A 72089-nucleotide genomic window follows, 5' to 3' on the forward strand; every position below is an offset into this window, starting at 1 on the left:
CGTGCGTGCGTGGGAGAGAGATATAGAGAGAGAGAGAGAGAGAGAGAGGGTGCATGTGTGCGCGCGCAGTGATGGCAGAAGTACTCAAAGGTTTTACTTAAGTAAAAGTATCAATACTGCAATGTACTGTGGAAATACTCAGTTACGAGTAAAAGTACGGAATTCAACATTTACTTGAGTAAAAGTACAAAAGTATTGACATCAAAATATACTCAAAATTACCAAAAGTAAAGATACCCATGATGCAGAATGTTCCTCTGAGATGTAGTGGAGTAGACATATTAAGTAAAGAGAGAGAGAGAGGGAGAGAGAGACACACACACACAGAGAGACAGAGAGAGAGATACAGAGAGAGAGAGAGAGAGAGAGAGGTTAAAGGGAGGAGGGGGTGTGCTGTGTGCAGATGAGGGTCACTCGCAGCCTCACAACATTGATCTGAAACAATTGTAGCAGTGAGAACAGGGGAGCTGTCCATGGTGCTAGGCAGAGGTGGAAAGTAACTAAGTACATTTACTTAAGTACTGTACTTAAGTACAATTTTGAGGTATTTGTACTTTACTTGAGTATTTCCAATTTCCAATACTTTTACTACTACTCCACTACATCTCAGAGGCAAATATTGTACTTTTACTCCACTACAATTATTTGAAAACTTGAGTTATAGTTACTTTGTAGATATCAATTATTACATTATAATACATACATTAACCACTTTAGCCCTATTTTATACATAGGCTATTTGAAAATAGCCGATCTACAAGCTCTCAACGCGTTGCATCGCGACGTGTTGTGAGCTTGTAGATCTGCTATTTTCAAACATGTTATACTTTTACTTTTGGTACTTTAAGTACATTTTGATACCAATACTTTAGTACTTTTACTGAAGTACATTTTTAAATTCCGGACTTTTACTTGTAACAGAGTATTTCTATAATGCACTATTGATACTTTTACTTAAGTAAAACATTTGAGTACTTTTCCCACCGCTGTCCATGGTGCTAGGGAGCTGTCCATGGTGCTAGGGAGCTGTCCATAGTGCTAGAGGGAGAAAGTGACAAAATACCAACCGCTGCCTTTTGCTGAATCACTGAGTCAAAGAGTCACGGCGGTGGATTTAAGCCTCATTTATTTCCCTGCTATACGGCGGGGCGTCGCTTGCCAAAAAAGCGACACGTTTTTGCTTTTTGGCAAGCGACGCCCCTAGTCGTGCAAGAGCATAAATTAAGCTTTTAGTCCATAAGGCTACATTGTCTGTCTCATGAATAGATGTAGATGTTCTGCCTTTAATAGCCTACCACTGACGCGAGGACGGCACATCCTATGATCTGACAGATCCCACTATGCACGCAATGGTAGCCCACACACAAGTGTTGCCAGGTTCTGTGAGAGAAATAAGCAACCAGTTCTATGAAATCAAGCCCAAAACAAGCAAGCCCTTCGCCCTTTTGAAAATACTAGAGATTCGGGCAGCTACGCGGCCCTCACATCTAGTTCAGCCTATAGGCTATATATAGTATTATTACAGTTATTGTGGCCATGCACATGGCTACATATTTAATGACAAACGTGATGCAACAACAGAGGACGCACAACAGATGAGCACTCAAAATATTTGCAGACTTTTAGTTATGTGTGGGCAAGGCGTGTGTTCCTGAGTCGATGTCTGCCCATGGTGACAGTTACAACACACACACACACACACACACACACACACACACACACACACACACACACACACACAGGAGCCGCGAGGCAGGTCGGACCCCCAGCGAATGATTCGAGGGGGCCCGCAAAGCATTTGCTGGTGGGGGGCGTTGTGCTACCCGGGGATGTGCGCTCACTCTCACAGCCATGAGAAGTTGATGTTTAGGCTGTTTGAGCTGAGCTATGTGTGCTAATAGGCTCTATTCACAGCAGCCATATTGTGAAGACATTCACAGGTGTTACCAATGACACTAATGAAGGCTCTGTTCCATTCTGGTCAAACAGAGTCAGGGTGTTGATATTGTGCATGTTGGCCCACTGGAAACACTCTGCTACACCAGTGGGTCTACAGTTGGGGTCCAGGGACCCTCATGGGCTTCCAAATGGCCCCTTACAGGTGTGTAACGGGTCCATTTGGTTCCATTTGTACACTCTCAGAGTTATGGGGGTTGTGGAAACCAGTGCTACACTTAATGGAACAGAGCCTTCATTAGTGTCATTGGTAACACCTGTGAAGGAAGTGATAATATGGCTGCTTTGCATAGAGCCTATAACAACACAACCAGACCTGTGGGTGGCAGCAAAGTGTCGTAAGGCAGGCAGCCGTAACCCGGTGCATGCGCAGTTTGATATCAACTATGTTATACTCCAGACCTGTGGGAGGCAGCAAAGTGCCGTAAGGCATCCAGTGTGGAGGAAAGTAGATGAAGAAGAACGATAGAATAGTTCACCACTGAGGCAAAATATGGGCCAAATAATGAATACAAATGTATACTGAACAATTGAAAGTAGGCTACACTATCAAAAGGCTCCAGGCATGATCGTTTTTTAGGCTTTTAGACTCGTAGCAGAGACAAAGAATCAAAGAATAAGATGGAAGTGATAACAGGAAACGATAACAGCCGAACTCCGCCCCTTTGCAGATAACCTGGAAGTCCAACTACTAGTCGTTTGTATAGGGCAGTGGAATGGCGGCCATTTTCTGGTTCGACTTCAAAATACTCAATGCATTTTTCCCATTGACATTTCCTAAAATATTTATATCAATTCATTTAAGCCTAGAATCAAGCCATCGGTGAATCATGACCATAAAACATTTTTTTCTGTGATTTTTTTAAATTTTATATTTAATTATATGATATACTATATTTAATAAATACCCTTTGTTTTGCCGTTTTCAAAAACGTTTTTTTCACAGAATCAAACGTTTTATGGTCATGATTCACCAGGACCCTGGATGGCTTGATTCTAGGCTTAAATGAATTGATATAAATATTTTTGGAAATGTCAATGGGAAAAATGCATTGAGTATGCATGCCCTATAAAGATAGAGATAGAGATCACATTGGCCATTTGCAAATAGCAGGTCTACAAGCTCATAACGCTATTTTCAAAACAATCTTGGAAGACAATTTGAAAAAAATATTTTTTAAACATTTTAACAACACAAATTTTGTAGGGGGGTCCCTGGCATAAAATATTTTCAGATGGGGGTCGGCCGGCAAATTAAGTAATTTGGGGGTCGTTGACTTGAAAATGTTTGAGAAACACTGGTTTAAACATCATTTAGAAAAAAGCCCAAAACACCTGCAACCACCAATATTTACAAGGGACTTTACAGAAAAAACAAGCCCTAGCCTAAGTCACTTATAATAAGCGGACCTGGCAACCCTGCTACACACACTATGGTGGCGCGCATGTGTGTGTGTGCGTGTGCGTGTGCGTGTGTGCGTGTGTGTGTGTGTGTGTTCGGCAGGCGTCGGAGGTTTTACGTGTAGCAGAGCAGAGAGAAAGTTCAGAACGAAACCTCATCTTAATATGTCGCACATATTGGAGAGGTTCGGTTCTAGCCTAAGCTATTAGGTGAGATGAATCTGGCACAATCTGGACTCTGGCACGTGCACGTAAGCGCGCAGACACACAGACACGAGAATCTGGATTTTATAGCCTAGGCTATAAAAGCATCAAGCTTCAACTAACCAGCCTCCATTGATCTGCTTTGAGTTTTGTTGTATTAGTTTTCTAGGGTCATTCCAAGTTCCTATATATAGTCTATATCGTTCAGAAATGGAAAAGATCTGGCCTCGTTCCGTTTCCAATATGGCATAGAAATATTATGCGTTGCTAATATAGGAGGAGAAGAGAGAGCGACAGAAAGAGAGTGCACGAGAGACAGAGAGACAGAGAGAGAGAGAGAGAGAGAGAGAGAGAGAGAGAGAGAGAGAGAGAGAGAGAGAGAGAGAGAGAGAGAGAGACTGTGCGTCCAGAGGGTTGTTCCATCCATTGCTGTCGGATTGCGCGGTGCGCTCTCGACGCACTATAGGCAGCGCCAGGATCCGAGTCGGTCACGAAGGGAGCGGGTGACTGTATGTGCAAGACAGACAGGCAGACAGACTGATCCTCCTTTCCCAGTTGTTGGTGGTGGACTATAGGACTGTCTGTAGGACTGCACCGATCGGGCTGTTTGTGGCTCCATTCCTCGCACACGGGAATAGTTGTGTGATGGGTGTTGCTGCTGAGAGGCGCCTGGGAGAGCTTTCCTACTCGGGGAGAGAAACAGGGCAATGATGATCAGGTCTCTCCCGTTGGCCGAGAAGTTTGTTTTCCACTTGACGACGACGACGGTTGACGGGAAATAATTTAAAAAAATGAGTTGCCAGGAGGAATGAAACAGGCATCACACGGGTCGACCTGCAGCTGAATTGTTCACTTTTTTTCTTTTCTTCTTCATATTTCTGCCTGCCGTGCGAAAGGGGTATTTTTGGGGGCTTTTGTTCTACCGCACCTTTTGGATTGTACGTGTTGCCTGGCTCGTTAAAAAAGACTGATCGTGGATTGGGATTTTCTAGCCTCATATTTGGATTTGTGGCGAAAGAAAAAAGAAGAAAAACAGCCTCTGCTTGTGGAAACTCGACATTGATTAAAAAAAGAAAAGAAGAAATACAATCCCACTCTTTCACGGCCGTGGAGGACTCCGTGGAAATGTGGCTGCTGTAGAATATAGATAAAGTCAAATGACCATCTTAAGTCCCCTTTGAATCGTAACAACCTTTGTGTGAGATGGAAAAACGGGGACTCTACGGCGTCTTTTACTATTTGATTCTCAATGCGCCCTTAATATTTTGTGTAGATGGTAAGTGAACTTCAGAATTAAATAGATAGAAATAGATATTTTTTTAGGTAAAAGTAAATAACAAAAGGCAAGAAAGGTCTAGAAGCTTTGGCCAGGAGAACGTTTGGCATGATATATAGGCAACGAACGTCAATTGCCCGCATAAGGAATTAGGGTTACATTTTGCTATAGCCTATCCCTATCTCTTGCTGATGTCAAAGTCAACGCTGTCTTTGCCTCCGTATAAATGTTCCAACTGGGCACAAGGGTGGATTATATCCAAATTATATTTAGATGACATAAACAAGAGAAGAGAAAGTCCGCAAACATTGGAAGACGCAGCGCTTGCTTCAGTTGACCAAACATACACTAAACCAATTACAAAGAGAGTGACAGATTATAAGCCATAAGGATTAAGTAATGGTTTAACATGCCTTTAGTTGGCCAAATATGCAAAGTAGCCCAAGTCAGATTCCTTGTTAACATGCGCTATTCTAATACTCGTTCAGAAACATATTTTCTATTGTGTTGCATCCTTCCTTCCCATTGCTGTCAAACCCCTGAAGCAGCTTCGTTCACCGAAGTGCCGAAGGATGTGAGCGTGGGAGAGGGCGAGGACGTGGAGATGCCGTGCGCCTTCAAGGCGGAGGGAGCGGCGCCCATGTCGCTGGAGATCCAGTGGTGGTACCTGAAGGAGACGCACACGACCAACAGGGACCTGCAGCAAGAACTGCAGATCAGTGCGCCGGCCAACAGAGCCAAGGTATTGATTGATTGATTGATTGATTGATTGATTGATTGATTACTTTGTTAACAGTTTGCACCAAAAAAAAAGCACAGAAAGTACAGTTCAATACAAAAGGATGCTTAAAGGACCAAGAAAGAACTATGGCTTGTTTCCATTGGGGATGTGTGTATTCAATTCATCGAAATGAAGCTATAATGACCCACAGCCACGGCAAGAAAAAAAATAAAAAGAGAAGAAAAAAATAATTAAGAAAATAAGTGCGTGTGTGCGCGCGTGCGTGCGTACGTACGTGCGTGGGGGCGCGCGCGCACAGTAAAATCCTCAGTGTTGATTTAAAATCAGTCTGACCCGTTAGCTTCCAGTGGATCCACCTGGATTTATTTTTTTACATTCTCAGAGTTCCACGTTTTTTTTTTCTTCTTTACATTTCCAGAGTTAAATTGACAAAAGGAATTTAGCAAGTGTGTGCGCGGCGCACGCACGAGCATGTGCACACACACACACACACACACACACGCACACACACACGCACACGCACACGCACACGCACACACACACGCGCCCGCGCACCCCACTCTCTCCAACCACCCAAAAAGCGATTGCAATTAAACGTGATTGAGCCCAGCAAGGCATTAGCCTACCAGTGGTGGAGGACTTGACTCTCCTCACCCATGCGTGACTGCATGCAGTCGACCTCTTTAGTGCATCATTTGCTTGATTGGTCTTTATTATCAGGACTTGATGAGTGAATATGACAAAACATGGTAAACAACATCATGTGTATTATGTGGATGTCATTCATGTTAGGACAGGACAATTGTCTTATTATTATTATGATCATGATGGTGATTATGATTATAATTGTTATTATCCAGGGGTATCACAGCTCCAATCAGTTCCACGGCTCCTAAAATGGCCACAATTTGTTAAGGTGCAAGCCCTCAGTTGGATTTCTCTAGCATCTCAAATCTCCTTTTTTTTTTTTTGGCTCCCTGCATCTCAACCACCTGAGCAATCAAAGACAACAATGCCATCTATGGCATTCATGCTGGTATTGTTAGGGCACATGGAGAGGAGAACAGGTTGAGGACAGACAGGAGAAAGGTAAATCAATGGTTTAGAAAAGAGAGTTCTCAACCTTTGTGTGGATTTGCGGCCCAGCCCGTCTGACCACTTAACATGGCAGCCAAAAGGCCGGTTAAGCACTAGCAGTAGACACACAGGGACGCTGTCCATGGTGCTAGTGCAGTGGTTCTCAACCAGTGGTCCTCGAGGGGGTTCCAGGTGGTCCCCAGCTAAATGATGGAGAGTTGGAAACCAAATGGACCCCTAGATCTTTAACTCTTGAGAGTGTAAAATGAAACCATTTTGCACTCTCAATAGTTAAATTATTGTTAAACACCTGGATTATTTCATTTACAAGAAGTCTACACAATTAGAGAATGTAGAAGGATTGTGATTTTGATCAACGTTTGCCTGTTATCTCTCCTATTGGTACCAACATCAATACAGCATGGAATTGTGGACAAAATCTTATCCAACAATTACATCAATTCTGAATAAATAATGGGCCTTGACATGAAAAAGGTTGAAAACCACCATGGTGCTAGTAGTAGACACACAGGGACACTGTCCATTGTGCTAGTTGGCACAGGTGGTGCTTGTTGAGACATGGGGCAGAGTAATGTTTCTCACCTACAAGCAGTAAGCAAAGTCTTGCCACTCGTGTGATAGAATGTTCCAAACTTGTACGAAAATGATCTATTGAAAGAATATGTTTTCTAATAAATAATCATTGTGCTCTCTCACCAGGTCTCTACTAAGGAAGCCAACAAAATAAGCGTAAGTGTCCTTTAAAAGTCTGCAAATGTTAAAACGAACAGGTTTTACACTTTCAGAGTTCAAAGAGTTCAATGTAGCCAGATTTGACAGAAAACGTATTGCAATTTTGCAGCATGAAAACTATTGAGGTGTGCTGAATAGGACATAATATGCAACCAACTGATGCAGATTGATAGCATCACTCCAGCTGATAGCCCTTGTGCAGTCTGCACTATTCAAATTGAATCCCATTGTCTTCATACTCAGGAGGATATGACCCTGTTAGACGCCATAAATCCAGCTTAGCACCACTGTCTCATACAGTGGACACAGTGGACAGCTGGGCATTTCCCTGACTGTCCTTTTTTCTACAATCACATTTTCTACTTGGGTTCTGAGTGCCTTTGATTTGGCTGTTTTCAAACTTTGGCAGCATTGTGTTCAGTGTTTTGACAAGGTGCTTTACTGTTCTGGTGCAGTTTCTTGCCAAAAACTTAATTGAGATTCTTTAGAGCCAAGCCAGTGGCTCTGGTAAGCAGCCAGTATGAGGTCACAACTTGTTCATTTGTCTCCCTCTTATGCAATGAAAGAGAAAGCCACTGCCCCTGAGTAAGGACGCCATGAAAGCAAGCGAGTGACTCGGATGCGAAAAAATGTATTGTGTAAGCATTGCCTAATTATTTGCCCAGTCAATTATCTGTCTGTTTCCCTCTGCCACATTCCCCTTCTCGCTCTATTTCTCCCGCTCCCCCCACACCCACCCCCCACCCCACTCCACTGCAGACCGTGCGCGTGCAGGGCAACGCCATCTCCCACCGCCTCAGCCTGTCCAAGGTGAAGCGAGAGGACGAGGGCTTGTACGAGTGTCGCGTGTCTGACCTGTGGGCCGACGAGACTCAGGAATTTACCGTGCAGGCCACGCTCCGCGTCGCGGCGCGCGACGGCATGCTGGCGGAGGAGGCCGTGTCGCACATCCAGAACCGCTCGCCCCTGAGGAACAGCAACACGGCGCCGGGCGGCGGCGGGGGCCGGGCCACGTCCGAGCCGGGCCAGGGGCAGTGGCAGGGCCAGGGGAACGTGGGGGCGGGAGGAGGAGGAGACGGAGGAGGTCAAGGAGGAGGACGTCAGGGGAAGCCCCGGGTGCCTCAGCAGGCCGGGCCCGGGCTCGTCCCGTCCAGCAGCACATCGACCGCCGCGTCGGTGGCCAAGTCCTCTGCCTCGCCACGGCCAGGGAACGCAGCCATCCTGCGGCAGCAGCACAGAGCTGGTGAGTGGAAGTCAACAGAGGGATGTGTGTGTGTGTGCGTGTGCATCGGAGGGGTTGGAGAATGAGTGGAGAACTGGAGAAGAGCTACAGTGACCCCTAGTGGCGATAGAACAGAGGGGCCATACAAGCACATTTGTAACCACGGGGCATATCCAGCTTTTTTCTCTCTCTCTCTCTCTCTCTCTCTCTCTCTCTCTCTCTCTCTCTCTCTCTCTCTCTCTCTCTCTCTCTCTCTCTCTCTCTCTCTCTCTCTCTCTCTCTCTCTCTCTCTCTCTCTCTCTCTCTCTCTCTCTCTCTCTCTCTCTCTCTCTCTCTCTCTCTCTCACTTGCAGTAATCCATCCCACATACATATAGCCTAATATGGAGTGTTAAAAAAATCCCTTCCATCCACACAAATATAATACAGCATTTAAGACTCCCTGCCCCCACATCTCTCTCGCTCTCTTTCTCTCTTGCGCGCGCGAGAGACACAGAGACACACACAGACACACACACAGAGTGTATTCTACAGAGATAAATGATCTTTGTAATATGTAATACTGAGTAATACTGATCATGTTCAAGGCATTTTACTCTTCTTGCACGGAGAAGGATATAGTGACAGGGTGGCATTCAACATCTCATGTAGAATGCCATCTTGGTCACTATATGAAATATAGTTTTAGATTTGATATGCACACATCTGCCGGTGCATTGCAACAGTGTGCAATCCCCACTGAGCCACTGATATACCGCAACAAAGTGTTTCTTAGACTTGTCATAATTGTATTACTTCACTTTATGCTGAAACATAATGTGGTGTTGTTTCCCCACCCACGCTATGGCATTCAATTTATTTGATTGTTATTGTTAGTTAGCATAGTCTATTATGCAAATACGGGAGGTAGGGGAGGATTCATGCCTCAATTTATTGGACATATTTGCCTGTGTCCATCTGTGTAAGATGCTAGTGTGTTGTCAAGTGGCCACGCTTGCCTTCATGCGCTTGTATTCCAGTGTGTGTGTGTGTGTGTGTGTGTGTGTGTGTGTGTGTGTGTGTGTGTGTGTGTGTGTGTGTGTGTGTGTGTGTGTGTGTGTGTGTGCGTGTGTGTGCGTGTGTGTGTGTGTGTCTGCGTGCACATGCACGTTCTGGAATTCTACTGGAGGCATGGACAACCATTCGCTTATAAGATATTCATTAATTTGGTGTGTTGACGATGGTAGTGGAGAGTCCCTATCTAACAGGTTATAGGCTCTATTCACAGCAGCCATATTGTGAAGACATTCACAGGTGTTACCAATGATACTAATGAAGGCTCTGTTCCATTCTGGTCAAACCATTCTGAGTCAGGGTGCTGATATTGTGCATGTTGGCTCACTGGAAACACTCTGTTACACCAGTGGGTCTACAGTTGGGGTCCAGGGACCCTCATGGGCTTCCAAATGGCCCCTTACAGGTGTGTAATTCTGAGAGTGTACAAATGGAACCAAATGGACCCGTAAGGGTCCATTTGGTTCCATTTGTACACTCTCAGAGTTATGGGGGTCGTGGAAACCACTGTGCTACACTAAATGGAACAGAGCCTTCACCATTTGGTTCCATTTGTACACTCTCAGAGTTATGGGGGTCGTGGAAACCACTGTGCTACACTAAATGGAACAGAGCCTTCATTAGTATCATTGGTAACTCCTAAGTGATAATATGGCTGCTGTGCATAGAGCCTATTACAGCATCTCCCATAGGTGTTTAATCGGGTTGAAATGTGGCGACTGTGAAGGCCGTATCATCCACATCATTTCCCCACTCGTCAAACCTTTCAGTGGTTGGGGGTATTGACATGCTGGAAGAGGCCACTCCCATCAGGGAGTATAGTATTTCATCATAGGATGAAGGCGATCGCTCAGAATGGCTTTGTATCGATTTGCAGTGACCCTTCCTTTTAAGGGGACAAGTGGACCCAAACCGTGTCAGGAAAATGCCCTCCACAGCATAACAGAGCCACCGGACCGTCTCACTGCAGGGGTCTAGCATTCAGCCCCGTGCCGTTCTCTCTATGGCGACTATAGTGAAGGATGACTCACCTGACCACATCACTTTTTACACATTAAAGTAGAACAGTTCCTTTGGTCTTTGTACCACTGTATGGGTGCAACAGTTAATCAAGCTAATCAATTATATATATATATATATATATATATATATATATATATATATATATATATATATACATACACATATACAGTACATATACATATACATATAGATAGATAGATATAGATAATAATCTTGTTTCATAGGACATAGTCTTATGAGATTGTTTTAGTTTGAGTTTTTATTTTCATTTTATTTTTCCTTTTGAACTCTCAAATGTGAAGCTCCTGCCGTATGCTGCAATAACAAGCCCTCATGGTCACTTAGAACCTTTCCTCTTGCTTTCTTGATCCAAAATTGAGGTCAACTTGCCCTGCTCAGCATTTGTATACGTGCCAAGTGTTTGTTCAGTAACGGAGTCTCCCCTTCTCTCCAGCTCTTTAGTAAACAGAAAATGCATTTCCAGGAGAACTCATAGAGGATACAGGATAAACACGTTAAATTGTGAGTGATGAGACAAAGAATTGAGCAGGCAGAATTGGAATTGGAACACCATAAAATTGCAGCTCCAAAAATGTGTACTCTCTCCTGATTGGTTGAAATTGGCAACCCAACTGAACATTTATGTTCTGCTTATATAAGACCTGGCGAGATAGAGAGAACACTCTATACCAATGATCACTATCAGAATATAGAACTTTTACCTTTTAACAAAAGCATTTAGTTTTAACAGCGTACATGCGATTAACATCATTCTTTTAGTGACGTTTTTAAATTGTGATAGTAGCAAACATTAATATCAAACATATCAGACAGTCTACATTTCCCCAAAAGGAAATACATGTATTTAACCCATTAAGACCTGGAACTGTGTCATTTTTAGATTTGAGCTAAAAAGCATTATTTTACACTTTTGGCTATTCAAAAATAGCAGATATACAAGCTCATAGCGTGGCACCGAGTGCCGCACTACGAGCTTGTACATCTGCTATTTTTGAAAAATCGTGAAAATGTGTGCAAATCTTTGAATATATATATTTTTAAAGCGAACATTTTTAACGCAAATCTTTGCTTCTGGGGGTCCCTGGAACAAAATATTTTGATGGGGGTCCGTGGCCAAAAACATATAATTTTGGGGGTCCTTGACATGAGAAAGATTGAGCACCACTGATATAGAAACATACGTTTTTCAGAAAACTGTTGGGATTTAGGAGACGTGTAGAATCGTAGAAAACACATCCCCCACCGGCCGGAATTCAAAATGAATGACCAGATATAAGAGGAGGGGAAAAGCAGAGGCCATGGCTGCCCTATACCCATCCCCCCACACCAAATCCAACCCCGTGCGCATGCACGTGCGCGCACCCACCCGCATCCACCTCTTCCATAGGTCTTCTCTCTGGCTCCCCTTTAGATCGATGGAGCACACTTGTGAATAATTAAATCTCATTGAATTCTAAAGCAGAGCCCCGTGCTGTGTCAGTGCTACTGCTGACACAGCGCCAGCGTGTGCATGGCTTCGTGGCCGTCACACGGCCCTGCATCACAGTGTGTTTCCTGCTGTGGGATTGAACACACCAAGGATTCGTCAGTGATGTAAATGGACTGCATTCATATATTGTTGCTGTTGGGCAAAAAAACTCTTATCTCCATGTTTGGAGGTTTTTGTGTTTTTTTTTGTAAATTAATGCCCTACTTTATCATACTACAGCATCACACAAAAGTATCAAAAGTAGCAGATCTGCAAGCTCGGCGCCGCGTTTCGAGCTTGTAGATCTGATACTTTTTTGAATTTAAATAACAGTTTTGGACGATATCTGTCACGTGATGTGATATCGCCATCCAGGCGCCTTTGAAGCACATGCACATGACAATTAGGGCAACTATAGATTATTTTCTCAGCGATTATTCTATCAATTACGTTTTAGATTTATTGAGAAGCACGTTTTCTAATGTACATTTAAAAAAATGTATATGTCAACGAATCGATGAACCACTTAAGTGCTATTTTATCACTTGTTGTGTGATGGTGTCTTGACACAAATAGTGAACATAGCAGATCTACAAGCACACACCCCGTCAAATCACAATGCATTGTGAGCTTTTGGAATGGCTATTTGCAATATAATTTATATATAATAATCGAGTAAATTGTCTTACTAACTGTTGCACCCCTAAAGATAATAATACATTTTCAACTGAAAATAGTGTGGGTACTTCTTCCAGGTGAAAATGCAGAATTTTGGTTTAAGGACCCTTGTTGAAAGGGTTGAGCAGCAAGATAGCTATAAATTAACCAATTAAACGCTATATACTTAGTTGACAGGTGTCCTCCACGACTCTATGCCAAGTTCACTCCTTTTTTCCTCTAAAATGGACCCTGTTACTGATCTATTTGGTTCCATTTGTACGCTCTCCCAGTTAAAATAACACTGAGCATTTTACAGTGTGGATTGGGGTCCCAGACATATTAATCATGTCAAGACAATACCATTGACTAATACATATCAAACTGGGCATCCTTGAAATTAAACAGGTTTGAGAATCACTGATATAGATCCTGCGGTTTGGAGCATGTTGCTTGTGACACATTTTAGTGTCACACATAAGGAACCCACATACTGTAAGTTCAAAAGGAGAGAGCCTAAGATCCTGAGATCTAAATTATTACCAGGCCTATGTTGACAAATGTTATCTCCATATTCTGTGCACTTCTCTGTTATTTTGAAATCCATCTTGTAGGCCATTGGTTCTCAAAGTGGGGTCCGGGGACCCCCCCCAGGGGTCCTTGAGGGAGTTCCAGGGGGTACCCAGCTAAATGACGGATATTAGGAACCAAATGGACCCTGATGGGTCTGTAACTCTGAGATTGTACAAATGGAACCAAATGGACCCTAACGGGTCCATTTGGTTCCATTTGTACAATCTCAGGGTTACATTAACATTGATTTTACAATATAAATTGGGGTCCCAGAGATAGAAATGGGTGTCGGTAGCCTAATGCATGTCAAACTGTGGGTCCTTGAAATTAAAATGGATGAGAATCACTGCTAGAGCCATAAAAATCTTCTCTTACGGGGGTCCCTGGCATATCTTTTCAAATGGGGGTCCGCAGGCTAATAAGTGTCAATTTGGGGGTCCTTGACATGAAAAAAAATTGATAACCACTGTTGTATGGGTTAGGGTTAGGGTTAGGTGTATGTGTATTCAGTATGGTGGAAATCATAGGGCTGTACAAAATGGCTCGACATCTTAACGGCACTGGTTATTCAAAAGACCAATTCACCATAGCCCAGTGTCTTTTAGTCCAGTGGTTCTCAAAGTGTGGTCCGGGGGGTTCTGGGGGTCCCCAGCTAAATGATTGATATTTAAGAACTAAATTGACACTTAAAGGTCTGTAACTCTGATTGTGTACACATTGTAACCAAATGGGTACATGTTGGTTCCATTTTACACTCTGTTATGGGGGTCTGTGGCTAAATGCAAACTAAACTGGGGGTCGTTGATATTTAAACGTTAGAACCACTGTTTTAGACAAGAAATGTCCCTTAAGGACACTGAACTCCAACTGCTTACTTATTTGAAATAACGCTCGAAAGAAAGCAAGAAAGAAAGAAATGTCAAATGTAAATTCATATTGAGAAACTCCCACAATCCCATTACACCAGGTGCTGGTTGAGCAAGTGCCCTTGACAAAGTCACGGAAACTCATCCCAGACAGGCACAACTCTTTATAAGTCATTATTGACGGGGTACCCCAGTGGATCATAGATTTAGAGCAGCACAAACCATATAAATAAGGCTCTAAGTCCTTCCAGCAGCAGTTCCAACTTTACTGCATGTCATCTAGGAATGGGCAATATGGACACAATCAAATATCATGGGACTTTCGACCAAATGTTTCAATCACTATAATATATATGTGACTATAATATCGTATTGTGAAGAGAAGCTCATAGCTCATAGCTCAAGCTCATAGCGCGGCACCGAGTGCAAATCTTTGAATATATATATTTTTAAAGCGAACATTTTTAGCGGTGCCAACCGCAACCGCTCTACATTTGGCCGTGACTCCGTGTCTGTGTGTCTGTCTGTCTGTCCGTCCGTATGAGCCCGGGATGAGCACGGCAAAGAAGCAACACATACAAACACACGCACACACACACACACGCGCACTTGGAGATTGCCTATGCCATCTCTCCTCTCATTGACCACACGTGCCTCTGGTTATCAAAGAGGGGTCCAGGGACCCCCAGCGCATGTTATGTCCCTCCGCCCGTTTGAGCACGGGATGAGCACGGGATTTTAAACAGCTATAACTCCAGTTTGCAGCATGCCACCAAGTCCACATTTGGTATGTGGACTTAGACCACCAATAGGGACGAGCATGAATTGCTGAAGCCCCGCCCCAGGGTTCCAGGGACCCCCAGCGTATGTTATGTCCGTCCGCCCGTATGAGCACGGGATGAGCACGGGATTTTAAACAGCTATAACTCCAGTTTGCAGCATGCCACCAAGTCCAAATTTGGTATGTGGACTTAGACCACCAATAGGGACAAGCATGAATTGCTGAAGCCCCGCCCCCTCTGTCTTCCCACTGGCTGGCCTTTAAACAGCCATAACTCAAGTTCGCAGCATGCTACGGAGTACACATTTTGTACCTGGACTAAAACCACCAATAGGGACGAACTGTAATTACTTAAGCCCCGCCCCCTCTGTCTGCCCATTGGCTGGGCTTTAAACAGCCATTATTCCAGTTTGCAGCATGCTACCAAGTACAAATTTGGTAAGTGGACTCAGACCACCAATAGGGACGAACTGAAATGAGTTAAGCCCCGCCCCAAAGGCACCGCTTCCTTCACACAGGGTGTGATTTTTAACTCAAATCTTTGCTTCTGGGGGTCCCTGGAACAATATATTTTGAGATGGGGTCCGCGGCCAAATACATATAATTTTGGGGGTCCTTGACATGAAAAAGATTGAGCACCACTGATATAGAAACAACGTTTTTCAGAATACTGTTGGGATTTAGGAGACATGTAGAATCGGCTTCAGGTCTTAATGGGTTAAAAGTATTAAACAAGGCACACGTGATTGAAACCAGGAAAAGACAACACTTATGCCACATCACAATATTATGACCAAACAATATCTAGTTCTCATATTACGAAAGCGACATATTGCCCTGATGTCATCCCTCTATATCTCCCACCTTTCCTCTCTCTGTTTACCGCATCCATCTGAAAACCCCCAAAGCATAAAATGCCTAAACTCAGGATCTTGTCTTGTCTGGTTCTTATGCAGTATGATAGGGGTCTGTTTGAGGACAGTATGTGACAAACGTTTGGGAAGAGAGATTTTCATACTGTCACTTTGTCACCCTGAGCCAGTGTGCTGTCACGCACGTCTCACCAAAAGTGTCTCCCAGGACCTGTCTCCCCTTATCCTCTCTACAGTATGTGTCTATCAGCACAACCACAGACAGCCCGTTCGGCTCTTATGATGCACCTGGCGCCAGCCTTCCACGTCTGCTGCAATATGACCACAAAAAAAAACATTCCAGCCCACTACCTCAGCGCTTCTCAACTTTACTTTTGGCTTCAGTTCCCTTTTCCCAGAATGAATACAAGTACCGCCCGTACCGTACCCCATTTACCTGACTAACATTTTGCTTAGAAACCTGCAAGAGGAAATCATAGCTAGCACCTGAAACCTCTTATCTCCGTATCTTAACTTATTGTGTTTTTTTTCCTGTAAATGTACAATCTAAATCCTTTTTTTCCTCCCTGGATTATTTGGATCATGATGCAACTCCACAGGCCCCGGCCTATTTGCATACACAGCGCTGAGACACGTACCAATACGACCACAGAGATAACGGCGCCAATTGAAGTCCAATTGAACAAACTATGAGGTGTCATATAGTCAGAAGAATGTGGAAGAAAGGGGCGGCCATAGCTGAGTGGTTAGTGAGCCCGCCTAGGGAGCCAGAGGCCCTGGTTGCCCCAGGTTCGATTCCAGACCAGGCCAGCATATGCGTCGATGAAATGAAATTTGTCCCTGAGCAAGACTCTTAACCCCTAATTGCTTACAGGTTCTCATTGGAAACAAGACCGCAAGGACTTTCATGAACGACCTGTTAAAAGGAATTATCCTTATCCTTGTCTGGAAAACAAATCTCTGATGTGGTCAACAGTGGCAGAGAGAGACACAATTGTAAATCATTCACTTCTAGCCATATCAACACTTTAAAATATATATTCTAAACGGCAACCTGAAGCATAAAATAGGTATATTTGTCTATATGCGTTGTCTCCCGTAGGCTATTGAATAGCCTACGGGCTTGACCCACTCTGTACTTAATTTGCTATTTTTTTTTTTCCCTCTGGATATAGCCGATCTACAAGCTCACAACGCCTAAGGCGTTTTGAATGCTTGTAATTTATGTCACCTGTGGTTAACAGTTATTACCGTAATTGCATCTACATATTTATGTTAGTAATGCGTAGGATTATGCTAGATATCACTAGGGGCGACAGTGGCTCAGGGGTAGAGTGGCCGGAAGGAAGCTGTGAGGTTTCCAGTTCGATCCCCGGCTCCCCCAGATGAGTTACTGTCGAAATGTCCTTGAGCAAGACACTGAACCCCATAATTGCTCCCGGGTGTTCACTCTCCATTCCGACATCTCACCACTCCGACTAGTGGCTTCCGCGTGCGGTTAGGGTTAGGGTTAGGGTTAGGTATAGTGTTCGTCAACGTCGGAAAGGCGACATGTCGGAAAGGAGAAATGCACCCCTGCTCCCGATGAGCAGGTTGGTGCCTTGCATGGTTTCCTCCGCCATCGGTGTATGAATGTGTGTGTGAATGGGTGAATGTAATGCACAATCTCTGTAAAGCGCTTTGGATAAAAGCGCTATATAAAGGCACCATTTACTAGATGTTAGGTGACATCATTTTAAGTGAATAGTGGCTGCTGCATTAGACTATGTTTAGATGTCTGTCAGATTGTCAGACTACGCTGGCCTATTCCCCCCCTCCTCCTCTAAAAACCACATCAATGTGTGAGCCATATACACAGAGTGATGAACAGCATGAGAGAGTATACTAATATGAACAGGGGGAAAATAATGAACATGAATAACGTCTGTATTAAACCCAGAGGGACATCAGGTAGGAAAAGCTGATGCAACAGGCTGCCACATATTGAAGCCGGTGAGTCCCATGACTGCATCATGAATAATGATATGACTGCGTGCTGAGATTCCTTTCAGTGGCTGGGACTCTACGCCACAGGAAGTTCTGTCTCTGGGTTTTTCTAAATGTCACCCACTGACGAGATTGAGCTGCACCCGGTGGAGTAGTTCTTTCTGTCTCTGTGGGTGAACTCTCTAGCACAGAGACACAGTAACCGAGGTCTAATAGACTTGTCTTCAGGGGACACTTGGTGTTAATTTAAAGGTAGGGTGAAAAAAGTGTTAAATAGCTCTATATTCTGATAGTGCTCATTGCGATAGAGTGTTTGTTCAGTAAGTCTCCATGTCTCTCCAGCTCTTTATTAAACAGAAAATGCATTTTCAGCTCAGGATACCAATTTTATTCAATCATGATCGAGAATAAAGATTAAATTTAGGGTTAAAAAAAAGTGTTAAATAGCTCTATATTCTGATAGTGCTCATTGCGATAGAGTGTTTGTTCAGTAAGTCTCCATGTCTCTCCAGCTCTTTATTAAACAGAAAATACATTTTCAGCTCAGGATACCAATTTTATTCAATCATGATTGAGAATAAAGATTAAACAGGTGAAATTGGAAGTGATGACACAAAGAAATGAGCAGACACAATTGGAACTGGGATAAAAATGAAGCTGATAATTGGGTACTCTCTCCTGATCGGCTGAATTGTTTTCACCTACCTGAAAATGTGTTTTCTGTTTAATAAAGAGCTGGAGAGAAGGTGAGATCCGTTACTGACCAAACACTCTATAGCAACGGTTGCTATCAGAATAAAGAGCTTTAACCTTTTAACAAAGAAAGGTTAAAACCAAATAACATCACTTACAATACCCTATACCTTTAAATCCAGAAGAATGTATAAATGGAACTAAATATACCCGTATGGTTTGATTTGGTTCCATTTCAATCATTATGACTGTGGGGGAAATAATAGTATTAATAATTTCAGCAGGTAATTGTAACCAAATGAATAGTTTTATTTGTTCTATAAGCTGACAGCCACCACTTATCCATGTTGCTTCCGCTTTAATTGGGCAAAGTACTTTCTGTTTTTTTTTATTCCCATTAAGAGACACTTGGAGGCAGGTGCAATGTTACAATAGGGCAAGGGCAACTACCCCACAATACCATGTGACAGATTGAGTGTCAGGCATTGTCATTGGGAGGTTTATAGCGTCTAGTTGTTGTGTAATCACTGTTTTGTAGTTCTCCAAGGCTCAAAAGAGGAAAATTGCTGAGGCGAGCCATAGCTAAACACTATTTAGAAAAAAATGAAATAGGTCTCATTAATGGTGTGTGGAGGAGTTGAGCAGCGATCGCAATCTTCTGCCTCATCTAAAGATCAAAACTCATTTTACGTATCTAGTATGTGCTGTGAGTCTTTATAATTCTGATGAATATAAAGATTATAAGTCACTAGAAGCTCTCAAACAGTTTGCAAATGGACAGGTGGTCTACATGATTTGGAAATCATCGCGCTGTGTGACCTTGTAGATCTGCTATTTTTGAATAGCCAACATATAATTGGATAAAGTGGTTCAAATGATTGTGATGCTGTATTAACTACTTTTGCTGGGGACCCCATGAAACCACCCCAAGGACCCCTGGGGGTCCCCGGACCCCACTTTGAGAACCAATGCTCTATAGCCCCTTTAAATAAATGCTAAGGATTTGCGTGTTGGTTACAATACAGACTTTCTTAGCTGCGACTATCGCTGGATTGGAATTTGAATGAATTTGTTATTTGGTATTCGTGACTTGTATTGGTATTGTACTGTATTATTCATTTGGGTTGATTGATATTGCAATACTGATGTTTTGGAAATATGATTTTGAATGAATTAATCATTCCTTAAAAATCAATTATGTGTGCATTTCTGGAAAAATGTACACAAGCAGTGGTTCCGAATGTGTGCGTGTGTGCATGTGGATGGATGCATGTGTGTGATGCAAGTGGGTGTGGGTGTGTGCATATGCATTCATGCTTGAGTTGAGCTCAGTTGTGTGTGTTTGTTCTGTGTGTGTGTGTGTGTGTGTGTGTGTGTGTGTGTGTGTGTGTGTGTGTGTGTGTGTGTGTGTGTGTGAGTGAGTGTGTGTGTGTGTCTGTGTGTGTGTGTGTGTGTGTGTGTGTGTGTGTGTGTGTGTGTGGTGTGTGGTGTGTGCGGATTGTGTGCGCGCGCGTGTAGACTGCATATCATCACGCCACCTTGCGTGTCCTCAGCGAAGCGAGGCGTTGGGAAGGAATTTGACTTGGCAGGGAAAAACCAAACAATGCAAAATGCAGCAGCGCAGCGGGCCATGAGCTTAAAGAGGCTTCTCTGCTTCAACAGTACAGTAGAGACAGACAGGGATGTCATGTGCCACAGGTCAGGTGATGGCACTAATCCAGAATGTCACAATTAGGTCTGTGTCATGCGAAATGTGTGGCTGAGCTGCCAAGATAGACCTCGACCTAGAGATTAAAAAATGTCAGCGTTTATCCACTGCAACTCTGCAATGTGTGCGTTTGAAGCCTTTTGTGGAAGCCTGATCTCACGGCAAATCTAGTAATGAAAAGGGTCCAATGTAGCTTAATTCATCTGCGATGTTGTGTTATTAATCTTTACGCTAACCTTTATCTGAACTGAAATATAGCTTACCCTATAACCATTTCACAAATACCTTACCCTAACCTTGAGCCAAATGAGAAATGACATACAGTACACTACCCTTCATGACAAAAGGACAAAATGTTATAATGGGAAATGTGCCATCATTTCATTTAATACATCAACACACTTTTTATGTAGCAAACACTAGTGATATCACCTTTTGTATGATAACTGCCGTGATAATATTTTTTGTTTATGTGTGACAGGCACTTTTAATATGTCCTTGGGCAGTTGACCAGATCATCATAATTGTCTTTCCTCTCTCTGTCCTTCATCTAATATTAACACTCATTCACTTCTTTGATAGACTGTACATCCATTCATAGGCAATAGATGTAAATTCATGTACATTTATATTTATTGATATCATTTTGTTCATGTATTTATTTGATCTTATTCATACTCTTACTGTACCTGTATATATCTTGTACTTCACGTTTCTGCTATGACTCCTGAATTTCACAATGGGAATCAGGTCTTGTCTTATAAAGTACAGCTCTCAAACTAAATATATGTCATGTAATTTATACATTTGCCTTTAAGCAAAATGAAGGAACTTACAATATCTAACATTTGGCCATGCAGGTAATTTAACGTGGATTAACATAACCGTATTTGATCATAACAGGGCTCACGAAAAAGCTCATTCCAGCATTTTGTTGCTGTCAGGCAGTAACCTCTTATCCCCTTTTAACGTTTTATGTTTTATTCCCGTACATTAATGCCTTACTTCGTCAGCAGTGTCCCACAAAAGTAGCAAAAATAGCAGATCTACAACCTCAAAACGCATCGCCTATTCGCCTCATGACATGTTTTGAGCTTGCAGATCAGCAATTTTTGCTAGTTCTGAGTTTCAATCCTGACAAGTAACAGCTTTCGACATATAAGGTTTCCACCCAATAGCAACGATTTGCTAATGTACCGGCAAGCACACTCAGTGTTTATTTTAGACTATGTGGGGGAAGTGGGCTATAGTGTTTCTGGGTGTCGAAACATAAATCATAAATAATCTAAGGATTAGCTCATGACAGGCCATTGCGTATCATGATTATGTCACGGCTAAGGGGAATTAAAAGGTAAACAGTTTCCAAATATAGCTACATGAAGGAAGCATCCCAATTACAATTGCAATTTAAGCATTTAGCAGACTGTCTTATTAGCCAGAGCGCTTATAGTGACACAATCGTTCACTTTGTGATACAAGCGCCAAATTTTCCACAAAGTTTCTTCTGGACCTACTTTTTCACAAAAGCCTGTTAGCTGCCATTTTTCAAAATGGCTGCTGGTGAAAGACATTTTATGTGGTTTTTGACCTGGATTGTGATTGGATAATTCAATTTAGATTATTTTGGCATCAGAATTTAGTTTTGACTCCCCCCCACCCCCTCCCCCCGTTAGCCACGCAATAAAAAACAATATGGCTGCCATTTTCCAAAATGGCTGCCAGCTAAAGACATTTTATGTTTGTTTTTTTTACCTGGATTGAAATTATTTTGGCATCAGAATATCGTTTTGACTCCCCCCGCCCCCTCCCCCCCTGTTAGCCACGCAAAAAATATATATATGACTGACATTTTCCAAATGGCTGCCGGCGAAAGACATATTATGTGGTTTTTGACCTGGATTATGATTGGATAATCCAAATGTTTTCTGAGGGTGTACTTGGTGTAAAAAGGTTGCGCAGAATGCGCACCACTGAGCTAAGGGACTAACAGGACACAGGTGGAGAAATAAAACTAATCACAAGGTAACGAGACAAGACAGGAAACGATACGACAAAATAAAACAAACTTACGACAGGACAAACTAACACATTACAAAACAGTGCTGTACTGTTATTGTACAGCACAGTACTGTACAGTGCTGTACTGTAATGTTATTGAACAGCACTGTACTGTACTGTACTGTATTGTATTGTTATTGAACAGCACTGTACTGTACTGTATTGTTGTGAAGAATCTAGGCCCTGAAAAATCCATCGGCATCCTTTTCTTTCACACTTTCACTGGATGTGATATCGTGTCAGCCCTTCGTGGGAAAAGGCAAAAAGACAGCATGGCAAACCTGGCAAGTGTGGCCTGAAGTGTCTCATGTCTTCCAGAAGCTCAGTCAATACCCACCAGTAACAGTGCATGACAAGAACAGCACTGCTGATGGGGTTGATGATGCAGGATTTTACCTGTTTGCATGGAAGCAGAGGTCCTATGATGCCATTCCACCTACAAGGGCATCTCTTGCATATCATGTGAAGCATGCCACTTAACAAGTTGCCCATGTCTGAAGCTAGGCAACTGTATGTCAAATGCATACAGAGAGCCCTGCCAGCTGGGGATGACGAGCGGAAGATGACATTTGGCAAGTAGCGTGGATGACACTCTACCAATTGCCCAGATTTGTGAACAACTGACAAAATGCCGGCGCAAGACTGAACGTCGTGGTAGATGCAAGTGCTACCGCTTTGGCCTTCAGTGCACACAGCTGAGTGCCTGCAAATGTGACAATTAGAACAATTTGTGATCCAGGGCTTTTCTGCAGTAGGTCCTAGGCATTGTTCCTGCCAAATTTGGCACTTGTATCACAAAGTCAACGATTCTAACATAAAAACGGACTTAAGGGCCTTGACTATGTCCAAGAGTGGTTTACAAGTGTGAGATTAAGGTAAGCAGAGTAAGCATGAGCCCTAGTAGTCAACAAACAATACAACAGGGTAAATAGTAAAATGTAAACAGTGATGGGAAAAAGTACTCAAATGTTTTACTTAAGTAAAAGTATTAATACTGCAATTAAACATTTACTTGAGTAAACAAAGTATTGGTATCAAAATGTACTTAAAGTATCAAAAGTAAAATTACTAAAATGTTTCAAAATAGCAGATCTAGAAGCTAACAACGTGTGTTGTTAGCTTGTAGATCTGCTATTTTCAAATAGCCTATAGGTATAAAATAGGGCTCAAGTGGTTAATGTATGTTTTATAATGTAATAATTTATATCTGCAAAGTAACTAAAGTTTTCAAATAATTGTAGTGGAGTAAAAGTGTAATATTTGCCTCTGAGATGTAGTGGAGTAGAAGTAAAAGTATAGACAATTGGAAATATTCTAGTAAAGTACAAATACCTCACAATTGTACTTAAGTACAGTACTTGAGTGCATGTACTTAGTTACTTTACACCCCTGCATCTAGAGTGCAAAGGGAATGTAGTGCCTCAAGGAACCAGGTAAACACAGAACCTAGCATCTGTCCAAACAACATGCCAACTGAATAACTTTGTTTATATATCATAACCATTTCATTACAATGACCATTTATATCATATAGTGACAATGTGGTTGCTATATGCAACATTCTACAAGGTTCAGCTTTGCCTGTCATCCTTTGACGTGTCTGATAGTGACAGATATCTCATTTTATTAACCTGCACCTTTGAAGCTGTTTGATGGTTTAACCCATTGAGACCTTAAGCCGATTCCACATATGTCTCCTAAATCTCAACAGTATTCTGAAAAACGCATGTTTCTGTATCAGTGGTGCTCAATCTTTTTCATGTCAAGGACCCCCAACATTATATGTATTTGGCCGCGGACCCCCATCAAAATATTTTGTTCCAGGAAGCCCCCAGAAGCAAAGATTTCAGTTAGAAATGTTTGCTTTCAAAATATATATATTCAAAGATTTGCACACATTTGCACGATTTTTCAAAAATAGCATATCTACGAGCTTGTAGATCTGCTATTTTTTAATAGAAGTGTAAAATAATAATGCCTTTTAGCTCAAATCTAAAAATGACACCGTTCCAGGTCTTAATGTGATTAAAACTACATCGTCAAATCATTATGATGTTCTATGTTGATTTATTTGCTTCAGGGTTTTCTTCAACTTCATCAGTCTCATCTATCTGCAGCTCTGCATGTGGTCCTTCGTCCTCCTCGTTCATTTAGATGCATTTCCTGGAGACATGCGTTCCTCTTTACACCACTACTCCATACTTAAGCCTCCATGGAGGTCAAAGTTCACCTTAAAGACGCCGTCCCCTGAAAATCGTGTTTTTTGTTTGTTGTTTTTTTGTTTAGTAAGCTTACCGATTAAAATCCTGGTATATTCCTGTACTCTACACATTTTACACAGAAAACATTAACAGTAGATTTTATTTTATTTTAAAAACAGTTTTTCAGACTAGGTCAGTCAGTCTGAGGCAGGTCTGACATGGTGTGTTTGTATTCATGTTTGAATGTTCTCTGCAGATCATAATTGGATAACCAAATTATGCATAATTCAATGACAATGACATACGACTCAATAGGCAAGGTATATTTATATTAATATTGTTATTGTTATTATAACCATCAACCAATCTTGACCAACGTGTTTTATAAATCATAAATGGAGGACATACTCTGCCCCCCCCTCCCCGCCCATTTGTTTGTTTGTTAGTTTGTTTATATGTACTGTATGCATGTTTGTTTGTTTGTTATTGAAGACTTTTGGATCTTGACCTTGAATACTCCGCTAAAGTATACACTGTAAAATCCTGAGTGTTCATTTAACTCTGAGAGTAGAGAATGGACTGCGGAATTGGAACACTCTTGGAGTTACACATGGATAAATGAACACTGAGGTTTTTGCTGTGTAGCGGACATGACGGCACCGTGTTTCCATTTGGTAGTTTAAATTATGAACCATAACACCATTTATCATATAGACAGAACAAGGAGAGCTAATTCTAATTAACTACAGTCAAATGCACAATGGTGATCTGTAACTTCATAACAAACATTTCCTGAGGGTGAAATATTTAGGTCTACATATATCCAAGATAATGAAAACCGATGCAGTTCATTTAAGTGGGTCTTTATTCTTTAGCTATAAACTGATCCACAGTGGCTTATCAATATTTTATTTGTCATTTTAACCCATTGAGACCTGAAGCCGATTCTACACGTCTCCTAAATCTCAACAGTTTTCTGAAAAACGTATGTTTCTATATCAGTGGTGCTCAATCTTTTTCATGTCAAGGACCCCCAAAATTATATGTTTTTGGCCGCGGACCCCCATCAAAATATTTAGTTCCAGGGACCCCCCAGAAGCAAAGATTTGAGTTAAAAATGTTCGCTTTGAAAATATATATATTCAGAAGATTTGCACACATTTTCAAGATTTTTCAAAAATAGCAGATCTACAAGCTCGTAGCGCGGCACTCGGTGCCGCGCTATGAGCTTGTACATCTGCTATTTTTGAATAGCCCAAAGTGTAAAATAATGCGTTTTAGCTCAAATCTAAAAATGACACAGTTCCAGGTCTTAAATGGTTAAATTAAGATGTTCCACCATGGTCCTGTAATGCAAACAATCATCTGTCAAAGCACTAAAGCCTCCAACAATAAATGCAGCTTATGATGCCAGTGGTTTACTGGCAATGCAATGCTCTCCTGTACTGCCATGTGCATCACACAGATAGAATTCAAAGAAAAAGGCAGTAGCCTTGTGAACAAAATTGTTCCTGAGTCATGTGGTCCATAGTTTAGAAGCCTATCTCCTGTTTCCCTAGTGCGAGGCGGCTTGATGTACAAGTAAGCAGTGGTGGAAGAAGTACTCAGATATTTTACTGAAGTAAAAGTACCAATAACACAATACAAAAATACTCTGTTACAAGTAAAAGGCCTTTTTTCAAAATGTTACTTGAGTAAAAGTACAAAAGTATTGCCATCAAAATGTACTTGACGCGTTGTGAGCATGTAGATCGGCTATTTTCAAATGGCCTATGTAAATAGGGCTAAAGTGGTTAATGTAGGTTTTATAATGTAATAATTTATATCTGCAAAGTAACTAAAGTTTTCAAATAATTGTAGTGGAGTAAAAGTACAATATTTGCCTCTGAGATGTAGTGGAGTAGAAGTAAAAGCACTGAAAATTGGAAATACTCCAGTAAAGTAAAAGAACCTCAAAATTGTGCTTAAGTACAGTACTTGAGTAAATAAATGTACTTAGTAACTTTACACCACTAGCAGGAACTAACCCAATCCAACCCTTGAGGCTGAGTACCAATAGGGAGGCATCGAGTAAAATGTTTATAGTCTTTGGTATGACTCAGCCAGGGAATGACCTCCCAATCACAGGGCGGTGACACTCTAACCACAAGGCTGAGTTGAAAATATTTGAGAATAAATAATTCAAGGGATAGTTCACCCCCAAAATGACATTTTTTTTATCGATTAGTCATCGATTAGTCACCCCACGGAGACTTGAAATCATGGATATTTTCTTGTATTTGTGGCATTCCTAAGCCAATAATTTGATGAACGGCAGTGGTTCCGGTAGGAGACACAAAGAGCCTTTAAGTTTCTCTTGCTACAGCCTCTGTCCAACTGTCTCTATGTCTGTCTGTCTCTTATGTTTTACAGTTTCACTTTGTTTTTATACAGTGTGTGTCAGCACCTGTCAGCTGACGTATGCATGTTTCCTGCATGTGCTGTACGCCCTTTAATACTTTAGTACTGTGGTTATTTAAATTAATGATGATTTAAGATGGACCGCTCGGACAGGTTGGACTTATGTGTAATACAGTCAGTTACTGTGATGTAGAATATGGTAGAATTGAATAATTCAAGATCAGCAGTTCCACTGTTCTTTGCTCATGTTGCTATACACAACACGTAAAATATGTATCCGTCAGCCACTTGAACCCTAGCGTCCCTATTCTGGGCACGTCATAATAGGCGAACATTCTGTGGAAAATCGGCATGTCAGCTCACAAAGTGTTGGAAACTTTAAGGCCTTTGCAGACAGGGTACGATTTAACCAGCCATTTTAACCGCATGCGAAAAGACGCACGAATCGAACTGGGTTTGATTGGAAAAAAAAACGCACCGCCACAGCCACTTGGCGCACGGCAAATTCGGAGCCGGTGTGCATGAGGTCATGTGTTCTTTTAAAAAATGATATTGTCAGTTTTTTCCGTGCGAAAAATCGCACCCTGTCTGCGAAGGCCTTTAGATTGGCTATTTTCAATGGAGATATTTAGTGTACAGGGAGGGAGGGGAAATGAGGGAACCAAGTATAGAGCCCTGGGGGACTCCGGTCAACAAAGTATAAATAGTGTTTAAATGGTGCAGTAGTCCAGTAGCGTAAGTGGAATGTCTTGTCTGTGCCTAAACTATAAAAATATATATATAAAAGTGGCCGCACACTCCGATGTAATAATTTATGAAGACATTAAAGAAAAAACAACGTTTCAGCAGCTAAGCCGCCTTCACCAGGGTGTGTCTAAACTATGACATCTGGACGTCTAGATTCAAAGCCAAGAGAAATAACTGTAAAAATGTGGCTGGCATCAGCGTTTCCTCCGATGCCAGATTTGACACCCTCCGGTAAAGATTCTTGGCGCCGATTCCCCACCGAAACAGGAAAGATTTGCGACAAACAGCGACAGGGAATAATTGGTTATTAAATGTCATGCAGACAGCCCTGGGTCAAACCACTAACTACCACTGATTATACCGTGGGGATCCATGACTCTTGCTTTTGATATATCCCCTCTCCTGCTCATTCGTTTATATTGCTGATGGGGATAGGCTTGAATCCACACATTACCTTTGGGAATAGGCTCTATGCCAGTGGTTCTCAAACTCTTTTGACTCAGGGCACCTCTATATACAGTAAATAACGTTTTCATCCACGGCACCCCAATTACACTGTTAATGTTTTGAATCTTATGGTCATATTATGCTACGTAAATATGCAAGTCCTTCCCCCTACGATACAGTATGTCACAGAGGAATATCCGTTTCCATTAGAACAGACTGAAAATAACTTTATACTTGATGTTTAACAACTTAAACCCCAGCATCCCTAGTCTGGGGGGAACGTTCACCAAAAATAGCCGATCTACAAGCTCACAACGCGTCACAACGCGTTGTGAGCTTGTAGATCTGCTATTTTTGGTGGACAGAGTTGGGGTAGATGGAAAAATAACTGAAGTGATATCGATGAATTCCAAATATTATCAAAGCATTCTGCGGCACCCCTGGACTGGCGTCACAGCACCCACTTTGAGAAAACACTTTGGAAATAAATTGGGCCTCTTCCCTTACTTCCTTCACAGGTGTTACCCAATGATACTAATGAAGGCTCTGTTCCATTCTGGTCAAACAGAGTCAGGGCGCTGATATTGTGCATGTTGGCTCACTGGAAACACTCTCAGGGTTCCTTGAGGGGGTTCCAAATGGCCCCTTAACGGTGTGTAATGGAACCAATGGAACCAAATCGAACCAAATGGAAATGGCTCCATTTGTACACTCTCAGAGTTATGGAGGTCCTTAAACTTAAGTTTTGAGAACCACTGTGCTACACTAAATGGAACGGAGTCTTCATTAGTACCATTGGTACAGTAACACCTGTGAAGGAAGTAAGGAAGGGGCCCAAAGTTTTTCCAATATTGCTGCAGTGTATAGAACCTATTGTAGACTGTCTGATATGTTTGATATTTATATCAATTTAATATTTAACCTTAAGGCATCCCTATTTTGGCCACAGTTGTCAACATTTGTAAAAAAAAAAATGTGTATATATATATATATATATATATTGTATTGTAATTTTAAAAAATACTGAAAATGGCAGATCTACAAGCTCACGACACAACACATCACCACGCGTTGTGAGCTTGTAGATTGAACATTTTTGCTCCTGTATGACAAAGTATATTGGGCTTAAAAGCCTTAAGTGGTTATACTAAAATGTCCCCCTGTCTGTTATTTTTACATATCGAACGCCGCAGCCAAGTGATGCACTGCCATTAACACACCTGTCCCTTCAGTGGAGAAGGCCATTCAAATTGTCAATTAGACATGCTGGCATCCTTGCCTCGGTGTCATCATGTGTCAGACGTTGTAAAGTGGCTCGGTGACTGACACCTCCATATTGAAACCGGAACTCAAAAGGAATTTGTCTCTGGGTGCTTTTTCTCTTTCAGCGTAATTCTTCAGCAGATGGTGAAGGTTAAATAGCACTCCAGCCGCTCTGAATGATTGCCTTTCTCTCTTTTTCCTGTCCTCTCCTGCCTTAATCCATTAAGGCCGGGAACGCATCCTGTGTCATTTCAAGATTTCTTTGGCAATTCAAAAATAGCAGATATACAAGCACAGAGTGACGCGCTATGAGCTTGTAGATCTGCATTTTCTTTTTGTTTTTAAATTGTGGAAAATGTGTGCAAATCTTTGAATATATATATATATATATATATATTCGGGAAAAAAATGACTCAAATATTTGCTTCTGGGGGTCCCTGGAACAACATATTTTGAGATGGGGGTCTGCGGCCAAATACAATTCATTTTGGGGGTCCTTGGCAGTTGGAGCACCACTGATATAGCAACATACTGTTAAGACTTTTTTTTTTATATATTTGGCCGCGGACCCCCCCCCCCATCTCAAAATGTTTAGTTCCAGGGACCCCCAGAAGCGAAGATTTGAGTTAAAAATGTTTGCTTTAAAAATATATTCAAAGATTAGCACAAATCTTCAAGATTTTTCTAAAACTTGCAGCTCTACAAGCTCATAGAGCTATATGTGCTTGTATATCTGCTATTTTTAGAATAGCCAAAGCGATATTAAAAATGACACAGATGCGTTCCCGGATTGAATGGCTTAACCACATGTAATAGCAGCCGATAGAGGCCGGGTTGAAGGGAGGTGTGGAAGTGAAGGACCGTGTGGGTGTGTGCGGGGGCGTGCGTCTGTCAATTTCCTGCAATGTCATCGCACTGAGTGACAGGAGCAATTAATATGGTAGAGCTGGATGACGCCAGGTGATGCAGGGAGGGATGGAGAGATGAATAGAGGGATGGATGAACGAACTAATGGAGGGATGGATGAATAGATGACTACGTGGATGAAAGGAGGCATGCTAGCTTTTCATATACAGCTCGAGTTTCCCAGGCTAACATAGGACACAATATAGTCGTATTCCTTTCCTCGTTTGAATAGCGGTGGAATGTATAGTTGCTTTGCATTGTTTGAGAATACATTATTGGTGTTTACGAGTGCTTAGGGAGACTGGAGTGGCATTTTCCCTCCTCTACACAGAAGCGTTGTATTTTGAGCTTGTAGATCGGTAACATTGGGCATTTTTGCCAAATATTCGCCTATTATGACGATAAGTGAGGTGAGATTAACTTTATACATCCCACAGGGTTTTCTAAATCTCACCTGAGTGTTGTTATTACAAATTTGTTGCTTTTAAAATAAAAAAAAATTTAAATGGCCACACAGCACCTTGATCATGCTCGACTTTCAACAGATTTTATTTGATGAATCCATTTAGTGGAGTTGAGCTTGATGAGCAATTGACCTTTCTGCCTCCTAATTCATCTCTATTCAAAACAAATAGCAGCTGTTTATTTTCATAGAGCCGAGAGGTACTGACATACTGTTGTTAAACCCATCCATCATTGTCACACATCTGTTTACTACTGTCTTCTCAGACTGATGAAATGATACATTTAAGACCAATAATCAAGGTTTACTTCATAAGCTACAGTATATTTAACAGTAACACTAAGACAATGGAATAGGATAAATGATTCAATAACATGGTATTTCTGAAAAAAATCTGAATTTTTCACAGTCAGGGCATTGCTCATTCATTTAAGGCCACATTTGGGCCAAGTCCTTTTCCAGCAACATCAACTGGTTCATTTGGTCCATTTCAAAAACATTTTTGGGGACATTTCAACAGTCTAATGTTTAATTAAAAATATCCAGCAAATGTGGTGGTGTTTGGACAAACTGTCATTGATTTATGACCAAATTTGATGTTTGAAATGGATTTGAAATAACATAATTGTACACCCATGGTTCAACAGTGTTATGAAACATAATTCTGTGATTTGTTAATGATAAAAAAAATGTACCACTGCACCAAAGATTTGATGACAAAATGGCTGACAAATATGATAACTTGGCACCATACATACGTGTGTGTGTGTGTGTGTGTGTGTGTGTGTGTGTGTGTGTGTGTGTGTGTGTGTGTGTGTGTGTGTGTGTGTGTGTGTGACGAGCCAGACAATAGGACCATATGGAATGATGAGGGCTTATGGAAGAGAGTGGGACTGGAGACAGACAGGGAGTGCATGCAGAGTTTGAGTTAATGCATTAATACATGCCTACCCAGAATGCAACAGCGAAGCAATGCTTGCCACCATGGCTGACATTGGCATCTCTTGGCAAAGTGTTTGTCTTTGGTTTGACAGCCGCTCAAAATCCCATCTGCACATGTCCAGGATAGATATGAATGTATCTGTGCTTCTATTTGTATCTGTGTGTATGCGTGCGTGCGTGCGTGTGTGCGTGCGTTTTTGTGTGTGCGCGTGTGTCCGAATGTCCTACAAATCTAAGTATGTTCAGATTTCATGGAGAGCTTCTTTTTTTTCTGTTTGTCTTGTCTTTTGTGGTATTGTAAATTCATAAATATTGCAATTGCAACAAGCTAACAAGAGGTTCCCAGCAAACACATTTTTCTTTAACTGATACTATTCACAAAACACTTATTTTTCCAAGGTGAATGGTTTGTTTGGATACGCTGAACGAGCCATCCCATTCATTACCGCAGTGGTTCTCAAACGTTTTAATTTCAAGGACCCCCCGGTTTGGTATGACTGGCATTTTACTTACTTTTACAGTATAGCGCTAGGTATACTCTTAGTTGCTTGTTTTAGAAGAGAATGCACACAAGACTTATTATGGTGATTAGTAGTTTTCTTGCCTACTTATGTTGAATGCACTTATTGTGCATTTTAAGTCGCTTTGGATAAAAGTGTCTGCTAAATGACTGTAATGTAATGTAATGTAATGTAATGCATGGCCAATGCAACTAGTCACTAATTGCAACCACTTGCAAGTAATTGCAAGAAATTGCAGGGGTCTAGACTGACCAATTGCAGACCGGTGCCATTTGGGGATAATGGTTGCAAGGAGTTGCATTGGTGTTGACTGGCCTTTAGTCCACGGACCCCCATAACTCCCAAATTTGGCTCCAAACTATCATTACATTTGCTGAGACATCGGGCCAGAATGCACAGTCCCTGTGCAATAAGTCATGCAAACTATTGCTGCATAATGCAATTCCATAGAAAAACCAGGAACAACTGCATCATTTGCCCCACATAAGCATAGATGTCAGAGGGGAGCCTGTGTTCATTGATCACGCCACAGGGATTCTGTGTTCCGCACGGACAGCACAACGGCTACCTCAGGATGTTACTGCGGTAATAGGCTCTATGCACAGCAGCCATATTGGGAATGAATTGGGCCCCTTCCTTACTTCCTTCACAGGTGTTACCAATGATACTAATTAAGGCTCTGTTCCATTTAGTGTGGCACAGTGGTTGTCTTATTTTCAAGGACCCCCCATAACTCTGAGAGTGTACAAATGGAACCAAATGGACCCTTATGGGTCCATTTGGTTCCATTTGTACACTCTCAGAGTTACAAACCCACCATAAGGGCGGGCCATTTGGGAACCAAAATGGAGTGTTTCTAGTGAGCTAACATGCACAATATCAGCACCCTGACCAGAATGGAACAGAGTCTTCATTAGTATCATTGGTAACACCTGTGAAGGAAGTAAGAAGAGGCCCAATTTCTTTCCAATATGGCTGCTGTGCATAGAGCCTATTGTTACTGTTGTGTGTGTGTGTGTGTGTCCCCTCATCATGCAGGGTACAGGACAAACAAGTGAAAACGGAAGTGATGAAACAAAAGAAATGAGCGGAGACGACATTGGAACTGGAACTACAGGGTTCCATTCAAAAAGCTGATAAATGGGGTTCTCTCTCCTGACTGGATGAAATTGGTAACCCAAGTGGAAATGTATTTTCCTTGCTGGAGCTGGAGGACCCCTGTTACTGAACAAATACTATAGCAATGATTACTATAACTTAATAATCTTTTTTTTCCAACAAATAATATATCTTACACTATCTTACATCACCTTTAAGCGAGTTGTATAGAGCAGTGGTTCTCAAACTTTTTCGTGCCAAGGACCCCCAAATTGATATGTATTTGGCCGCGGACCCCTACCTGAAAATATGTTGTGCCAGGGACCCCCAGAAGCAAACATTTGTGTTAAAAATGTTCGCCTTTAAAAAAGTTTAAAGATTTGCAAAATACATAATAACAAGAAATAAATATGACTTGACAGTCATATTATTAGCAGCTGCATTCTGTATTGTGTGTGTGTGTGTGTGTGTGTGTGTGTGTGTGTGTGTGTGTGTGTGTGTGTGTGTGTGTGTGTGTGTGTGTGTGTGTGTGTGTGTGTGTGTGTTAGGGCATTAACAGAATAATCGAATATTCGAATATTCGACTATCAAACCGACTATTCGACTATCAAACCACTATTCGATTATTCGATAAAAAAATAAAAAATAAAAAAAAGTTTTTTTTTTTGTTTTTTTTTAGATTTTTTTGTTTTTTGTGGCTTTTCTGCAGCAGACACGCAGCTGTGAGCTCTGGTGTGACGTCAACTCGCATTCCTTGAGTCTAGTCATCAATGTCATTGAAAAAAAAAATATATATATATATATATATTTTTTTAATTTTTTATTTTTTTATTATTTTATTTTTCATAATCAAATCGATTAATCGAATATTCGAATACTTATAGGTTGAATAATTCGAATACTAAAAATCACTATTCGTGAATGCCCTAGTGTGTGTGTGTGTTTGTTTTCAAAGACCTGATTAGCGTGACAGAATCTGCGACGCTAAACGCTCTAATGTTTTTTATATAAGTGGTGGCAACATTTTTTGACACCACACGGGTCTTCCCAACAATAGCTAAGATTGAAGTCAGTGTGAACATGGCCAAATAATAACTTGATAGGCAAACTAGGTCTAATGAAGCACGCTAGCATTTAGGCTAACCCTCCTGCCTGAGGCTGCAGTAAAACTTGCACTGTCTGTGAATGAGGGGAGCGCAGCAGAGCACGGTTACTGCGGGGGTCGGGCCGTCTCCCCATTCGTGTCGCCATTGGCTTAAAGGAGTGAAGGACAGCCAGGACAGCCAATGACACTTAGGTGTCACTCAGGTGTCGCTTAGGTGTCGAACTAGTACCCAGCCTGTTTGTAGAGCAGCAGCTTTGCAGCTGCTAAAAATAGCAGATCTACAAGCTTGTATATCTGCTATTTTTGAATAGCCAAAGTATAAAATATGGATAAAGGGGTTAAAATGATTGTGACGCTATATTAACTCATTTTGCTGGGGATCCCCTGGTATCCCCCCAAGGACCCCGGGGGGTCTCCGGACCCCACTTTGAGAACCAATGGTATAGAGTGATCAGTAAACAGGAGACCACATACCCCAAGGCTTCTTTTATTTTGCCGGAGGACAGGTTTAATCTGTAGACACGGTAACCTGAAGGAAGTTCTCCAGAAATATCAACGCATCACGAGCAACACTCAGGATGAACGGATTTTTGCCCAATTCAGCGTGGGCCCCCGCACCAGTGTTGATTTTGACAGCAAATTTGTATTTAGTTTTAGTCATTTTGTCTTTTGAATAAAATTCCATTTAGTTTTAGTCATATTTTAGTCATCTGAAATGTTTTAGTTTTTGTCTAGTTTAAATATCATAAGATTTTAGTCGACAAAATCTACAGTTGATTTAGTCGACTAAATGTATGGTGCCTTGATGGCGTTGTAATGGCTGATTTTACACTTGGTTGCATGCTGAAAATAGCCGATCTACAAGCTCACAACGCGTCGCAGCGTGACGCGTTGTGAGCTTGTAGATCTACTATTTTCAGAGTGGAACACCCGAGCGCAACCAAACGTAAAATCTTTGCTTCTGGGGGGTCCCTGGAACAGCATATTTTGAGATGGGGGTCCGCGGCCAAATACATTTTATACAAATACAATTTTGAGGGTCCTTGACATGGAAAAGTTTGAGAACCACTGATATTATAGCGACACGTTTAAATTCAGTAGATCTAAGTCTTAGTTGTACTGAATCTCTTCTCCACTAGATCCCGATCTGCCATTTTAGTCTAGTTTTTATTTGTTGACGAAATTGTCCATATATTTAGTCTTATAGTTTTAGTCACCATAGCTTAGTTTTTATTTAGCTTATTTTTAGTTTTCGTCAGCGAAAAAAAGGTAGACGACCAACATTTTTCGTCATAGTTTTAGGCGACAAAATCAACACTGCCCCGCATACAGCCCCATCGATACCATCCTGGTGTCACCACCTGGTATGGCATCTGCACCGCCCTCGACCACGGAGCGCTACAGAGGGTGGTGCACATTGTCGGAGGTGAGCTTGCCTCGCTCAACGGGCAGATAGGACCAAGCGGTGCGTAGCCAAGGCTAAGCGGATAATCAAAGACACTTACAGTACCACCCCAGACACAATCTGTTCATTCACGCTGCGCCCGTCAGGCAGATGATGCCGCACATGCATCAAATGCCAAATGGACGGACCAAGGGACAGTTTCCACAGCGAGGCTGTCAGGCTGCTGAACAGGTGTTGAGCCATATCGCCAGTCTTAGATTGCTCCAATTATATTGTTACTACCACTTTGTGGATGCACTCCCATTCCTGTGTTTTAATGCATATCTGCTACTCTTTGACTTCCTTTTTTTTCTTTTGGTCTTTCTGTCTTTTTTCAATCTTTCTGCTATTGATATTTTTTCTTTTCAAAAGAGACCAAGGGACTCTGTCTTCATTACATAATAACATGTATTTGTTTTGATGTTTGATGTGTTTACTTCTATTCTCATGCATGTTTAAAATGTAACTGCAGTTCATTGCTTAATTTCCCTCAACTCTTTTGCCCCTGTAAACTCATGATGTGACAAAAAGATCAGGTCAATTATACCAGTGGTGAATACAGTAAGCAACAGCAGCACATTTTGGCAGTTTAAGTCATTTCAAGTGTTTAACATGGACAAGAAGTGACTTATAAATGTAGCTTTATAGTGGGATAGAAAGGTGAGCGTGAGGTAGGCAGGTTGAGTCATTTAAAACTGTGTGCTACAGACTCAGACTTAGACTTCAGTTCAGACATGGTTAAATGTCATTTTTGGTTCTTGTCGCATTCCTGGGCCAATAATCCAGTATAGGCAGTATAGTATGACACTGCTGACGAGACCAATGCAAAACTATATAGCCTTCAATAATAATATGAACTCCAAAACAACTCTCACAATGTAATCACTGAGAGGCCTACTGATGATCTGGTTCCACGAGCAATAGAGCAGTATTGCTGTCTCCTATTAACTTCAATCAGTCAAATATTGGATTATTGGCTCAGAAATGCGACAAAAAAAAATCTATACATATTCAAGGCTTCATGAATTACAAAAAAAATATCCCAAATATAAGTCATTTTTGGGCGAAGTATTCCTTTACCACTTGAACCTTATAGTGTCCCTATTTTGAGGCTACCTATCCGTGATGTGTTGTGCGCTTGTAAATCAGCTATGTTCAGCAAAGATATTGAGTGCATAGGAGAAAAAGGAAGGGGCAGAGTATTATAGACCCCTGGGGGACTCCGGTCCGCGGCCAAATACATATCATTTTGGGTGGTCCTTGACATGAAAAAAAATGTGAGGTAGGCCTACTTTTACTTTACTGGAGTATTTCCAATGTTTTATACTTTTGTTTTTGCTCCACTACATCCCTAGAGTTACTAGTTACTTTGTAGATTTGGATTATTATTACAAAACGTACATTAACCACTTCAGCCCCATTTAAACTTTGGCTATTTGAAAATAGCCGCTCACAACGTCGCATCGCGACGTGTTGTGAGCTTGTAGCTCTGCTATTTTCAAATGATTTGTATACATTTGAAACCTGTGAAATGGGACATTCTGCAACGGGTACTTTTACTTTAAGTTTATTTTGATGGCAATACTTTTGCACTTTCACTCGTAAAGTAAATTTAGAATTCTGGACTTTCCGGGATTTTTGCTACTTTTGTGAGACATTGAATGGCGAAGTACGGCATTAATTTATGAAAAAAGTTAATATACGGAGATAAGAGGTGTCTGCTCGACAGTATATGTAATGTGGCCGTCTAGAGTGAGTGTGGAAATATAGTGGCCCTCTCCATCATCAAAGTTGCCCAGCCCTGTTGAACATCAAAACCACATTTTAAAGACATTTCGCAATAGGCTCTATGCACTGCAGCCATATTATCACTTCCTTCACAGGTGTTACCAATGATACTAATGAAGGCTCTGTTCCATTTAGTGTAGCACAGTGGTTTCCACGACCCCCATAACTCTGAGAGTGTACAAATGGAACCAAATGGACCCTTATTGGGTCAAAAAATGGACCCTTATTTGGTCCACCCTTAAATGGTCCATTTGGTTCCATTTGTACACTCTCAGAGTTACACACCTGTAAGGGGCCATTTGGAAGCCCATGAGGGTCCCTGGACACCAACTGTAGACCCACTGGTGTAACAGAGTGTTTCCAGTGGGCCAACATGCACAATATCAGCACCCTGACTCTGCCTGACCAGAATGGAACAGAGCCTTCATTAGTATCATTGGTAACACCTGTGAATGTCTTCATAATATGGCTGCTGTGAATAGAGCCTATAGAGCATCGCAGTTGCGCAGAATCCGGGTGCCGGAAGTAAATGCTCAATGCATTTTTCCCATTGACTTTTCCAAAAATATTTATATCAATGAATTTAAGCCTAGAATCAAGCCATCCAGGATTCCGGTGAATCATGACCATAAAACCTTTTTTTCTGTGATTTTTTAAAATTTTATATTTAATGATATGATATACTATGTTTAATAAATACCCTTTGTTTTGCCGTTTTCAAAAAAGTTTTTTCACAGAAAAAAAGGTTTTATGGTCATTATTCACCGGAATCCTGGATGGCTTGATTCTAGGCTTAAATTAATTTATATAAATATTTTCGGAAAAGTCAATGGGAAAAATGCATTGAGTATTTACTTCCGGCAACTGGAAGTGGGCGGGAACTGCGACGCTCTATAGGGCGGTCACAGCATGGAAACGTTAGCGGACCCCTGCTATACAATAATCAAATCATTGTGTGCATTCTGAACGAGGTCAAACATGTCATATCTGTATTATGGAGAGGGCAGGAGGTTAATCTGATTACTGACCAAAGACCTTGTATATTGGGGTTTTTAGAGTAATCAGACTGATACTGTACCTGCCCAGAGTACTCTCATCAACCTACTGGATCTGAATCTGTATGCTGAGCTTCTGCGAGGGATTATCTTTGGTGTTTAATGGTTGATGTCTTTGTTTGCAAGCCGTTGTGGTAATGTTAATGGCCATTATGGAAATCCAAATAACTGGGGCATGGCTTTTACCTGTCTGGCTATGTAAGGTCAGAACGGTTTTATCCATATTTTGGGGGTATTAACATGCTGTGAAAGCTGGATCACCTTAGTTTGAACCCGCATGAACAGAATTTAACCCATTAAGACCTGAAGCCGATTCTACAAATGTCCTCTAAATCCCAACAGTTTTCTGAAAAAACGTATGTTTCTATATCAGTGGTTCCAAAACTTGTTCAAAAATAGCAGATCTACAAGCTCGTAGCGCAGCACCGAGTGCCGCGCTATGAGCTTGTAAATCTACTATTTTTGAAAAATCTTGAACAATTTTGCAAATCTCTGAATATGTTTTAAAGCGAACATTTGTAACTCAAATCTTTGCTTTTGGGGGGTCCCTGGAACAACATATTTTGAGATGGGGGTCCGCGGCCAAATACATTTTATACAAATACAATTTTGAGGGTCCTTGACATGGAAAAGTTTGAGAACCACTGATATTATAGCGACATAAGTTTTTAAAAAAAAGAAACCGCAGCACTCGGTGCCGCGCTATGAGCTTGTACATCTGCTATTTTTGAATAGCCAAAGAATCTTAAAGTGACACCGGATTGAATGGGTTAAACAAGTACGATTAAATGCTATGCTGGTATGAATTAAACCGGTAAGAATAGAATATGGATGGTCGCAACATTCAAACCTATTTATCTGTGCTCTAATGTCATCTGCATTATAGCACAAAGAGCTTTATCTGAAACAATGTAAAAACAGACTTCTCATGGTTGTGGTTACGATTCAACGTTGGGTCGTAAATTACCGGGGTAGCCAGACAAAATCGAGAGGATCAAATTACCTCCTCTCCGAAAGTTAAACGATCGCTGCTTGAATCGGCCAGGACGGTCCAACCACTGGCCACTGAGAGTGCAGAGAGCTCTGAAGCACCATGTTCGGGTGCAGGGAAGAGGAGTGCATCTTTATCATTGACATGCATGACAGACACAGGTGTTGACAGCTCAAAAAACCCTTCCCCTTTAACCAGTAAGAATAGATGCTACAGTACTGGTATGAATTAAACCAGTAACAATGCTACAGTACTGGTATGAATTAAACCAGTAAGAATAGATGGTACAGTACTGGTATGAGTTAAACCAGTAACAATAGATGCTACAGTACTGGTATGAGTTAAACCAGTAACAATAGATGCTACAGTACTGGTATGATAAAGCAGAAACACACACACACACACACACACACACACACACACACACACACACACACACACACACACACACACACACACACACACACACACACACACACACACACACACACACACACACACACACACACACACACAGTTACTGTCATACAGTAGTCCATCTGCCAAATGGTTCTCTCTCTCCCCATCTCTCTCTCTCTTTCCCAATCTCTTTTGACATTTTGTCCTCCCCTGTCCTGATCTGTCCCTCCAAATCTCCTCTTTTTCCCTCCTCCTGTGTGTGTGTGTGTGTGTGTGTGTGTGTGTGTGTGTGTGTGTGTGTGTGTGTGTGTGTGTGTGTGTGTGTGTGTGTGTGTGTGTGTGTGTGTGTGTGTGTGTGTGTGCATTGTGGTGCATATGAGCTCCGGATTCTGCATTTGTTTACATGTAGCTTTGCGTGACACTGACAGTCTGAGTACATTAGGACTGTGCAAGAATGCACATGTATGTATGCATTACTGCTGTGACTGTTCTCTTCACCATCAAACACAAACACGTCAAGTCAAGTTTATTTATTTATATAGCACATTTCACACAAAGTCAACTCAACGTTAAAACTAGAAAATGTGCTCCTCGGAGCACAGGTCTCCGCCAGTACTGTTCCTGATTAATCCTGTCTTAAGTGTTACTTGATTAATCCTGTCTTAAGTGTTACTCCGCCATTTCTCAGCCATTTCGTGATTACTCCTGTCTTACCTCACTTTGAAAGGGCTAAGACTCTTTCAAAGTGACAAATATATTTATAGGCCGCTATACGTCATGCGTCTCACTAGCCAATCAGAGCACACTCTTTCAACGTATTGTCACGTGTCACGCGAGGCTTGACCAATGTTAGCTTGGCCGAGGGGGGGGGGGGGACGGAAAGTGAAAACATAGTCTCCTGGCGGAGACAAAAAGAAATCCATCCACACAACACACACACACAGCAACATCACACACACACACGATGGTTTCTAGCCCGACGATAATCTGCATACAGCGATGTTTTCCTCTCTGGCAGATTTGTCTGGTTTCTAGGCTAGATGGTTACCGTAGCATGTAAAGACATGCAAAATAACCAAGGTCATAGTTAAAGTGAGTTAATGACCCCTCTCTCTCTCTCTCTGCCCATAGGGTCTGGCGTGATGAGTACCATGGACCCGCTCCTCTTCATCACCCTCCTGTTCCTACATAAGCTCCTCCCCTTCCTGCTGACCCACTAAACAGACTGGAACCAAACCTGTTCTCACACGACGTACCAAACAACAAGAGCCGACCCACGGGGCTGACGGAGAGGAAGGGGAAATATTATAGATAATAAATACATGTATACCGTTACCACACATAACCCACGTGAGCAGTGCCAGGAGAAGGAAGTAAGGAGGTGGAAATCAAAATGATGGCAATGCATGAGAAGAGGACTGTGTGAGAGAGAGAGAGAGAGGGAGAGAGAATGACGTTGCTCCTTGGACTTGAAGGACATGAAGCGAGAGGAGCAAGAGAGGATTGTGGGATTACGATGAAGATTGTGGAGAGAGAGAATGTTGAGGAAAACCCGGGAGATTAAATGTTTATGGAGAGAAGCCGCACACGCCTCCGTTCCCACGCACAGCCTACGGTGTTCCCACGCGAAAGCCCAAGCGCTCTGCATCGCATCCGCCCTGCTGCACGCATGGCCATTTTTATTTATTCATTTTTATAGTGGAGATCTTTTTTTTTTTTTCTGGTAATTTCACGTCATCACATTTTCTTTTGCCACCATGTTCGATATGAAATCATAAAGTGCATAAGAACCACACGGACCCCAGCTCTTGTTTCATGATTTGATCCCAAACCCCCCATCCCATTTGTTTTTCATAGACGGCACATTCCCGTCTATCGGGGGCAGTGGGGGGGGGGGGGGGGGGGGTTGATTTGCATGAGCTGTTGAGCGGTTTAAAATAGCCATCTTGTTCAAGGGGTCTCTCAGCCCTCATCAAGACTGTGTATGTCCAATGTATGTGTTCTGTTCCCCAACACACAAACACACACACACACACACACGCACACACACGAAAATGCGCGCGCACGCACACACGCTTTTGTTCTTAATGCCTCGTTCCATGATGTCTATGACAAAATATAAGCTGATATATTTTGATTAAGGTAAGGCACACATTACATTACATTGTTGTTGTTAGTCACCTTCAATAATGTTTATTTTTATTAATGATATGGTGATCAAGGTGAGACATTCATTTATATGAGCTTAAAAAAAATTACTTGTTGGTATGTTGCCAACACCAGTTGAATCGAAGGTTGTCGTTTTGTTTTTTTGTTTTTTTGTAATAAAATATCAATTTGAAAGTTGGTACGTGAGAACCGTTTTTTTTTTTTTTTTTTCAACTTTAGCAGCAAACAAAAGAAACTAAAGATGACGTTTAGCTACATAGATTTTGTTATGATTAGAATGTGTCAAAGACTGTTAATGTTGAAGGCTTCAAATTAAACAATCCCCCTAATCTTCTGTTGAAAGACCATTATAGTAACTGGGATTAGGCAGTCACTGTGCTAGATGTATTATGTAAAACCGGATTAGAATTTCCTCTAAAACTTGGATGGGAAAGAAGGTTTGGAGACAGGCCTAGTAGCTGGGACTATCTGGGCACGGTTTTTGAGGCGTGAGTCGAGAGAGAGAGAGAGTCGAGAGAGTTGTTGATTATTCATGAAACAAGTGTGTCAAAGACTTAGTAATGACTCCAAGAAGAAGGCGAATGTAAGTATGAGGTACGACAACTTGAGTAAAGCTAAAACTATGTTCAAACATGATCCAGAATCTCAGTGATCTGAAGCCCCCCATTTTGAATAAAAGGAAGAAAAAAGGGGGGTCTTCAAAGCTGACTGGTTGAGTGAGAAATGTATTAAAGTGAACCCCTGAATGTGTTCATTCTTAGTTATGAGCTACACTGTAGAGCATTGGTTCACTAAGTGGGGTCTGGGGACCGCCAGGGGTTACTTGAGGGGTTTCCAGGGGGTCCCCGGCAAAATGAGGAACAGTTTAAACACGTAGACAGCCCTATTTAATCTTTCGGTTTGAGCTACTACACCTGCTATTTCCGAAACATGTTGACAAATTTGACAATTCTTCTCTCATGGCGGTCCCCGGCACAAATTGTTTTCTGCGACAAAATACATACAATCAGTTTGGGGCATCATAAAATCAAAATGTTCGAGAACCAAGTTACAAATGGATAAATGAGAGACTTTTACTGTGTAATGATGAGAATGCCATAAAAGATTTGCAAACCATGACCTACTATTTGCATTTGTTTGTCCTCAGTCTATTGAGGTGTAGGTGTAATCACACAGACATGACCATCAATTAACCACTTAAAAAAGTTAATTTAAAAATGGCATTACATATTACCAATTACCTTCATTTTAAAGTCATATATTATGGTACAATACACACTGGTACACTGTCCTGTGGTGTGTTATGTTACGCGTTATTTTTTATTATTTGTTTTGTTACTTTTACCAACATGCCCAAATAGTAGAACAAATCTTTTTACTCAAATGAATGGCCAAGAAAGAATGCATATAGGCAATAGACCCCTTAACAGACGACGTCATACTGGCTGCGTGCAGCCAGTATGCGCGCAACGAAACCCATTATATCAGGTCTCGTTAGGACGCGTCTCACTAGCCAACACACACAAGAGGGGGTTGGGGTGTGCTGAAACCAGTGCACCCCGAAACAGGTTGGGAATTGATTGCGTGAAACAATCACCTGTGCGTCCAGGCTCAATGTTAGTAAACAAATAATTGGTCTATAGGCTCTGCTATTAAACACCAACATTTATTACACCACTGCCCAGGGGTCTAGTTTTTCCTACTCTTTTCCCTCTACACCAAGTCTCTTTGTCGAATGTTCGCCCCCAGAATAGGGACGCTGTTGCTCTAGCCTGGCGTAGCTAGACTATATATATATAAAAAATGCACCATTTACCATTTACTATATCACTGCGTGAATATGAGTCTGGTGCTTCCATGAGGACGTTTTTCTTCCCAAGGGGCGGGATCAAAACAATAGCCCTCGACGCAATTGGTTAGACCTACAACCAACTACCAATTACAGTCTCCCATATTCGAATACTGAGCCCTGATTGGTTCCCCACGTCTCCTGGAACAGGAAATGGATTCTCTATGGAGCGGTACGTGCCAGACCCAAATCGCAGAGTGCAATTTTTTTTGCACTCGCAGATTCGTCTGGTCCCAGGCTACTGTTGTTCAAGGGATTAATACTTGGCTTCTCTTCCTAATTCATACATTCATATGAGTCAACATCATTCCCAGGACGTGACACCCTGTAAATTGGGATGGATTCTGATTGGCTGTCAGTATTTCTATATTGTTCGTCAAATCGCTCTGAAAGTGATCCCAATGACATTGTTCGCTGCTGTCCTCGTCTGTTAGAAGGATTTTTAAAACAATATACAGTAGCCTACAGTATGTGTAGTTATCATTAGTGTGGTCGTGTGGACAAATCTTTACAGTGAGAGTGATATTAACTAACGTTATTTGCCTACTATCAAAACTACAGTTAAGTGGCAGTAAGTTGATTTATTTGTGCTAAACAACATAATTAAATAGTTTTGAACCACACAGTAGTAAACCCTATACTAAAAGAAAGCACTAAGTCCAGGATTTGGTCCTTAACGTTTCCGCTTCTCTCACCGGATTAAAATGTAGTAGGTCCATTAAATTATTAATGAGTTTGTGTGTGGCCAGCAAACATAGACATAAACTAGAGAAAGTGCTCCTCTCCGCCAGGTCAGGTACGATATTGTGGCCTCCTGGTGGCGCTATAATAGGCCAATGTGAAAAGGGTGCCATTTATTCTTCAATCGGACACTGCATTCATGATTTGAGGCATTTTGTTACAAAAATGTGTTTTGCTAAATTAGACCTGCTGGTGGCGCTATAACAGGCCAATGTGAAAAAGGGTGGCATTTCTTCCTTGGCCTAGTGGGAATGTGCGTGTGAAATTTCACGGAAATCGCAAGCTGCGTTCATGATTTGAGGCATTTTGTTCAAAACGGACCAATCCTGCAAACTTTGGAAGCAAACCTTAGCCAATGAGGATGGAATATGGGCAATCGGACAGATCAGTGTTGATCAGATGACTATAGAGATACTGTGTACCGATTTGCATGACGTTTGGATAAAATCTGTAGGAGTAATGTAAAAAAATGGGTTTTGCACAAATCGGCCTCCAGGTGGCGCTATAACAGGCCCATGTGAAAAATTTGAGGCAGAGGTTCTGAATTGGCATCCAGGGAGTGTGTGTGCACAGTTTCGCAGCGACCGGGCCAACGGTGCCAGAGATTAGCTGGTAACACACGGACACACGGACACACGGACGGAGGGTAAAACATACAGTGGTTAGCACTTGAGAATGGCAGTAATACCATCTGAGTGCCTCTGTGGTGCCACTGTGGTACCACCACTACTTGGTGGTGCCACATTTGACACCTTTTTTTAAGGTGTAGTGTGGCTGATCGCCCACGATGTGGCGCATGTGAGTCCTTGAACAGTACATTATTAGCAGCAGGGGAAGGGTGAATGCATTTAAAAGTGATTGTTATTTTTATTTTTTGTAAACATAGAAAATAATGCATAGTCCTTAGGATGAATTCAAAAGCAATTGTTTCTTTAAACACAACTGTGTTTCATGGTGGAAGAAGTGCACAGACATTTTACTAAAGTAAAAGTAGCAATACCACAATATGAAAATACTCTATTACAACCAAAAGGCCTGTGTTCAAAATGTTACTTGAGTAAAAGTACAAAAGTATTTGCATCAAAATATACTTAAAGTACCAAAAGTAAAAGTACTAAAATGTTTCAAAGTAACCGATCGGCTATTTTCAAATGGTATAAAATAGGGCTAAAGTGGTTAATGTATATGTTTTATAATATAACAATTTATATCTGCAAAGTAACTAAAGTTTTCAAACAATTGTAGTGGAGTAAAAGTACAATATTTGCCTGCAGATGTAGTGGAGTGGAAGTAAAAGTACAGTAATACTCCAGTAAAGTAAAAAACACCATCATTTTTCATAAGGTTCTAGGCGACCCAAGTGGGAATCATACCCCAACCTCCAACTTTACAGATCCCTTTCATTAACCACTACACTATTGGTATAGTTGATGTGATAGCTGTATCAGATCACAAGACACTACACACCTCACTTCAGCTGAAACAGAGAAGTGTTACTTGAGTAAAAGTACAAAAGTATTGTCATCAAAATATACTTAAAGTACCAAAAGTAAAAGTACTAGAATGTTTGAAAGTAGTCAATCTACAAGCTTGTAGATCGGCTATTTTCAAATGGTATAAAATAGGGCTAAAGTGGTTAATGTATATGCTTTATAATATAATCTTTATATCTGCAAAGTAACTAAAGTTTTCAAACAATTGTAGTGGAGTAAAAGTACAATATTTGCCCCTGCAGATGTAGTGGAGTAGAAGTAAAAGTAGCAAAGTATTGGCATCAAAATATACTTAAAGTACCAAAAGTAAAAGTACTAAAATGTTTTGAAAGTAGAAAAAAAATTGGATTGGAAGAAAGAGAGAGAGAGAGAGAGAGAGAGAGAAGGGGGGTTTTACATTATTTGAGGGCGAAGGGATATAGAAGTGAATTGATCTACCAAGCCAAAACAGGTTATGCTAATGCACACATCCTGCCAAGGAGTCTGTCTGGTCTCCCAAAAACATGTTCTTGACAGTGAAAATCATTATCTCAGATAGTTGACAATAGTCTGTCTACAACGATAGTCAGACACAGACAGACAGACAGACAGACAGACAGACAGACAGACAGACAGACAGACAGACAGACAGACAGACAGACAGACAGACAGACAGACAGACAGACACACAGACACAGACAGACAGACAGACACAGACAGACAGACACACACACACACACACACACACACACACACACACACACACACACACACACACACACACCATCTGCACCACTAGTGCAGTGGTTAGTGAGACTGACTTCCAAGAGTGAGATCAGAGTTCAATTCCTGCTGGAGAGGCAAATAACTTTATGGAACTGTTGTTTCCGATTCAAACTGTTTTTATGTGGTTGGTTTGGCTAATATTCTTTAATGTAATAAACATATTTGTTATAAAGAAACAATCTCTTTTGCAATCATCCAATCCAAAAACCAAAGTAATCCTGTGTACCAGTTTAAACACTGCAGGCCTCACTCAATGTAACCATTGAAACAACTTTAAAGGGCTAATATAACAGTAACAATAACTTTAACTTGAAAAAGTTCTTGCAGCTCTGTTCAAATACAGTATATGATTTTCACTGTCAAGAACATGTTTTTGGGAGACCAGACAGACTCCTTGGCAGGATGTGTGCATTAGCATAACCTGTTTTGGCTTGGTAGATCAATTCACTTCTAGATCCCTTCCCCCTTACCTCAAATAATGTAACCCCCCCCCCCCCCCCTCTCTCTCTCTCTCTCTCTCTCTCTCTCTCCCTCTTCCAATCCATTTTTTTTCTACTTTCAAAACATTTTAGTACTTTTACTTTTGGTACTTTAAGTATATTTTGATGCCAATACTTTATTACTTTTACTTCTACTCCACTACATCTGCAGGGGCAAATATTGTACTTTTACTCCACTTCAATTGTTTGAAAACTTTACTTGTTACTTTGCAGATATAAATGATTATATTATAAAACATATACATTAACCACTTTAGCCCTATTTTATACCATTTGAAAATAGCCGATCTACAAGCTTGTAGATTGACTACTTTCAAACATTTTAGTACTTTTACTTTTGGTACTTTAAGTCTATTTTGATGCCAATACTTTTGTACTTTTACTCAAGTAACACTTCTCTGTTTCAGCTGAAGTGAGATGCCCCTTCTGTGTGTAGTGTCTTGTGATCTGATACAGCTATCACATCAACTATACCAATAGTGTAGTGGTTAATGAAAGGGATCTGTAAAGTTGGAGGTTGGGGTACGGTTCCCACTTGGGTCGCCTAGAACCTTATGAAAAATGATGGTGTTTTTTACTTTACTGGAGTATTACTGTACTTTTACTTCCACTCCACTACATCTGCAGGGGCAAATATTGTACTTTTACTCCACTACAATTGTTTGAAAACTTTAGTTACTTTGCAGATATAAATTGTTATATTATAAAACATATACATTAACCACTTTAGCCCTATTTTATACCATTTGAAAATAGCCGATCTACAAGCTTGTAGATCGGTTACTTTAAAACATTTTAGTACTTTTACTTTTGGTACTTTAAGTATATTTTGATGCCAATACTTTTGTACTTTTACTCAAGTAACATTTTGAACACAGGCCTTTTAGATGTAATAGAGTATTTTTATATTGTGGTATTGCTACTTTTACTTAAGTAAAATGTTTTTTTTTTAATGTTTCATTCCTGAGGGTTATATTTAATAGCCCACTGAGTGCAATTTACCAAAATACATCTTGATAATATAACCCATACAATTATTTGTTTAACTTCTCAACAAGTTCAGCTTCAATTGCAGCTTCTATCTGTTGACTGGAAGCAGCCCTGTCTCAAATAGACACAACATGCCTGTGTCTGGCCATTAGTTGCTCTCTACCGCCATCTAGTGGCACCACATAGAAAAAAGTGGTACCACAAAAGTAGGTGGTACCACAGAGGCACCACCCCTGACACTTTGAAGGTACAACCACTGTATTCTCTCGCCATGCCTTTCGGCCTGGCGGAGACAAAAACACATAGAATGAAAAAAAAAATGTCATTAAAATGCCACATAAAATAACAAAGGTTGAGTAGCGCTTAGGTCAGAAAACTCTAAAATCTCCCACAAGACAATGAAGCTTCTCCAGTAATGTTACTCTGGAGCATGGGTCTTCAACCCTCGTTGACCCGAACCCAGCTCCTCTCTCTCTCTCTCACACACACACACACACACACACACACACACACACACACACACACACACACACACACACACACACACACACACACACACACACACACACACACACACACACACACACACACACACACACACACACACACACACACACACACACACACACACACACTTTAGAAGCCTACAGTATTGCTTTAACAAATGTAAAGTGGATTATGATTAACCCAGTTATCGTACATTTTGGGCGCGTTCGAAAATACAGCACTGAGCGCACTGGCCAATACAAACTAATAGGCGAGTGTGCTCCGGTGCGTAATTTCCGAACGCACCCAATGTATATTTGTGTACAGTGGTGGAAAAAGTACTAGCATGTTTGAAAATAGCAGATCTACAAGCTCACAACGCGTCGCATCGCGACACATTGTGAGCTTGTAGATCGGCTATTTTCAAATAGCCTAAGTACAAAATAGTGCTAAAGTGGTTAATGTATGTTTTATAATGTAATGAAACCTGCAGTTCAAGCCTCTTCGTGGTTCAAACACCTCACACAGCAGTACAGTCATATGTTACTTGCGGGCATAATGCTTCAATTTGAAGGTTACTGTATAAAGTTCTGAAATATTTCATTCTTTCTTTCTCAAACTTCTCTCAATCTCTCTGTTTGCCTTTTTTAGTTTTGATTTGTTTTTAAAGTGGGTTTGGTAGTAATTTTGATTAGTTTTAGAAGTAAAAGTACTGAAAGTTGGAAATACTCAGTAAAGTAAAAATTACCTCAAAATTGTACAGTACAGTACTTGAGTACATGTACTTAGTTACTTTACACCACTGATAAGAAGCTGTCTCACTATCCAAAAAACAAGACTGTATGAAAAACACAAATGAACACAAAGGTGAGAAGATAAAACGATTACCCCTCCTGCTAAAACTTCCCACAATCTCCAAGTGAAGGGGGTTTGAGGCTTAATAAATAAGCATGGACAAACTTACTCTACAAAAACCATGTTGGTGTAACCGAGAGATTTGCTGAGAAGAACATATTTTAAATAGCCTACACAGATTGACAACAAAAAAGGAAAAACAAATCATGGAAGAGTATTTCCTTGTTTGAACACGGAATGACAGTGACGATATACCGTATAAGAATAGTCCACTATGTATGAAATACACATGGCAGCAACACTGTCAAGTAGAAAAACAAATCCAATCAATTAGAACCGTCCATAGAAGATACAGTATAGATAACCCATTAGACCTGGAACGCATCCGTGTGTCATTTTTAGATTTGAGGCAAAAAAAAGCATTATTTGACACTTTGGCACTGGCTATTCAAAAATAGCAGATATACAAGCTCATAGCGCGGCACCGAGTGCCGCGCTACGAGCTTGTAGATCTGCTATTTTTGAAAAACGTGAAAATGTGTGCACATCTTTGAACATAATTGTTTTAAAGCGAACATTTCTAACTCAAATCTTTGCTTCTGGGGGGTCCCTGGAACAAAATATTTTGAGATGGGGGGTCCGCGGCCAAATACATATCATTTTGGGGGGTCCTTGACATGAAAAAGTTTGAGCACCACATAGCAGAATACTGTTAGGATTTAGAAGGCATTTGTAGAAACGGCTTTTCGGGTCTTATAGGTTAAGGAGTTCGTTCAACAATAATCATAGCATCTGCGAGACTGATCACTAAATACAAGTTAAAAGCAATCAGGTCAGGAGACAACAAGTAAACATCTGAGGAGATGACGTGCCGCCTCACACACGCAGCTCGTGCCGAACACAGCGGAACACAGCATTGCAGCTGTGCATTGCAGCACTCGGGCTCACTTTGGTTTTTAATCAGTGACGGGGTGAGAACTCCCAGCATGCAGTTAAATACACAGCGGCGTGCTCGTGTGGTGCTCACCCAGCCATCTGCCCCTGCACACTCCATTTGTTCCCCCCCATCTGGCAGCATTAAAGTTTACTGCGCTGTGCCACCTGCCTGTTTGCCTTGCCCCCCCCACCCGCCCCCTCCCCTCAGGGCAGTCCTGCCACGCCTTGATGGGCACCGCACTCACACTATAATTTGAGAAGTTTGGGGGAGCAATTTCCACACCCCGCCCAAACAAACACACACACGGCGTGCCCGTCTTAGTGGGAAGGAATGATGGACAGAGCCGAGATAGGCCCTATTCACAGCAGCCATATTGGGAATGAATCGGGCCCCTTCCTTACTTCCTTCACAGGTGTTACCAATGACACTAATTAAGGCTCTGTTCCATTTAGCGTGGCATAGTGGTTGTCTTATTTTCAAGGACCCCCATAACTCAGAGTGTACAAATGGAACCAAATGGACCCGTAAGGGTCCATTTGGTTCCATTGGTGGGTTACACACCCACCATAAGGGGCCATTTGGGAACCAAAATGGAGTGTTTCTAGTGAGCCAACATGCACGATATCAGCACCCTGACCAGAATGGAACAGAGCCTTCATTAGTATCATTGGTAACACCTGTGAAGGAAGTAAGAAGAGGCCCAATGTCTTTCCAGCTTTCTTGTTTTGGGCATGTCATTATCTAGGCAAACATTTTCTAAATTTGACCAGGTGCCTGTTGGGCCGGTATCAGTCGGATCAGCGGTTCTGTTCAACCTCCTATACGACCGACTTGACGCCGGGATTCTAAACTCTCGCGGGTTGTCGGCAATGCATGCATAGTTTGAAGCAGGCCGGTCAAACGGTTCTACGTGAACTACAGACGGACGGACATACGTACGTGTACAGAGATTTCGTGCATTTATTGTAAGATAGCGTAAATATCCGATTTACAAGCACACAACGTGTTGTGATGCGACATGCTGTGAGCTTGTAAATTGGCCATTTTCTATATTTGGAATACAGCAAAGTATAGTAGGGCTTAAGTGGTTAACATCAAGGCAGACACAGTGAGAGATAGAAGTCATTGTGTGCTGAGGGCTATCACAGGGACCCTTTAACCTCAAAAAGGCCGCCTTGTTGAAGCGTGGGTTGGCTCTGACAATAAATTATTCAATCGAGAGTACGAGTGTGCGAATAATACTGCCCTTAATACTGCACTTGTGGCCAGCTCCTCTCCTTCACTGGTGCATGTTTCTCTGTTGCCTTTTTCTATGAGGGAATCCTTACCATTTGTGATCCTCCCATGTAAATACAATTCATTTACATAGCGTAGGCAGGGCCCCAAATACTCCCAAAAGATTCACAATGCTGGGAGATGCATTGCTTGCGTTACAATTTAGGCATTTAGTACATGCTTTTATCCAGAGTGACTTAAAAAATGCAAGATAAGAGTAAATGGCATAAACCCAAGTCAACAAATGACAGGATAAATGGTCACATACACAAGTGCAAAGAAAAACAATAAAGTGCTAAAAGTAACTAGGATAGGCCTACTGTAATTTTATTATAGTTTTTAAGTTGTTTAAGTTTATTTTGATATGAACTATTACAGTGCGTTGCTGTTTTATGTTGTTTCTTTTATGTTAAACTTGTTAAGCTGCCATCTTGGCTAGTTGCCCCTGCTAAATGAGATACGACTGCCTTGTTGAAGCGTGCGTTGAGTGTTGAAAAACAAAACAATTTTAAGAAGACATTGAACATTGGAACATTATAAATAAACAATGTATGTTTGCATTTTAGGCTTTGGAAACTAAAAGATGCATATGACAACATAAATATACAAAGTAGTGAAATATAAAGAAATGGTTGATTGGTACCAATATTCAAATGAAACTAGAAAATGAGCTCCTCGGAGCACAAGTCTCCGCCAGCAGAAGCGTGCTATCATCTGTCATCAACTGTGATATCAGTTTGCACTGGAATGTACTGTTCTTGATTAATCCTGATTAATCCTGTACTGTTCTTGATTAATCCAGTGACACATCTACGTCATGCGTCTCACTAGCCAATCAGAGCACATGCACTCTTTCAACGTATTGTCACGTGTCACGTGAGGCTTGACCAATGTTAGCTTGGCCGAGGGGGGGGGGACGGAAAGTGAAAACATAGTCTCCTGGCGGAGACAATAATGAATATATTGTGCATACTGCCACTTGACTCGGGTAACGTAGAATCCAACTAATATTGCTTCACATGTCTTTCAAATCTAGTTTAAAGTGGTCACCATATATGGGCAAGTCACGTTTGTGACGCCCACAGTCCACACTGTCCAACGTCCACCCACAGTCCATCCACTGTCGGGTGGGCAGTTTGCTGATCCATCTAAAGCAGGGGTCTTCAATAGGGGGTCGGGGCCCCCTTGGGGGTCCTCAGAGTAACTACAGGGGGTCCGCCAAATATTTGTGTGATGGGGAACATTGGCCGAAAATAGCCGATCTACAAGCTCACAACGCCTCGCGCTGCGAGGCGTTGTGAGCTTGTAGATCGGCTATTTTCGGAGAGTTGGTGTAGAGGGAAAACGGGCAAACCAAGTGCAGAGCCAATGGTCAATTTGACAAAATAGTGAGGGTTTAAATGGTTAACTGACTCAAAATACACATTAACATGAATCAAACATTTTAATAGAAAACATAAAGTATGTCAAACAAGTCTATGAAGCTTTCTATGAAATCTATGAAAACGTTCAATCTGAAATTATTATTTTTTATACAATAGGTAGTGGGGGGGGTCCCTGCTTCATCTCTTTCTCTGCTAAGGGTGCATGGCCTGAAAGAAACGTTAAAGACCTCTGAGCTAAAGGCAATTAAAACATGAAGTATGTATTCAACACATCCACTCACCTACACTACTGATTCTACAGACCAACACACTCCATTTTTTTTGTTAATTGGTCTTTGTCTTTATTCCTGTATTTAATAAATCATGTTGTTAAAGGGATAGTTCACCCAAAAAAATACCTTTTTTTCTCCTATCGTTTAGTCACCCCATGGAGACTTGAATTGATGGATATTTTTTAGTTTTTGCCGCATTCCTATTAAAGCCAATAATTTGTTGGCCAGCGGACCGGTAGGCAACATAAAGGATACTCTTTGTGTCTCCTACCGGAACCGCTGTTAGTCATCAAATTATTGGCTTAGATATATGACAAAAACAAAAGAAATATCCATGAATTCAAGTCTCCATGGGGTGACTAATCGATAGAAAAAAAGTCATTTTGGGGGTGAACTATCCCTTAAGTTATCCGTGTCCCTTATCCCTCTTCTGTCTGAACACTGAGCCAGGTTCATCACAATATCATTTAAAGGAAAGGATCATCAGGAAGGATCATATAAAGACAAGATGCACACCCCATACTAATTAGATGACATCATAGATTAGAATGTTGTTTTAGGAGACACTAGTTGATGTTGATGTTGAATGTTGTGGTATTCCCACGACATTCAATATGCCGGCCATTGGCCGACTACAATCTTAATTGGTCATTAAATATAATATATATTGGCTATCTTGGCCATTCAAATTATTAAGTAAATAATTTGATATATTCGTTACACCAGTGGTTCTCAAACTTTTTCATGTCAAGGACCCCCAAAATAATATGTATTTAGCCACGGACCCCCATCTCAAATATTTTGTTCCAGGGACGCCCAGAAGCAAAGATTTGAGTTACAAATGTTCGCTTTAAGAAAATATACATTAAAAGATTTGCAGCAGATCTACAAGCTCATAGCGCAGCACTCGGTGCCGCGCTATGAGCTTGTATACCTGCTATTTTTGAATAGCCAAAGTATAAAATGTTAAAATTATTGTGACACTATATTAACACATTTTGCTGGGGACCCCCTGGAACCCCCCCAAGGACCCCTGGGGGTCCCCGGACCCCAGTTTGAGAACCAATGCATTACGCCACATAAAGTAACAACATTGCAATACGTAGATATTTAAGTTGTTTTCTTTGCATTGACCGGCGAATAGTCTGTTTGTGGTTTCCCGAGAGTAGCCTGCCTGCTACCATTCTCCAGCCTACTACTACTACCCACACACGCCTGAGTTGCGCAGTATCGGCTAAACAGACATCCCTTGCCACATTTTGTGAAACTAATGGATTTACAAAGCATGCGACCACCATGCAACGGGAAGCAATACACGATCCATCGATGCAATGATCATCACAGCAGCGCAGTGACGGATCACTGTGATAAAGCCAAGCTGTCGTTTTCAGATCTACTCATATCGCAGCTCAAAGTTGTATGACATGGTGTCATAAAATTACAAAATTAATTGAAAAAGCCACCCGGCTTTGGAACTGACGAGGCAATTATCCCATTAAGCCGATTCTTACAAATGTCTTCTAAATCCTAACAGTTTTCTGAAAAACGTACGTTTCTATATCAGTGGAGGCCAAAATGATTTATTTGGCCGCGACCCCCATCTCAAAATATGTTGTTCCAGGGACCCCCCAGAAGCAAAGATTTGAGTTACAAATGTTCGCTTTAAAACAATATATCTATTCAAAGATTTGCACACATTTTCACGATTTTTCAAAAATAGCAGATCTACAAGCTCGTAGCGCGGCACTCGGTGCCGCGCTATGAGCTTGTAGATCTACTATTTTTGAATAGCCAAAGTGTAAAATAATGCTTTTTAGCTCAAATCAAAAAGTGACACAGATGCGTTCCAGGTCCTAAAGGGTTAAACAAGCACAGTAGGTCAGCCATTCAGAGACCTCCAAATTCAATGAACGTGCTAAAGCCGACTGGAAACAATTTGGAGATGTAAAAAATAACAGAACAGAACCTATGCGAAAACTTCAGGGTGGTCCTTCATATTGGGATGGTATCAGGGTTGGTTTTCGAAGCAGAGATGTACTGTAGCTTTGTTAGCACTGGTTTTCTCCACTGTTCAAGCCCATACATTGCATTTCCCTAGACATATCATCAGTAGGGAGAGAAGAGAGAGAGGACTACAAGAACAATGACTCCGTCAATGACATGGAGAGAGCGTTGGAGACGTTGGTCACAAATTGCAGGTGTCATGGAACTGTAAACATAACGGTAACAAAAAAGCTGATTATGCACGTGCTCAGCCTATAGTTTACAGTATACTACGTAGTTCAACGGTGTTGTGTACCAAAAAGAACAGATCTACAAGCTTAACCACGTGCCACACGTATTACGTTTTTAAGCTTGTTTTTGTTTTTTTCTTTCCACCCGACAATCCTATTATGCTTGTAAGCATGTATTTTTTGGGGTAGTTTTTGGGGTACTTGAACCTCAGCCACGCTGGACGGCCAAATGAACGCCTAGCGGAAACAGTGGTGCGTTCTTCATCTCCTGTAATCGCACTGATCTTCCTTGGTAGTATCTTCAGAGGGAGAGTAGTACCGTTGAAAAAGAACGGAAAGAGTGTGTCAGTGAAACTGTGTGTGAAGGTGTGTAGGCGTGTGTTGGTATCGGGATCAGAGATGGACAGCTTTCCTTTCATCCAGTCCAGTTGGACTCTGATCCTCCGGGGTTTCTGCTTCAACTTGAGAACAGTGACAGACCCTGGTGACGAGTATGCTGTGTATGTACCATCATATAACCGTATTCTCCAGAATTTAACCCCGCCTGTGTCTTTCTTCTTCCTCTTCTTTTTTCTGTTCTGGTACTCTTCTAACACACCCAGTATCCAGTCTGTATTGTCTCCGACCTCAACATCCCAGCTGTGAGTCCCCGAGTTAAAGCCGTCAGAACCATAGCAGTAGTAGTCAAACCTCTCTTGGGTGTCAGGAAGCTTCTTTTCCTCCCTGCGTCTCACACAGGTCAGATCACTAGAAAAGATCAGTCCTGGATGGGACGTGTTGGGGTCCAGAAGCACAGGAGTGTAGGAGACGAAGTCTTTCATCTTGTCCCAGACTTTGAAGGTCAGGTTGCCCAGGTGTTTGACCTCGTCCATTATCAGTGCTCCTGAGATCAGCTGTGGGTCCTGCAATGTGGACTGGGCTTTTTCTACTGCGCTATTGTAGATTTCCATGATGCGTTCAGCTCTCATATCCGCCTCTATGGCTCTGATTGTTTTTGAAAGGGTTGCTATATCTCTGTCCAGACCCTCAATCGTCTCTTTCATAATCTGACTCTTCTTCAACTCTTCTTCCCTCAGTGCAGCAATGCAAGACTCCTCTTCGTCATTTAGAAACTGATGAAGTTTCTTAAACTGTTCCTTAATTTGCCTCTCTGTATTTCTGGTCTGGACCGTAATGTGTGATTCTGTTTGGTCACAGTTTGCCTTGACTTTATAAAAGACCTTCAATTTATCCTGCAAGAGCTCCTTTAAGACCTTTATGAAGGTCTGACACAGGTTCTTCAGAGCCAGGTTAGAGGGTGGATCACGCATTGAAGATATCTTCTTACAAACTGGACATTCTCTGTTTCCCTTCTGTCTCCACCGTTCATGCAGACAGACTTTACAGAAGCTGTGGCTGCATAACAGGAGAACAGGCTGTCTAAATATGTCATGACACACAGGACAGGTAAAATCCTCCGACTCCTCGGTAATATTGGTATCCATTGTCGTCTTAACTCTCGTTTCAATAATTCAGGCTCTTGTTAAATTCCCACTCTGACAGAGTGCGGAACGGGGTAGGATCAGTTTTGCCTCCTGTATTCAGTGTTCAGAGTTCAGTGTTCTGCATTCTTGTTCCGGCTTCATTAGAAATATACTGGTTTAAAGTGGACGTCACAGTGACGTCACTGCGGTTGTGTGCACATTGTGGTGCAGGGTCAGGCCTGGGCTACCTCTACGCCGAGGGCATTTCCTTGTGGCTTTACACTTGGAGGCCAGTCTGGAGCCATGTGGAACACCATGTTGGGATCATTGTGTTGATGACCTCATATTGACGATGTCAGTGTGGAACCCCTTATTTAGGCAAGAGAGGGGGACAGCCACACAGATAGAGATTAGTGGAAAATATAGCTCTTTGTCAAAAATATTTGCAAAAAAAGAATATTCACAATGTGACGCCCACTGGCAGCACACTCAAGAAATGTGGCACTGGTCCAATGGTTTGCGAGATTAGCCTCGGAAAGACAGACAGACAGACACAGACACACACATGCTATTCTACACATCATGCCCCCTAGGTGCCATGTTGTAAAAAATGCCAGGATATAGAGGGGAGAATGGAGATATAAAATATTTGCACACCTCATCCTCTCATGCGTCGGTTTCTAAACTGCTCAGAGAGATCCTAAGCATGAATGAACATTATCTTGATGGGACTCCAGCCATGAAAGCCTGGCACAAGAAAGCGGTTCTAGGCATGGGCGACTTCCCCTGATTTGCCAATCACAAAATACCTCAATCAAAGTTTACTTATCTGACATTTCACTTCCAGTGTTGCCAACTTGTCCTTGACCATCTTTGTTAACCCTTTCAGACCGAGAACGCATCTGTGTCATTTTAACACATCGGGTGCCAGAGGTTTATTAAAATATTATACGTTCAGTGCCTGCTATTCTTCCATCCACTTACGTTGATACGTTTCGTGCTGTAGAAGCCCCGACGCGGAAGTGCATGTAAACAGAGCGTGCGCGCGAGACGGCGGAGGGTCCCGACTAACACCTGGAACAATAATATTTCTAACGCGATCCTCCATTGCAGAGTGATCGCCGATCGAAAACGGCTCGCTTACACCACGTTAAAAAGAAATGGAGATATTAAGCTTTTAGTCAAGGAGTTAACAATGGAGAGGCCGACCGGAAGGATTTTTGACATGGATCCACATCCGGCCTCTCCTTCTCAGAAACTCCTTGGATGATCCCAAAGTTTCGTTAGAGCGCCCCTAGTCTGGGAGGCTTCGGCTCAAAGCCTGAACAACAGGGGCACCGCCACTGCGTTCTGATTCAAATCAACAGCCAATGAAGAAAAGGGGCCGGGATCCACATGCAGTGGGTGTTGCATGTACAGTAAATAGGAGCGACGGGAAGCAATTTCCCCTTGAGAAATTGCGGCCGCCATTGTTGTGTACTGCTGTTTGCCTCTCGTCGGACTTTTTAGACGAGTTGCACAGCTCTCAGACCGTTAAGAGGCGTGTCCGCTCAGATTCTGAGCGTAAGTTACATCCCGCCCACAAATACCAGGGCTCTGGCCCAGAAGTTCCTCGCCGCTCCAGTTTGTATGCGAGGCGAAAAACTTCTGGGAACTCAGATTAGAGCGCCCCACGTGGGACCCCGCGTATAAAAATAAAATTGGGTCAAAAACGGTCCGGACCGTTTTCGGCACTCCTCGTTTGGATTATGAAAAACGGTCCGGACCGTTTTTGACTCCAATATCCCACTTTTATCCCACGAAACGTTCCTCCATTTCCCCTACACTCCTCACTGCTTTGTCCAATCGGTCCGTCGAGTCCTCTATCTTCAGGTTTATTTCGGATTTAAATTCCTCCATTTGTTTTTTAATATCGTTGAGGAAGCATGTGCGAAATTCCGAGAGATCCTTTTTCAATTCGGCTTGTAGTGTAGCCAGTCCTGCAGTCATGACTTCACTCACTACTTTTTGAAGCGACGCCACTGTGACCAGGCCGGGGCTCCGGTCCTCACCGCCGGCGACGCCATCTTGTGCTGCCGTTGTTTTCCCATTGTTTGCTCCGTCCTCGTTCACTGGTTCAGGAGCGGTATTTCTCAACTCGTAACCTCCTTTTTTCGCATGGGACTTTTCCCCGCTCATTATTCTTTCGGTTTGTATCACTCTGAATGTATGAAACTTCTTGAATTAAGTGGAATTATAGGCTGATACCGGAGCTCTGTCAAGCTGCCATCACGTGTAACGCCACCGGAAACTCTCGGTCCGGACCGTTTTTGGCACACAATGTGTTAAGATTTCTTTGGCTATTCAAAAAAAGCAGATCTACAAGCTCGTAGCGCGGCACCGAGTGCCTCGGTCTTAAAGGGTTAAAGGTGTGAAAGAATACAGTAGGACCCGAATGCAGACAAGTGCAGATAGAGCAGGCAGGTCATACTTTTAGATTACCAACCAAGTCCCAGGGAGCAGGCAAAGTGTAAATCCAGGGTCAAGCAAGAAAAGGTCACACACAGGGCAGGCAGGGCAGAATCCCAGGCAGAGGTTAGAGGCAATTAAGACAGAGCAAGTGGGTGGGTCTTGAAAGATGTCATTAAATGAAACATATGTTTTTCACACTTCACTAGAGTGTATCCTTGGCCATAATGGAGATATATACAATAGATGAATTTGAAGATCATCGTTTTGTGTCATTTTATGTCAAAGGTCCATAAAAGTCCAACATGTGATCGCAATCCCTTATCCACAAGTTTACCTAGGGCATTGTGGGCATCACTCCTGTCGATTTCATCAGGTATCAGGGATCAAATCGACAGGAAGTGATGCCCACCATGCCCTAGGAAACGTGTAGATAAATAAGCATGAATCATGATTTCATTCACCAGTGAGAGACACACTGTTGGACTGCTAGTCCGTTGTGAATCTAATGAAGATGACGGCCGGATGGTGCATTGCAAACCTTCCCGTTTTAAACTTAAATAGCACACTAATACGTAGCTGAAAACATCTGAGGTGAGATGGCTGGGCAATGCAGTGACAAACATGTTTCGGCACTGCCTCTCTCTGAGACACAACCTGCCTCTGTTTGACCAGGATCTTCACAATAAAAGGCGGACAATGATGTCTTTAAGGCCCTGTTCAGACTGGCAGCCCCCAGGCTTACATACTGTATGTGCAACGTTCTTTTTAATTTGTTTATTTTATGTTTTATTATATTTATTGCCTTGTACTGTTTATTGCTTTGCTCAAGAGAGTGGCTGTAATTCTTAATTTCCATTCAGGGATTAATAAAGAGAGTATTTCTATTCTATCACTACAATGTATACGTATTTACATGATATGTACGCACTGTATTGTCACGATTAAATGACATTTCAACCGCGCGCGCACGCTCTCACACACACACACACACACACACACACACACACACACACACACACACACACACACACACACACACACACACACACACACACACACACACACACACACACACACACACACACACACACACAGCTAATGTAAAGTGAACTGCAGCCTGACAAATTAAGTCAAAATGCCTCCAGAAAAATCTGCCACTCAAAAAAGGATAGTAGTCAGTCACAGTTTAATGTTTAAAATAATAATCTTATGCTCTGTGATTTGAAATAAGTGACATGACCTTTTATACTTTTATACTATAATCATGTGCATGCAAAACGTGGCCTGTATTGGTCTAAAACTGGATTTGGAAATTCTCTTTGGATATTGGAAATTGTCTGTCACTACAAGGCTAATGGCCAAGAGCTTATTTCAAATTGCCCGTGTTGGTATTAGAGCTAAGGTTGGGTGGGTGCCGGTGCTGGAATGGGTTTGGATGACGTGCCTGATTTGGGAAATGTTGTTCCCCTGCCCATGATTCCTAATGGCTTGCCAGCTAACATGTTCAGTTTATTTATGGAAGAATCCTTCCATCTTCATTTCAAAATATACAGGTTTGTTATAACAGTCAAAGAAAGTCCATTAATCTCCCTCCCTCCCTCTCCTCTCCTCCCCGCCCCTCTCTTTCTCCTTTGGGGTGGCGGAGCAGATGATTGGCTGGCAAAATCCCTCAACAGCGACACCCGCAGGCAAATTGTTTTTTTCTGTCATTGCAGGTGAAAAGGCCAGAGAGAAAAAAACCTGCCATGGCTCACTGGAGTGGATGTTTCAGTTAAAACATTTTAATACACGTTTGAAGGACCATGAGGAAGACTTTTAATGTTTTGTAAATCTGAATGTCATGAAACCTTTAAGCATCACATATTACCTAATCTCTCAAGAATAGATTCTGCTCTGCGCTTGAATCTGTCGGTAGCCGTGTTGACAACCCCTGCGCATTGGCTACAGGTGGGCGTGCCATCAGATCAGGAAGCAGGCCGCGCTTTACCCAATCAAATGTAGTGGGCGGGATTTACGTGTGTGCCGGTCTTTCCCCACTGGAAACAAACTGAAACTCATTTAACAATAGCGCCCTCAAAGCCGACAAAACCGCGGAAAGTTAGTAACATTTTAAATTGCTCTTTCATCATAGAAACAAGTGGGCTTATAACCAAAACGATCCATGTTCTCTGGGAGAAATGGTGTTAGTGTTCCGTGGAGAAATATTGTTAGTGGGAATGAAAACATAGTCACACCACCGGTAGTGAAAGGCCAAAACCCCGGTTTCCCTGAGCACAGGTCGTCCGTTCAGCTCCGCCCAGAGCCAAATGAATAAGTAAAAAACAGCAGAGGGCGCTGTTGTTCCTTTTTATTTGGCGATGGGTTCCCAGATTGCATATTACATGGATGTTGATGGGTTGTTGTTGTTTTTTTGGGGGGGGGTACAATGGATGAATCATTGCAGTATTCATTTGGCACTTCTTTACAAAATAGTGGTCAAAACATTTGTCGATGGTCTAGGACTCTCCAAAATCAGGATCAGCATCAGACCCCAAAAATCTGGTCAGGTTCTATCTAATCCATTACCCTACAATTCAGAGTCATCGCCTCACTGTTTGTTTTTAGACGTGTGTTTAAGTTTGTGTGCAAATAACGCAGGGGTCATGCCATCCACACAGCCCACAACATATTCCCATTGAACCCTTTCACTTCTGGTTGATTGGGTTTGAAAGTGGGTTGTGTAAGTGCCTCAACAAAAGCAAAGCATTAGCATTTGTCACGGACCCATGAGTCACTCTCACACACACACACACACACACACACACACACACACACACACACACACACACACACACACACACACACACACACACACACACACACACACACACACACACACACACACACACACACAGAATTACAGGCATCACAAAGCCATAGAGAAGAGGGCTTTCAAGAATGCTAATTGCATTTTGACACAATAAGGTTTCCATAAAAACCCTCCACGCTGACAAGTGAGCGCCTTTAAATGTGCTTTTATTTTCCCCCTGACCTGCCCTGGCTTCAATACTTTCATCTTCCGTACTAAGTGGATTTACGAGGAGAGAATTCTCCGCTAAGTAATAGCCTGATTTGATAAAGCCCAATTATTCTAAATGTATCGGCGGCCAGCAAGGCTTCCTAGATTCAAGTGGTTCTCTGGGTGAAGGAGGGATGAACACTCATAGATCTGAGACCTGTCCTCAAGTTCATAGAGCCACTGACAACTATTACCAGAGATACTTTCTGGCTGTAAAGTGACAATTTAAAGGCTTTTAAGACCTTTTTAATACTTAAGGAAAAAAGAAAGAAAGACATGAAATAAGACCATTACTGCATCAAAAGTAATCAACAAACTATACTATAAAAACTGGTCAAACATTGGCCGAATTGTCAAATAATATAAGAAAGAGGCAAAAATAAATAGGCGATCTACAAGCTGGTTGCAAAGCTTGTAGATCTGCTATTTTCATAATATTTATCAGTGGAAGCAAGTCAAACAAAATGTTATGCCTCAACTCCTACATTCCAAGTGCTTATCAGGGTGGGGGTCCTCAGTTCAAACATGATTATTTTGGGGGTCACGACCCCCCAAAAGAATCATATTTGAACTGAGGACCCCCCAACATAGGCCTGAAACATTTCAGAACCACTGGCTAGGGTTCATGCCATTTACTCAGATCTTGCACTACTATATCGCTCTGCATAAAAGCATGTGCAACTAAAAAAGGTGCTCCTCGGAGCATTTTGTTCCAAACATGTGTTTTGCTAAATTAGACCTGCTGGTGGCGCTGTAATAGTGCGTAGCAAAAAATCCTGAAGGGGGCGTCAACAAGTGTCATTTGGAGCGGCGGACATCTTGGTGGGGGATAAACAGGTTGACTTAACATTGACCCCCACCAGTATGTCTGCAGCAACTATGCCACGCCCCCCCCCCCCCCCGTGGTGACGACACGTTGCCAGGCTCTATAGAGCAATGTGGAAAGGGTGGCATGTCTTCCTCAATGTAGTGCGAATGTGTGTGCAAAGTTTCACCGCAATCGGACGGATTGGTCATGATTTGCTGCATTTTGTTCAAAAGGGACCAATCCTGCAAACTTTGGAAGCCAACCGTAGCCAATCAGGATGGAATATGGAAAATCTGACAGATCCGTGTTGATCACATGACTAAAGATACCGTGTACTGATTTGGTGATGTTTGGATTCAATCTGTAGGAGTATATCAAAAAATGGTTCTGAATTGGCATGCAGTGTGTGTGCACAGTTTCGCAGCGACCGGGCCAACGGTGCCAGAGATTAGCTGCTCACAGACAGATGGACACACGGACACACGGACGGACAGGGTGCAAAACATATACTCTCGCCATGCCTTTCGGCCTGGCGGAGATAAAAATGGCTAAATTGTAAATTGTGAGGGCTGGACTTGTGGATTAAAATGTTAAGACTGATCTACAAAGACCATTCCCCAAGAGACGTTAAGAGAATAACTAGTGACATATTTCTGTTTTGGATACATATTGAATTATGGTGGCTTGGCGTGAGATCAGGTCATCCATTCGCCATTTGTCTCAAAGATCATTGGATTACTTATCTAATGACAACACTCACAGACCCATCTGGAATGAACAGACGTCATGGTGTCTGGTGCAGTTATTATACAACACCCAACAGAATGTCTACAGGTATGGACACAATGCAATCGGCGAGGGGGGATCAAAGACAGGAGTAATTGCTTAAGCCACATGAATCTGCTGTTGCTTACTAATGATACAAAATGTGATCGAAAATTCTTAAAGGTGCCGTTAAGTGTTTTGTTGTTGTTGTTGTTTGTGGGTCAAAACATAGATATCTATGTATCATTTGTTGTTAAAAGTTAAACATCTATACACTCTATAGCAATGATTTGAGTCTGAATATACAATGGGAGACCGCTGTCACTGAAGACCACTGTCATTGAACAAACACTATGCAATAGTGTTTGTTCAATGACAGTGGTCTTCAGTGACAGTGTTCAGTGAAGTGGTCTCTCCTTCTCTCCAGCTTTTCAGTCTGTAGTACCACAGAGGAAGAGGAAGACACCATCAACCACTTGCAATGGTTACTCTCAGAATATAGCTCTATTTAACACTTATTTTTACAAACATAAACATCACTTATACAGAAACAAAATTCCATAAAAACCTCGCACACAAATTAGACAATGTGGCATGGACGGAAAGGTCTTCAGCAGAAAGGTAAGGTTCACTCTATAGGAGCCTTTATGGAGAAGAAACGCCGTCTATAGCACTTTTTTTCTGCTGAAAAAGAAACAAGAACAAATGATTGTGTGGGTGCAGGGACGAAAGGGTTGTGCAATCGACAGAAACAGACCTCAATATACTGTTACTCTATATAGAAAGTACTTTATTATTGATTTTTTTTTAAAGTTTTAAGCTAGCAGGTGTAAATGTGAAATTTACACCTTTCCAAAACGAAAATTTCCAAGATTGAGCAACTGAATGGCATATTGATTGCCTAAAATGTATCCATCTTTTATAGACAAGCTGTCAGGCGAACAGCGAGAGTCTGTGTTTCTCCTAGCCAGCTGTCAGCTCTCTCCTGGTGGGCACCGCTGCTGGCCTGCTCCATATGGAGAGGGGCAGCGCACGCTGGCCCTCCTGTGGGCCGGGGCCCACTGGAGGGCCACGAGGGTATTGCAAGTGACAAGATTTTAACGATAATATAATGTTACATAAAATGACGTAAAAAAATATATTATAAATTATTTTTTTCCCCTTCAAAATCTTTAAAGGGTCGTTTTCATTGTGATACCGATAAATAAGAACTTAAATACGTTAGTTCCATTGATCCAAGCCAGAACACAATCGATTGATTGATCATTAAATTATTCCTAACCTTAACCTCAGTAAAACAAGAATACAAGAACCGCTGGGAGCGAGCGGTCCCCGAAAAAAAGGGGGGCGAGCGTGCCGGTTACCGTTTAAACAACATTTAAGAAGCAAGCCCAAAAAAGCAACTACACTTTAGAAACAAGCCCAAAAAAACGCAACCCACTACAACCAATATCTACAAGCAATTTTACAGAAAAGGAATATCATTATTATGATACATATAATTATAATAAGCAGACATGGCAACGCTGGCAGCGGCCATCAGCTTGGATGAGGAGCTATGCATTATTCTATGGTCGTGATTGGACAGCTGACCAAAAGCATCTCTCAAAAAAAGTTGAAACTATTCTCAACTTTTGAAAGTGCTCTGCTCAGCCTGAAAAAAAAGCTGTATACTGTAGGGGATATAATATGTAAAAAGGTGGTGCCTTTTTTCTGAGGTGCCTGGCTTAGTGTAACACAGCCTGAAGGTTTACAACGTACAGAAACTACCTACTATTATAGGCTTTTTCACTAGTTAAAACTTAAAATGTAATACTGTAGCAGTGGCGGCATGCCCAGTCAAGCTGGAGGGCACATGCGCCAGCAGACTGTTGGCTCGCATGACGCCCCTGTGTATTAAATAAAGCTGAACTCTCCATATGCAGGCATTTTTAAAAAGGTGTGAAAAATGTTAGCAAACAAAATGTCAATAACAGATGCCTGCAGGGGTGTTAGTGTTCTAATGGAGCGCCAGAGCACAGCTCCAGCACTTCTTTTTAACCCATTAAGACCCGGCTGAGGCAGATTCCACGAATGCCTTCTAAATTCTCAAACCTTTTCGTACCATGGACCCATGCACCAAAATGATATGTAATTTGGTCGCTGACCCCCATCTGAAAATGTGTTGTGCCAGGGACCCCCAGCAGAGAAGATTTGGGGGCGGGGAATGAATGCTATTGGTTGTGTAGCTTGTCAATCAATCAACTTGAATGGAGAAAACATCTTTCTGACATCAGCAGGGGTAAAACAGCTAACCTACAGGCCATTCATATGAACTTTTACTTCCTATATAGACTCAATTTCAAAGCAAGAAGCTGGGCCCTTGGTTCTAAACCACTGTTCTAAATCCTAAACGTTTTCTGAAAAACGTATATATATATAGCTAAAATCCAAAATGACACGGAAGCTTTCCCGGTTTTAATGAGTTAATGTACTTTTGTATCAACAAATTGTCAATGCCCCGAATAAAATGAACAAACAATGAATATTGTCGCTGTCGGGTGGAAACCATGAACGTCCAGAACCTTTTATTTTTTTCTGTCTTCTTCTTTCAGGAACCTGTGAAAAAGATGAAATATGGAGATACAAGGTTCCTGCCTGACAGTGACGATATGCAAGTACATTTCTATTAAATAACCACAGATTCACCTGTGGGTCTATTTCCTTCAAATATATTTCCTTTAGGGGCGGCCATAGCTGAGTGGTTAGTGAGCCCGCCTAGGGAGCCAGAGGCCCTGGTTGCCCCAGGTACGATTCCAGGACAGGCCAGCAAATGTGTCGATGAAATGAAATTTGTCCCTGAGCAAGACTCTTAACCCCTAATTGCTCACAGGCCCTCATTGGAAACAAGACCGCAAGGACTTTCATGAACGGACCTGTTAAAGGAATTATCCTTATAAATCCTTAAAAACAAAAAAAGATTCTCCCCCAGGCGTCATCAGCCCCAGTGAAGTGAGGTGACGATACAGTCTTTTGCCTGAGGTTGGATAATACGAGAGCAATGACAAATGTGCCTGGCAAAACTATCTCTAACTGCATTTATTCATTTTCTAGTGCTTTCCATGCTTCCACCATTTTGTCTCACCACTCTGTGGAAAAAAATGCAGCAAATATCTCATGCAGTGTGTTTTTTTTTATTACTATTATTTTCCCCCAACAAAAAAACTATTTCAATAAAATAAACATACACTTGGCCTGCCTGGCGAAGGTGGTAAATGCAGCCCAAGGCTGATGGATTAGCATTACTTTAAAGTTAACAAGTCCAGAACAGAATCCCCGCAACGATCTTCCAGGGCCGCTGTGCTGAGTTTCTTTCTACAGTGTTTTTGTGCCCAGTCAGCGTTAAAAAGTGAGCGTTTTTTTTTTCTTTGTAATAGTTTGTTTACCTTTTCACCTCAATAAGTTCCCCCTGGAAACTAGCAGTGCATTGTTAAACAACACTGGTTGTCTATTTGTGTGTGAGTGTGAGTGTGAGAGAGAGTGTGTGTGTGTGTGTGTGTGTGTGTGTGTGTGTGTGCGTGTGTGCGTGCGTGCGTGCGTGCGTGCGTGCAAAACATGTTTTGTATTCAATTCATTAAGGATTCAGAGACATTGCTACCTAAAACAACTTGGGACAAAACACTTTGTCTTCAATTGTGAGGGTAAAACAATAGGCGCTGCCAAGACACATTTAAAAAGAAATGTCAATAGCAGTGAAAATAGCAGAGCTTGTAGATCTGCAATGTTTTCCTATTCGTCACACAACAAAATCCATTAGGGCTTACGTGTTTAAAGGAGAATAATCGTATGTGTAATGACAATAATGGGGTGTAAATTGTGTCCGTTTACTCTTGTCATGAAGCCCCATGCAGCAGGTCCTACTGTACATGTGTGTTGTGAACAAGCCTCTGTCATCGTGTCAAACATTACAACACAAGACCAATGAGAACCAAAGCTGAACAGGAATACTAATGGTCAGTTTCTGTTTAAGCTTCCGTCTACTAAAAATAGACAGAATGATTTTTTTCTTCAGTTAATAATCTCAATTTGAATGCACAGAATGACTTCACTATTTCACTACAGAAAACAACTACAACAAAACTCAAGGTCAGACTCTGATGCTGACCAATTAAGTCACCTCTGATAAGAGTTGGGGGAACATCTAATGGGTGAACTCTAGTGGTGCACTAATGGTATTATCTATTTTGCACTTTGCACTATGTAGTTAACAGGAAAACTGCACATTGTCAACCTAGATCCCATTGTTCTGATGTGGCAAGAGAATATAATTTGGCAAAAAGGTTCCCTATGTGTTCCGGGTATTTCTCAGGGGAATGATGTTGTTATGAAACGATGATAACAAACACCTCATTTAACTCTCTGAGTTACATTAACACTGATGATTTTACAGTTGTAGCTTCGGGTCCCGGAGATAAAAGAAAAAAAGAAAACATCAGAAAAATGGGTGTCCACGGCCTAATGCATATCAAACCGATCGTGACATTAAAAAAGTTTGAGAATCACTGATTTTCATGCACGAAAAGTGACCAGCAGTGACCAGAAAATGCATTACCTCAAGATCTGTGGGATTCGAAACATAAAAATGTTATTAATAAACAATAAAAGACACTTCTCTCTGGTATTAAGCAGGTCTCTGCTTAAAGAAACAGTTCAAAACTAGTAGATGTACAAGTTCACAGTACATCACTTTGTGCCGCGCTGCAAGCTTTTACATCTGCAATGTTTTAACTGTTTAGAATAATCTTGAAGGTGTGCCAACTACTGATTTAGAAGCATTTGTACAATCGGCCTCAGGTCTTAATGGATTGAGCTCTCTAACTTTGGAGAAACAGACAGATCACGGGGATCACATCACAACATAATATCAGCTGTCACCCAATCTCGGAACCCATTCAGTTCTTCTTTGTTTTTGCCTCTGGGGGCACCACCTCCTTTTTTGTGTACCTCCGCTTTCTTAGTCCACTTCCTCCTGGGTGTTTATTTCTACTAACAACCAGTGGTGGAAAAGGTATTAAGTGTTTTTACTTAAGTAAGAGTATCAACACTGCAATCAAGAAATACTCTGTTACAAGTAAAAGTCCGGAATTCAAAATTGACTTGAGTAAAAGTATTGGTATCAAATTGTACTTAACGTACCAAAAGTAAAAGTACTCATGTTGCAGAATGTCCCATTTCACAAGGTTTCAAATGTATAAAATGTATAAATATCCTTTGAAAATAGCAGACCTACAAGGTCACAATGCGTCGCATGACTCGCATCGCATTGTGTTGTAATACTACTGTAATATTGTAATACTTCACGCTGAAGCTTTACAGTTCAATTCATGAAAAGGTGTGTAGACTGTAAAACACATTGCTGAGCATTAAAATTATTTGGCCACAAGATGGCAGTGCAGACTGCACACCAAAAATGCAGCAGAAAACTCCTTGATGAGACATAGTTTGTAGTAGGCTAGAGCAGTGGTTCTTAACATGTGGGTCGGAATCCCCAGGGGGGTCCCCACATGATTTTGGGGGGGGGGGGGGGGTCCTCAGATGACAGTAAAGTGACCATCTAAGGACCTTTAAGACCTTTTTAATTCAAAAAAAAAAAAAAGACCATCATTGCAGTAAGTAATCAACAAACTATACTATGTCAAACATCGGCCAAATTGTCAAATAATATAAGAAAGAGGGAAAACACTTTGAAAAAAGCTGATCTTGACCAGGCTTTTCTCCTAGGAGATGAGTAAAGGCTGGGAACAAGGCTTTTAGTGCAGCACAGTGGTTCTTAAACGTTTCAATTTCAATGACCCCCATAATTCTGAGAGCGAACAAAATGGAACGAAATACCCTCTCAGAGTCACACACCCGTAAGGGGCCATTTGAAACCCCCTCAAGGAACCATGAGGGTCCCTGGACCACACTCTGAGACCCACTGGTGTAATAGTAGAGTGTTTCCAGTGAGAACAACATGTACAATATCAGCACCCTGACTCTGTTTGTCCAGAATGGAACAGAGCCTTAATTAGTATAGAACTAGTAAGACCTGTTACCTGTTCCAATATGGCTGCTGTGCATAGAAACTATTCCAGATTTGGGCAATTAGACGGACCTAAACAATATGGCCACGCCACCCGGTCTGGCAGAGATACTACATGGCATGCGTTCCACTGAGTGTGCCTTTCTAGTTATCACTCATCAGGTGTCCACAGCTCTTTGCCTTTGTAACCATTCCACATTCACAAAGCTTTAGCCACGAAAGCCTTATTTCATACTTTGGCTATTTTTTTAAAAGAAAATGAAAAAGTTGGAAACATCTTTGCATACTTTTCGCTTATAATTACATGGCTAAAATATGGACACCAGAGAAACCCTACAGCAGTGGTTCTCAACCTGTGAGTCAGGGTCCCCAGGGGTCCCCACATGATTGGGGGGGGGGTCCCCAGATGACAGTGAAGTGACAATTTAAGGACTTTTTAAAGACCCTTTTAATACCTAAAAAGACATAAAAAAGAAAAAAGGTCATCAACAAACTATGCTATAAAAACTGATCAAACATTGGCCAAATTGTCAAATAATATAAGAGGGAAACATTGTGAATCAGGGTGGGGGGTCCCCAGTTCAAATATGATAATTTTGGGGGGTCACGGCCTGAAAAGGTTGAGAACCACTGCCCTACAGTACAGTATATACTTAATTGAGAGGGGTACCCCCTGGGGTCTATACTTGATCCCCTCCTTTTTCCCCCCCACTACTGTGAGACACTGTGAGCTTGTAGATCTCCCATTTTTTTTCAACAATGTTGGTACTCTGGAGGGTGGCCTTTTACGGGGGCATGTTTCATCTGGGTCTGGGGCCAGTTGCACCACCTCACACTGAGTTCAAACTTAGCCTATAGTTATAGCTTAAATGTATTTTAAAAAGCCATTTAGCCGGGAAAGTATCTGTGTCATTTTAGATTTCTTTGGCTATTCAAAAATAGCAGATATACAAGCTCATAGCGCGGCACCGAGTACTACAGGAGGAAGAAAACGGACATTTCACCAATAATCATAAACGGGGACTGTGTGAAGAGGGTGTCCTCCTTCCGCTTCCTCGGAGTCCATATTGAGGAGGGCCTGACCTGGAGAGTGAACACCTCTGAGCTGCTGAAGAAGGCCCAGCAAAGACTGTACTTCCTGAGGGTACTCAGGGGGAATAACATCACACAGAGACTGCTGGTGTCCTTCTATCGGTGCTCCATAGAGAGCGTATTAACATACTGTATATGTGTGTGGTACACCAGCTGCACAGCGGCTCAGAGGAAAATGCTTCAGAGGGTCATCAACACGGCAGAGAAGATCGTGGGCTGCCCTCTCCCCACACTGGAAGAACTACACAGATCCCGTTGTCTCAAAAAAACTGAGAACATTA

The 72089-nt window shown here is 41.8% G+C and overlaps 2 protein-coding genes across 2 annotated transcripts; one reads left to right on the forward strand and one right to left on the reverse strand.

Annotated features, from left to right (window-relative positions):
* Positions 1 to 4168: 4168 nt before the first annotated feature.
* On the forward strand, positions 4169 to 42394 carry vstm2b (V-set and transmembrane domain containing 2B). Its single transcript, XM_084055590.1, has 5 exons — positions 4169 to 4837; positions 5383 to 5579; positions 7377 to 7406; positions 8169 to 8652; positions 41291 to 42394. Exons 1-5 carry the CDS (start codon positions 4765 to 4767, stop codon positions 41377 to 41379), a joined length of 873 nt encoding a protein of 290 aa, XP_083911716.1. The 5' UTR covers positions 4169 to 4764; the 3' UTR covers positions 41380 to 42394.
* Positions 42395 to 55763: 13369 nt separating this feature from the next.
* LOC311044182 (nuclear factor 7, ovary-like) lies at positions 55764 to 57420 on the reverse strand (the record flags this gene model as incomplete). Its single annotated transcript, XM_084055601.1, has 2 exons — positions 55764 to 55801; positions 56430 to 57420. The coding sequence occupies 2 exons, from the start codon at positions 57418 to 57420 to the stop codon at positions 55764 to 55766; spliced, it is 1029 nt and encodes a 342-aa protein (XP_083911727.1).
* Positions 57421 to 72089: the final 14669 nt, after the last annotated feature.

Source organism: Gymnoscopelus microlampas (assembly GCF_963454915.1).
Source record: "Gymnoscopelus microlampas genome assembly, chromosome: 1".
Taxonomy (NCBI): domain Eukaryota; kingdom Metazoa; phylum Chordata; class Actinopteri; order Myctophiformes; family Myctophidae; genus Gymnoscopelus; species Gymnoscopelus microlampas.

Excerpts from the sequence above, each read along its gene's own strand:
- vstm2b (XM_084055590.1), top strand. The coding sequence starts at position 4,765 with ATGGAAAAACGGGGACTCTACGGCGTCTTTTACTATTTGATTCTCAAT. Across the intron at positions 5,580-7,376 it reads CGCCGGCCAACAGAGCCAAG|GTCTCTACTAAGGAAGCCAA; the intron begins GTATTGATTGAT and ends CTCTCTCACCAG. Across the intron at positions 7,407-8,168 it reads AGGAAGCCAACAAAATAAGC|ACCGTGCGCGTGCAGGGCAA; the intron begins GTAAGTGTCCTT and ends ACTCCACTGCAG.